The sequence below is a fragment of the Carassius gibelio genome, chromosome A13 (assembly GCF_023724105.1).
Source record: "Carassius gibelio isolate Cgi1373 ecotype wild population from Czech Republic chromosome A13, carGib1.2-hapl.c, whole genome shotgun sequence".
Classification (NCBI taxonomy): domain Eukaryota; kingdom Metazoa; phylum Chordata; class Actinopteri; order Cypriniformes; family Cyprinidae; genus Carassius; species Carassius gibelio.
Genome location: NC_068383.1, coordinates 7,457,831 through 7,529,919, shown reverse-complemented (window position 1 = coordinate 7,529,919; position 72,089 = coordinate 7,457,831). Strand labels below are relative to the sequence as shown.

The 72,089-nt window shown below is 36.4% G+C and overlaps 2 protein-coding genes across 2 annotated transcripts; one reads left to right on the top strand and one right to left on the bottom strand.

Moving 5' to 3' along the window:
* Window positions 1-21,951: 21,951 nt before the first annotated feature.
* On the top strand, window positions 21,952-23,243 carry LOC128026577 (glycoprotein hormone beta-5-like). The gene is made up of 2 exons (XM_052613838.1): window positions 21,952-22,167; window positions 23,052-23,243. Exons 1-2 carry the CDS (start codon window positions 21,952-21,954, stop codon window positions 23,241-23,243), a joined length of 408 nt encoding a protein of 135 aa, XP_052469798.1.
* A 3,825-nt stretch (window positions 23,244-27,068) lies between these two features.
* LOC128026002 (potassium voltage-gated channel subfamily H member 5-like) lies at window positions 27,069-58,373 on the bottom strand. Its single transcript, XM_052612668.1, has 11 exons — window positions 58,083-58,373; window positions 56,886-57,009; window positions 55,971-56,077; window positions 55,504-55,632; window positions 54,147-54,265; window positions 51,979-52,371; window positions 47,386-47,815; window positions 43,779-43,978; window positions 43,436-43,688; window positions 40,124-40,320; window positions 27,069-29,068 (listed from the first exon to the last, which is right to left on the bottom strand). The coding sequence occupies exons 1-11, from the start codon at window positions 58,153-58,155 to the stop codon at window positions 28,046-28,048; spliced, it is 3,048 nt and encodes a 1,015-aa protein (XP_052468628.1). The 5' UTR covers window positions 58,156-58,373; the 3' UTR covers window positions 27,069-28,045.
* Between the last annotated feature and the right edge of the window lie 13,716 nt (window positions 58,374-72,089).

Below are 72,089 nucleotides of genomic sequence, written 5' to 3'. Positions count from 1 at the left end.
GACTCTTATCACACATGTGAAGTTTGGGGAAGATGGGACATTTTATGCCTGAGTTATAACATCTTTTATTCCCATGGCGAGACATCGAAATTTGTCACGGCGCCATGGACACGCCTTTTAACGAAAACTCAAGATCTTCACAACTGAACATCGCACAGGCCTTTAGATTAGACTGACCACAGAAAAGACATTGATGTCATAAAATTTGTAGGAGTAGTTTGTCGCAGTGTAAAATATGTCACTTCCTGTTGCTGATAGGAGGCGCTATGACTATAACTGAATATGGGCATGTCAATCTGTTCAGGTCTAGAGTCTTATCAAACATGTGAAGTGTGAGGCAGATTGGACATTGTATGTGTGAGTTATAGCAACTTCATTTTTCATGGCGAATCATCGAAATTCGCAAGGCCGCCACGTACACGCCCTGCAACAAAAACTCAAGATCTTCGCAATTTAACATCGCAAAGGCCTTTAGATCAGGCATACCAAATTAATTGTTAATCTGAATGAATCTCTAGGAGGAGTTCGTTAAAATACAACGCAAGGAAATGGCAAAAATGACACAAAATTTGCTCATAAAATAGAAAATAACTGATTTCCCGTTGGGTTTAGAATTTTACTCCAAGAGACTTTTTCGTAGGTATTGGTGTGTTACATGTGTGTCCTGATTTTTGTACATGTACATGAAACATAGCTCGAGGTGCACTCCGTTGAATGTGTATAGGTGGCGCTATCGAGCCATTTTGCCACACCTAATGGAATATTGGCCTGCAGATCTGTTCAGGCCAGGACTCTTATCACACATGTGAAGGTTGGGGAAGATGGGACATTTTATGCCTGAGTTATAACATCTTTTATTCCCATGGCAAGACATCGAAATTTGTCACGGCGCCATGGACACACCTTTTAACGAAAACTCAAGATCTTCACAACTGAACATCGCACAGGCCTTTAGATTAGACTGACCACAGAAAAGACATTGATGTCATAAAATTTGTAGGAGTAGTTCGTCACAGTGTAAAATATGTCACTTCCTGTTGCCAATAGGAGGCGCTATGACTATAAGTGAATATGGGCATGTCAATCTGTTCAGATCTAGAGTCTTATCAAACATGTGAAGTTTGACGCAGATTGGACATTGTATGTCTGAGTTATAGTAACTTCATTTTTCATGGCGAATCATCGAAATTCGCCAGGCCGCAATGGACACGCCCTTCAACGAAAACTCTAGATCTTCGCAATTTAACATCGCAAAGGCCTTTAGATCAGGCATACCAAATTTGGTGTTGATCTGAATTAATCTCTAGGAGGAGTTCGTTAAAATACAACGCATGGAAATGGCAAAAATGACAAAAAATTTGCTCATAAAATAAAAAATATCTGACTTCCTGTTGGGTTTAGAATATTGCTCCAAGAGTCTTTTTTGTAGGTCTTGGTGTGTTACATGTGTGTACCGATTTTCATATATGTGCGTGAAACATAGCTCGAGGCGCACACCGCTGAACGTGTATAGGTGGCGCTATTGAGCCATTTTATCACGCCCACTTCTGAAACCCATATTATACGTAAATTTTCGCCAGTTCGGAGGTGTGTGCAAATTTTCCTGACTTTTTGAGTATGTTTAGGCCTTCAAAAATGCGATTCATTGGGGAGAAGAAAAATAATAATAATAATAATAAACGGAGCAGATACAATAGGGTCCTCACACCTTCGGTGCTCGGGCCCTAAATATAGCTGCAAGCAGCGATGGCGGGCTCAAGCCACCAATGCCATCACCACCCCGGTGGCATCAGGTAAACTGTGCCCAGCGGGCACATGCATTCACAATATCCCTCTGGCAGTGAGGTTTTAAAGGATAGAGGGGAGCGTAGAGGGGAGCGTGCATTTGCAGTGGCTGGGCCACGACTCTGGAATACCCTGCCTTTAGAGATCAGACTGGCCCCTTCCTTGTCTATTTTTAAATCTTTGCTAAAAACTTTTTTATTTTCCTTAGTGTACTGACTACTGTGTTATGCTACATTTTGAAATGGGTGGTTTAAATTTTTTGTCTGGTCTATTTTTATGTATGTGTAATATTCTTGCTCTTATGTTAAAGCACTTTGGTCAGCCAGGAGGCTGTTGTAAATGCGCTATACAAATAAATTGAACTTGAACTTGAACTTGATATGGCAGTTAAAGGGTTAATCCGAATCATCTAGACTTTAAAATCACATTCACAGAACAATATATATATATATATATATATATATATATATATATATATATATAACTTTAGTAACACTTTACAATAAGATTTCATTTATAAACATTATGTTAACATGAACAATATTTATATAGCATTCATTCATGTCAGTTAATATTCCAAACTTAAACATTAAAACATTGTTTTATTGTGATTTTTTTCCAAGCACATTTTACCAATTCCAAACCATATCAATCTTAATAACTACCATTATTTTTTATTTAATCATTTATGAGTGCTATACAATAGTCCAGGAAAGCTGGAAGAGAAAAACAGGTCAAGAAGAACTGACAAAAGAATTGCAAAAGAATTAGGAATTAATGTGAAGATTAATTTTTAGTCAATTCTGCAAGACAGACTTTCAGGAAAGGAGGTGGAATAAAAATGGCTCCTAAATCTTAATCCCAGATTCTGGAAGATATATTCCTCAAACCATCGGACAAGAGGTGGTGGTGCTGGTCCTTCACGAGTCACTCTAATCTGTTCATTAAGCCTATATATAAAGTCTTAATATATAGTATTTCACAATACTTCATGGTATTCTAATTAAATAATTTTTTGGAATCTTAGATCTCTCAGAACCTGCCACATTGTAATTCTGAGACTCCAGGAAAGTGGCAGTTCTGTAAAATGTTGGCGCTGGAGACTAAATGCTCACTGATAGTTTCACACCTAATTCACTTAAAACACACACAAACACACACACACACAGTGACAGAGGGACAGAGTGACATCAGATGTATGTTTTTTAATTTTCTGTCATCCATATAATGTTGTATAGTCATGAAACTATGCATATTTCCTCAGAATGACTTGTCTTCTATGTGTACATTTTTTTGAAGTGTTTAGAAGCTGCACTTTTTTTTACTGGTTCCTTTTTTACTATTATTTCAAAAAATCACCACGACAAAACCATTCAAGCTATCCAAAATTCATTCACACCTGTTCTGTAAGATTAATTCTTTAAACAGTGGTAAAAGAGGATGTGGTGCTGAACCTTCAAGAGTCACTTAAAACGTATCTGTCCATAAAGCCTATAAAGAATTATTCTTAATATACAGTTCACAATACTTCAGCTTGTTATTCTAATTAAGTGAGGGTCATTTTATCAGTAAAATTCCTAAAATACATATTATTTTATTTGAAAGATTTCTATAAATTATTTAAATCATACTCGTTTCTCCAATAATTATTTAAAAGTAATCCTATAGCTCCCTCTGGTGGCCATTATAGGTACTAAGAATTGCAAGCTTGATTTATAAGTTATGATAGTTTTAATTTTATGCTGGCTCTTGAAAATGATAAAGCTATGAAACTTACTGTGCTTCCTTCAAATGAGGACTTCTACTTATATAAAAAATTATGAAGAGTTAGAATGAAAAATTTTAAAGATATAGTAAAATAACTATTGTATTTTTTATGTTACTTTAATAAATCTCTATGGCAACACCATTTAAGCTATCCTAAACCCATTCACAATTTAACATCTCAGTATATTGGCATCATGTTGAAAAAGGAGTATGGAGTAGTATGAGGAGGAGTATGAATTCATTTACAGGCTGATTTTATCATAAATCCACAATAAAATTTCTGAGTTCTGTATCAATCTGTGTTGTTGTTTGTTTATTTTTATCTTTTATTTTTCATAGGAAGATAACTGACCCTTTACTCTCCTTTTTAATAAATGTGCTTATAAACCAAGGACAAGCTATTTATAGCTGTATTTATAAACTGCTTACTACTGACTATTAATATTGGGACAAGGCTTTATAAAGCATGAACTGACTATTTACTAATGAGTGCAGTTATTATAAAGTGTTATCAATGAATTTGCTAATGTTAACAAATTAGACATTATTTTACAGTGTTATCAAATCCTTAAATGACTCATAAGCATTTGTGAAAGTTCTGCTTGCATTACAGCTTAGTATTGATCTGTGAGCTGAACAGATTTACTACTGTTACATCTATGAGATTATGTAAATTCAAATAAATATAATGTCACAGGATGTCATAGGTCAGTATCAAATGAGTTTGAAATTATTATTTGCAGCACAAATAAGTTTTTTTTTAGGATTTTTAAAAATCCCTAAAACTGACAGAAAAAGGTTAAGGCCTAAGCTATTTCTATGTGAGTGGCTAAATTTATTTTTGTTTTCATAATTGTAATACACAAACTATGAAATTATACAAAATGTATAAAAAGGTAAATAAATAAATACGCACACATTAAAAAAGCAGCCAAGTCGAATGAGTTTCCTTTTTTATATAGATTAAAATTGAAGACAGAAGCAAGTGGTAAATGTGGTCACTTTAATATTCAAATCCAGTAGATCCAGTTTATGTTCACGTGGCTGTTTTCGTTTATATTCGCCAAGCTATTATGTATTTTGAAATAATCTTGTCCGTTATGTGTTCGTTCGTACGACGAAAGACAGAAACCTGCAGCTCGAGAGATATGTTATTCTGCCAGTCGCGCTTTCAAATAGTCTTGCACACTTAAACAGGTCACAAACACCTGCATTTAGCTCTTGTAGTGTTACAATGGGTTTATTGTGTGCATTTGTGGTAATATTTTATTTAAAAAAGCTCTTAAACAAGAATAAATTCGTTTGTTTTGAGCTCGACACTGTACGCGCTGATCGGAGGCGGTGATTTCAGATAGGCAGCCACAAATATTTCATTTTCACACAAACAGTTCAAAAACATCTGAATTTAGCTCTTGGTGTGTTCTAATTGGTTGATTGTGTGATATCGCTGTAATAATTTATTTTTAAAAGCTTTAAAACAGGAATAAATTCGTTTTCTCTGAGCTCTTTACTCCAGACGCTCGTGGTCACAGCGGTGATTCATCTCTCCTATTTCTCACGTATCTCTGGCCAGAAATAATTTATCCATGAGCCCTGAACCGGTAATAATCAGATATGTTGGTTTAGCTTGTCAGTGTGAATTAAATCTAAGTATTTGTTTGTAATTTTAACCGATTTAAAAGTGAAAGTAAAAGTTCGGGAATTGAACCTGTAGGGGCGCTATTTCTCTCAGACAATGGAAGTCTGAAGCACATACACTCAAACAGAGGGACAGAGTGAGATGAGATGTCTGACAGTTTTTTAATTTTCTGTTATCCATACAGTGTTGTAAAGTCGTTAAACTATGCATATTTCCTCAGAATGACTTTTTCATCTGTATGAAAAAATTCTTTGACGTGTTTGGAAGCTGCAATTTAAAAATACAATAATGATTCCCTTTGTAAGGTCATTTCAAAAAATCACCACGGCAAAACCATTCAAGCTATCCAAAATCCATTCACAATTTAAGTTCCTATCAGAAATACTGATGTGTGTTCAGAGTTTTGTGAAATTCTAAGTATGTTATTTGCCTCAAAATCACCTGAGAAGTATTCCAGTTTGACATGTTGCCACGCCAACAATTTTTTAGATATCAATATCCCCCTTGCAGATTTATATCGGCTGTGTTTTAACATTATTCTGATGAAGTTTGAAGCAAATCGAGTAATAATAAGATGCTGAATTCAAATCATTTTGAAAATGACACACTTCCTTCTGCCAGTTGGTGGCGCTATAACTTTGACTCCTAATAGTCACATATATGCGATCGACATCATACAACGAATAATCTGATGAAGTTTGATTAAAATCAGGAAATGTATGTGGATGGTATTAGACACTTCCTGTTTCTCATTTCTCGCCATAATTTCAACGCCTCGCCACGAGCAAACCGTTCGAGATATCAAAAATCCCCTGGCAATTTTTCATCCCCAGTGTCTTGAGATCATGTTGACCGAGTTTGGCGGCAATCGAGCAAAAAACCTATGACAAGTATTTCAAATTCCAGAGCATGCGCTTTTTACATAACTCTAAATAGCTGACTTCCTGTTGGGTGGAGCCTATGACATGCAATACGAAAGTTGTTCGGCACGATGAGATCTATATGTGTACTGAGTTTCATATGAATATGTGCAAGTATGTGTGAGCTATACATCAACATTTCTGACTGTGTTCCAGGGGGCGCCGTAGAGCCACTGTGCCACGCCCGGGTCCCAGCTTCTGCAGGCTCCTAAAGGCCACAGATTCCAAAGTGTGCGCAAATTTTCAAGAGTTTTTGAGTATATTAAGGACCCCAAAAGCCCCCACAACTTTGACGAAAAATTTGAATACTAAACCCTAAATAGCCAACTTCCTGTTGGGCGGAGCCTATGATATGCAATACAAAAGTTGTTTGGATTGATGAGATTTATATGTGTACCGAGTTTCATACGTCTACGAGCAAGAATGTATGATATATGGCCCTCCATATTCCAGGGGGCGCTGTAGAGCCCCTGTGCCACGCCCGTGTATCAGTCTCTGCCCGGCCCTAATGGCCGCAGGTTCCAATCTGTGTGCCAATTTTCAAGACTTTTTAAGCATGTTAAGGGCCCCAAAAGCCCCCGAGACGTTGGAAAAAAATAATAATAATAATAATAATAATAATAATAATAATAATAATAATAAAAAATAATCCTAAGGAAAACAATAGGCCTCTCGCCCTTTGGGCTTGAGCCCTAATAACAAATAATCCTAAGGAAAACAATAGGGCTCTCGCCCTCCAGGCTTGAGCCCTAATTAAAGCTGCAAGCAGCGATGAACGGGCCCTCGCACCCGGGCTCACCGCCATCGTGTGGATTTAGTAAAAAGGTGAACGTTGAGAAATATGCATTTAATGTCCTAAATATAAGTGGAATATATCAAAGTATATCCCATATATGTGCCAATCTTACCGTTGCCAGCAGGTGGCGCTATCATTATAATGGAATATTGGCCTTCAGATGTGTTCAGGCCAGGACTCTTATCAAACATGTGAAGTTTGGGGAAGACTGAATATTTTATACTTGAGTTACAACAACTTCTCTTGCTGTGGCAAGACATCAAATTTTGTCATGGCGCCATGGAAACGCCCTTTAACAAAAACTCAAGATCTCCAAAAGTTAACATTGCACAGGCATTTAGATTAGACTGACCACAAAATATATGTTAATCTCAAAAACAATAAAAGGAGTAGTTTGTCGCAGCGTAAAACATGTCACTTCCTGTTGCCAATAGGTGGCGCTATGACTATAACTGAATGTGGGCATGTAGATCTGTTAAGGGCAGAAGTTTTATCTAACATGTGAAGTTTGGGGCAGATTGGACATTGTATGTCTGAGTTACAGCAACTTCCTTTTTCATGGCGAAACATCGAAATTTGTCAGGACACCATGGACACGCCCTTTAACGAAATCTAAAGATCTTCGCAATTTAACATCGCAAAGGGCTTAAGATTACACTGACCAGGTTTGGTGTTGATCTGAATAAATCTCTAGGAGGAGTTCGTTAAAGTACAACCCCTGAAAATGGCAAAAACAACGCCAGTTTTGCAGAGAAAATTCTAAATAACCGACTTCCTGTTGAGATTCGGATTTCGTACCAAGAGACTTTTTTGTAGGTATTGGTGTGTTACATGTGTATACCGATTTTTGTACATGTACGTGAAACATAGCTCGAGGCGCACTCTGTTGAAAGTGTATAGGTGGCGCTATCGAGCCATTTTGCCACACCTGATGGAATTTTGGCCTTCAGATGTGTTCAGGCCAGGACTCTTATCACACATGTGAAGTTTGGGGAAGATCGGACATTTTATGCCTGAGTTATAACATCTTTTATTCCCATGGCGAGACATCGAACTTCGTGACAGCGCCATGGACACGCCTTTTAACGAAAACTCAAGATCTTCACAACTTAACATCGCACAGGCCTTTAGATTAGACTGACCACAAAAAATACATTGATGTCATAAAATTTCTAGGAGTAGTTCATCGCAGTGTAAAATATGTCACTTCCTGTTGCCAATAGGTGGCGCTATGACTATAACTGAATATGGGCATGTCAATCTGTTCAGGTCAGGAGTCTCATCAAACATGTGAAGTTTGGGGCAGATTGGTCATTGTATGTCTGAGTTATAGCAACTTCCTGTTTCATGGCGAATCATCGAAATTCGCCAGGCCACCACGGACACGCCCATTAACGAAAACTCAAAAGCTTCGCAATTTAACATCGCAAAGGCCTTCAGATTAGGCATACCAAATTTGGTGTTGATCTGAATGAATCTCTAGGAGGAGTTCGTTAAAATACAACGCATGGAAATGACAAAAATGACACAAAATTTGCTCATAATATTAGTAATAACCGACTTCCTGTTGGGTTTCGGATTTTGCTCCAAGAGACTTTTTTGTAGGTATTGGAGAGTTACATGTGTATACCGATTTTCATACATGTACATGAAACGTAGCTCGAGGCGCACACCGTTGAACGTGTATAGGTGGCGCTGTTGAGCCATTTTGCCACACCCACTTCTGAAACCCATATCAGACGTAAATTTTCGCCAGTTCTGAGTTGTGTGCAAAGTTTCATGACTTTTCGAGCAGGTTTAGGCCCTCAAAAATGCGATTCATTTTGGAGAAGAAGAATAATAATAATAATAATAATAATAATAATAATAATAAACGGAGCAATTCCAAGAGGGTCCTCACACCATCGGTGCTCGGGCCCTAAATATAGCTGCAAGCAGCGATGGCGGGCTCAAGCCACCAATGCCATCACCACCCCGGTGGCATCAGGTAAACTGTGCCCAGCGGGCACATGCATTCACAATATCCCTCTGGCAGTGAGGTTTTAAAGGATACGGCAGTTAAAGGGTTAATCCGAATCATCTAGACTTTAAAATCACATTCACAGAACAATATATATATTAGTAACACTGTACAATAAGATTTCATTTGTAAACATTATGTTAACATGAACAATATTTATATAGCATTCATTCATGTCAGTTAATATTCCAAACTTAAACATGAAAACATTGTTTTATTGTGATTTTTTTCCAAGTACATTTTATCAATTCCAAACCATATAAATCTTAATAACTACCATTATTTTTTATTTAATCATTTATGAGTGCTATACAATAGTCCAGGAAAGCTGGAAGAGAAAAACTCCTTATATTCATGTGTGCAAAATTATTAGGCATGTTTTCTTTTACAGATGAAATGCGCTAAAATAGACTTTTAACTCAAACTGTAAAGTCGAAAATTATGAAATACCCATGAGAAATATCAAACACAAATGCAATACAGAAATGGATAAGTTAAGACTTGACCATTGTACAAAAAATACTGACTGGGTCATGAGGTCAGAAAAGAAGAAGAAAAAAGCAGGTCAAGAAGAACTGACAAAAAGAATTGCAAAATAATTAGTAATTAATGTGAAGATTAATTTTTAGTCAATTCTGCAAGACAGACTTTTCAGGAAAGGAGGTGGAATAAAAATGAGCTCCTAAATCTTAATCCCAGATTCTGGAAGATATATTCCTCAAACCATCGAACAAGAGGAGGTGGTGCTGGTCCTTCACGAGTCACTCTAATCTGTGCATAAAGCCTATATATAAAGACTTAATATATAGTATTTCACAATACTTCATGGTATTCTAATTAAATCATTTTTTGGAATCTTAAGTCTCTCAGAGCCTGACACCGAGTAATTCTGGAGACTCCAGGAAAGTGGCAGTTCTGTAAAATGTTGGCGCTGGAGACTAAATGCACCCTGATAGTTTCACACCTAATTCACTTAACACACACACACACACACATTACCCACAGTGACAGTGGGACTGAGTGACATCAGATGTATGATAGTTTTTTTTAATTTTCTATCATCCATATAGTGTTGTATAGTCATGAAACTATGGTCATGAGACCAGTCATTCTGAGGAAATATGCCTCAGAATGACTGGTCTTCTATGTGTACATTTTTTTTTTTTTTTAAAGTGTTTAGAAGCTGCACTTTAAAAAAATAAAAAGACATTTACTGGTTCCTTTTTTACTATTATTTCAAAAAACATCACGGCAAAACCATTCAAGCTATGCAAAATTCATTCACAACTATTCTGTAAGATTAATTCTTTAAACAGTGGTAAAAGAGGATGTGGTGCTGAACCTTCAAGAGTCACTCAAAACGTTATCTGTCCATACAGCCTATAAAGAATTATTCTTAATATACAGTTCAAAATACTTCAGCTTGTTATTCTAATTAAGTGAGGGTCATTTTATCAGTAAAATATATACAATTCATTTTTTTTTTGAAAGATTTCTATAAATGATTTAAATCATACTCGTTTCTACAATAATTATTTAAAAGTAATCCTATAGCTCCCTCTGGTGGCCATTATAGGTACTAAGAATTGCAAGCTTGATTTATAAGTTATGATAGTTTAAATTTTATGCTGGCTCTTGAAAGTGATAAAGCTATGAAACTTACTGTGCTTCCTTCAAATGAGGACTTCTACTTATATAAAAAATTATGAAGATTTAGAATGAAAAATTGTAAAGATATAGTAAAATAACTATTGTATTTTTTTATGTTACTTTAATAAATCTCTATGGCAACACCATTTAAGCTATCCTAAACCCATTCACAATTTAACATCTCAGTATATTGGCATCATGTTGAAAAAGGAGTATGGAGTTGTATGAGTAGGAGTATGAATTCATTTGCAGGCTTTATCATAAATCCACAATAAAATTTCTGAGTTCTGTATCAATCTGTGTTGTTGTTTGTTTATTTTTATCTTTTATTTTTCATAGGAAGATAACTTACTCTCATTTTTAATAAATGTGCTTATAAACCAAGGACAAGCTATTTATAGCTGTATTTATAAACTGCTTACTACTGACTATTAATATTGGGACAAGGCTTTATAAAGCATGAACTGACTATTTAATAATGAGTGCAGTTATTATAAAGTGTTATCAATGAATTTGCTAATGTTAACAAATTAGACATTATTTTACAGTGTTATCAAATCCTTAAATGACTCATAAGCATTTGTGAAAGTTCTGCTTGCATTACAGCTTAGTATTGATCTGTGAGCTGAACAGATTTACTGTTACATCCATGAGATTATGTAAATTCAAATAAATATAATGTCACAGGATGTCATAGGTCAGTATCAAATGAGTTTGAAATTATTATTTGCAGCACAAATAAGTTTTTTTTTAGGATTTTTAAAAATCCCTAAAACTGTCAGAAAAAGGTTAAGGCCTAAGCTATTTCTATGTGAGTGGCTAATTTTATTTTTGTTTTTATAATTGTAATACACAAACTATGAAATTATACAAAATGTATAAAAAGATAAATAAATAAATACGCACACATTAAAAAAGCAGCCAAGTCGAATGAGTTTCCTTTTTTATATAGATTAAAATTGAAGACAGAAGCAAGTGGTAAATGTGGTCACTTTAATATTCAAATCCAGTAGATCCAGTTTATGTTCACGTGGCTGTTTTCGTTTATATTCGCCAAGCTATTATGTATTTTGAAATAATCTTGTCCGTGATGTGTTCGTTCGTACGACGAAAGCCAGAATCCTGCAGCTCGAGAGATATATGTTATTCTGCCAGTCGCGCTTTCAAATAGTCTTGCACACTTAAACTGGTCACAAACACCTGCATTTACCTCTTGTTGTGTTACAGTGGGTTTATTGTGTGCATTTGTGGTAATATTTTATTTAAAAAAGCTCTTAAACAAGAATAAATTCGTTTGTTTTGAGCTGGACACTGTAAGCGCTGATCGGAGCGGTGATTTCAGATAGGCAGCCACAAATATTCCATTTTCACACAAACAGTTCAAAAACATCTGAATTTAGCTCTTGGTGTGTTCTAATTGGTTGATTGTGTGATATCGCTGTAATAATTTATTTTTAAAAGCTTTAAAACAGGAATAAATTCGTTTTCTCTGAGCTCTTTACTCCAGACGCTCGTGATCACAGCGGTGATTCATCTCTCCTATTTCTCACGTATCTCTGGCCAGAAATAATTTATCCATGAGCCCTGAACCGGTAATAATCAGATATGTTGGTTTAGCTTGTCAGTGTGAAGTAAATCTAAGTATTTGTTTGTATTTTTAACCGATTTAAAAGTGAAAGTAAAAGTCCGGGAATTGAACCTGTAGGGGCGCTATTTCTCTCAGACAATGGAAGTCTGAAGCACATATACTCAAACAGAGGGACAGAGTGAGATGAGATGTCTGACAGTTTTTTAATTTTCTGTTATCCATACAGTGTTGTAAAGTCGTGAAACTATGCATATTTCCTCAGAATGACTTTTTCATCTGTATGAAAAAATTATTTGACGTGTTTGGAAGCTGCAATTTAAAAATACAATAATGATTCCCTTTGTAAGGTCATTTAAAAAAATCACCACGGCAAAACCATTCAAGCTATCCAAAATCCATTCACAATTTAAGTTCCTATCAGAAATACTGATGTGTGTTCAGAGTTTTGTGAAATTCTAAGTATGTTATTTGCCTCAAAATCACCTGAGAAGTATTCCAGTTTGACATGTTGCCACGGCAACAATTTTTTAGATATCAATATCCCCCTTGCAGATTTATATCAGCTGTGTTTTAACATTATTCTGATGATGTTTGAAGCAAATCGAGTAATAATAAGATGCTGAATTAAAATCATTTTGAAAATGACACACTTCCTTCTGCCAGTTGGTGGCGCTATAACTTTGACTCCTAATAGTCACATATATGCGATCGACATTATACAACGAATAATCTGATGAAGTTTGATTAAAATCAGGAAATGTATGTGGATGGTATTAGACACTTCCTGTTTCTAATTTCTCGCCATAATTTCAACGCCTCGCCACGAGCAAACCGTTCGAGATATCAAAAATCCCCTGGCAATTTTTCATCCCCAGTGTCTTGAGATCATGTTGACCGAGTTTGGCGGCAATCGAGAAAAAAACCTATGACAAGTATTTCAAATTCCAGAGCATGCGCTTTTTACATAACTCTAAATAGCTGACTTCCTGTTGGGTGGAGCCTATGACATGCAATACGAAAGTTGTTCGGCACGATGAGATCTATATGTGTACTGAGTTTCATATGAATATGTGCAAGTATGTGTGAGCTATACATCAACATTTCTGACTGTGTTCCAGGGGGCGCCGTAGAGCCCCTGTGCCACGCCCGGGTCCCAGCCTCTGCAGGCTCCTAAAGGCCACAGATTCCAAAGTGTGCGCAAATTTTCAAGAGTTTTTGAGTATGTTAAGGACCCCAAAAGCCCCCACAACTTTGACGAAAAATTTGAATACTAAACCCTAAATAGCCAACTTCCTGTTGGGCGGAGCCCATGATATGCAATACAAAAGTTGTTTGGATTGATGAGATTTATATGTGTACCGAGTTTCATACGTCTACGAGCAAGAATGTATGATATATGGCCCTCCATATTCCAGGGGGCGCTGTAGAGCCCCTGTGCCACGCCCGTGTATCAGTCTCTGCCCGGCCCTAATGGCCGCAGGTTCCAATCTGTGTGCCAATTTTCAAGACTTTTTAAGCACGTTAAGGGCCCCAAAAGCCCCCGAGACGTTGGAAAAAAATAATAATAATAATAATAATAATAATAATAATAATAATAAAAAATAATCCTAAGGAAAACAATAGGCCTCTCGCCCTTTGGGCTTGAGCCCTAATAATAATAAAAAACAAAGCAGATACAAGAGGGTCCTCGCACCTCGGTGCTCGGGCCCTAATAATTATTTTATTTGCTAATTATAATTTTTTTATTGATAGAGAGATTAAAAAGTGAGCAAGGTACCTGATATGTTGGGAGCAGGTGTGTGAACACTGAAGCAGTACAGGAGTTGTGATCCTCTCGTTCAGCCGCCTGTAACCTGCTCTCAGCACATGTAATCCAGCCACAAACATCAGCCAGCAGTCCTTCAGGAGATAGGCTCTCCAGCACACCCCGATAGAGAGAAAGAGAACAGAGAATGAGTATAAAGACAGATGAAAATGACAGATAGAGGTGGAGAAAATAGAGAAGAAAGAAAACAGGGGAGCGCAGTAAGGGTGACACATGTAATCAAAGAAGAAAAAGGGGATGAGAACAAGAAAGAGAAACCAGATAATAGGACTCTATTACTCAAAGATTTCATCAACTTCTGAGTAATACAGGAAATCATGCCTGGATAACTGCCTGACCTCCATGATATCTTTTTATACCTGATGTTCTCCCTCAGAGAGACAAAGCTCCAAACTGAAAAACATGAAACTGACAGGTCTTTCTTTCCAACCATCCAGGGAACAGTTAGTAATGATGCAGTAACTGTGTATCTGATGCAGTCCCTGCTGGACGGCAGGAATGAGTGTCTGTATCTGCACCCAGTCTTGTTCCACTTAAGACAGCTGGGACTGCAGAGTCAGGAGAACTGGGGACGGATAAATCAAATGCAGATGCAGTTGGTTCCTCAAAGACAGCACCTTCATTTGTGATGTTTGCATCTGATCCTTCTGTTATAGAAAGGGTTTCTTCTGAGGAGGTGTTTTGAATAGAAGAAACATTGGTTTCTGAAGGAAGAGTGATATCTACAGATGTGCAGTTGCTAGTTTCACTTGGCTGTAGGTCTTCAGAGGTTGTTGTATTTCCAGAGGGAGTGGATGTTCTGTAGTAGGCTGCTGATCTTCTGGGTCTCAGTGTTTTGCTCTTTTTCACTGAGCAACAGGATCAAAGATCCAGAACTGATCACTGATGCCTTTAGGCTCCTTCACAAACTCCTGCATTAAAAACATCACAGTTACAAAAATGTCCTAATATAACCAGTGTTGTCATCATTAAAACTAAACCTAATAAAATAATTTTCCTTAATTATAAAAAAAAAATATTTAACAATCATAAAAGAAGGTTGTATGTAGCTCCTGTAAAAAGTCACCAAATGTTTTAATGTTCAAAAAAATCTAAACTAAACATGAATGATTAGAATCACTTACTGACTGACTGACTGTTAAGTGCTGAAAATAGGAGAGGGTGTCCGCATCCTGTTTGGCTGTGGTCATGTGATCTATCCATGTATGCAGGTGTTCAGGAATGATTTTCATCCCAGTGAGTGCAAACCTGAAATACATCCTTCTCAAGGGCAGAGGAGTATTGACTAAAAATATAATAAAAGCTGCTGTTGGTCATTCAGTTTACCAGTTCTTTTATTCATGCACCCATCAATACCATTTGCTTGTTCTTTCATTTATACATCAAAAAGTGTAATAAGTGTCATTCCACATGATTTCTTGATTCCCTCACAGCCTTTGACGTTATGTTATTTTCTCTGCCCCCTAGTGCAGTCGTTATCACAATAAACTGTCTCAAATTTCATACTATTCATTTATCATGTAGCCATCTCTCCATCTCTCTCTCTGTCTGTCCCTTACTCCACCCACCTGCAGCTACAACTACTTCCTGGATTGTCGTCACTTTCGAGGACAACTTGTGTGACAAGGAACACACTCACACACATATAAAGAAGGAACTATACTTTTACTTTGAACTGACTCAAATAGCCTAAATAATTTTTCCATCTTTTATTCTATTCCATTACACTTTATTTCTTTCTAGCTTCAGATAAAACCCCTGCTATTTCCCTCTCAGATGTCACAGAATATCTGGTTAAACTTATTGGTATTACTGCAATTCATATATTTTACTTCCATACATCAGAAATACAGCCATTATGTTAGTATGGACCTAATATAATAATTTTACAACCAATCATTAGAAAAACCTATATTGATGGATCGCAAACCTGAATATTGTTGGGAATGTGTCCCTTTCAGTGTCTTTGGTGGTTATTTTATCAAACTCTTTTCTTTGTACTATAAAAACATACTTTCTGAAATCCAAACTTCCTTCCCAGTCCACAGAGACCTAATATGCAAGACGACTAACTTTTTGATGTCAGACAGACAAACACTCGATTGTGCGCATTTACATCAACAATGTCTTGTCAGTGTTCAAAGACTATAAGCTAATGAGGAAGTAGGATTTGCAAAATTAGGATTGCAGCCCGTGGCTCTGTCAGTAGTGTGTGTCAGAGAGAGTATGTAAATCTTTCTCTGGTGGTTGTGTGATGGTGTGATTATGAAGCTAAGGCTCTGAGGTGCAAAGGTGGTCTCCTCTAAGGGACCCTGTATGTGAAATGTTTTCTAAGGAATCACCCAGCCCTTCATCAGAGGTCATGACATTAGGTGAGGTCACCACATCATCTGTTTCTGTTGGTGGGGCTTGTGACTCTGAACTCTACACTCAACGAGTGTCATGTGTGTGAGCGTGTCATTGTTGTGTGGCATCTGTTCCCCCCTCCATGCACCCTGCTCATGACACAGTCAGAGAAAGAGGGAGACAAGCAATGTATATGTTTTGTTGGAATTTTTTTTTCAGACTTGAAAAAAGACTTGATTATGATAGTAATCACTCAGGAGGTATCAGAGGAAGAGATCGAGAGAACATGCACAAGTGTGTATAAGAGTCAGTGTGTTTACATGGCACAAAAAGACTAAATACCTAACATAAATAACATAAACCATAACCTGCTATTCTTCAAATATTCTTGCGAAAGGAGAAGGCTTACTTTTATAGAATATGTCATGTAAACAACAATCATTCATGAAAACCAAATTTATCATAAAATACATGCATTTAGACATAACTGTGCAGAGTGAGCAGACATTGATTAACTGACTTTTAATGTTACATTTGATCACTGCATGAAACAAAATCTGTTCCTTTCAGAGTAACCGTTTTATCTTGCATTTGGATAAAAGGGAAACTCACCAAAAAAAAAAATTAAAATAAATAATACACTGCTATATGAAAAACAAAATAAATACATGCCATATAAGATATTATAGGATCTTTTTGGTATTATAGTATTGTATTCAGTTATTAAATGCCAATGAGAAGATATCATGCAATGGAAAAATATTTTCCTGCTTAACAAAAATCAAGACATTAAATGAAATAATTACAATTAAATGCGGAAAATAGTAACAATGAAAAGGTAATGAAAAGTAGGTGTCCTAATATTTGGCTTGTAGTATACAATGAAATTTGTACTATTTGATGGAACCTGGTGGGAGTTACTGTGCAGCGTATATAAAAAATAGTGGTTTTGAAATAAGGTGCAGTCATATTTATAATTGTTTTGAGAAATTATGTGGGTGAAATTTCTACTGAATTCAGCACAATGAACTTTGCCTGATGGACTTTTTCCCTGTTCACAAAGTTGAAATTCATGTGGGTTCTGATTTGGTGAACTTTGACATGTCGTAGCACTGACCACTAGCAAGCCTCTTGGTTTGGCAGTGACATTTGTGTGGGCCAAAGAGCAAAAAGATCCACAACAAGATGCTCATTCTATCAAGTCTTTTTGGCCATATTTTGTTATAATACTGTTCTTCAAAATTATAAATACATGAATAAAACATCTGTTTAGAAATCAGTTATTTAGGGTTTGGATGGTTGGTTTGCTAGCAGGCAGAATAGTTTTTTGGAAAAATTCAATTGAGCAAGGCTAAGTGTGAAAACTTTTATATTATAGTTGCACACACACACAGACACACACACACACACACACACAGAAAAAAAACAATAATGTCTATCACATGATTGGTTACCCAAAACAGATTAAGTCTAGTATCAAACTGAAGAGTTAAATAAAATACATTTATAAGGCACATTATGTTAGAGTGATTTGTCCATGGATATGAGTTCTCTACATTGTGCCTATGAAAACCTCTTATGCATGACATTATAATGCTATTGCATAGAACTCGTGGTTTAGCAAAGGAAGATAAACAGTTAAATTACTAATCAAACAGATTTAAGCTTACACTCTATACATATACTAACAATATTTTAGACCAAATTAAAAGTTAGATTTGCATAATGTTTACCATATTTCCACATTTGCAAATGGAGTACAGGGAGTATCTGAAAAATAATAACTGCAGACTCAATGAAAGAATGTAGTCATACTGCCCCCTAGAGGATGAGGAATAACATAATCATCAAATCAAACTGCACTATTAAGAAAAGTCAAATCAGGATAATGTCTATATTAAAAAAAGTCTACTGAGATGTGACAAGGCAGAACTATGAACCATGTGATGGAAAGAGTAACAATGTAGAAAACATGACAGTAGAAAGCAGAGAAAACATCATATGTTTTTGTTTTGAAGTCACTGTTTTATGAAAGCAATAATTAACTATGCATAACAAAGCCCTTTAGCCATGATTATATTCTGTACCTTATATTTATAAACCTTATTTCCTAATTTTCAAACCTGTGTTTCTGTGGGGGTATGGCTGCTCCTCTCAGAGATCCAGGTGATCCTCTGCTCGGGTGTGGATTTGCTCCACTGTCATCAGCGCAGCTCCTGACCTTTTCAATGCATCCTCCTCTATATGCACAATCTGAATATGACCACTCTCCTGCACACACATATTATAACCAGTATGTAATCACTGCCTCTGGACCATTAGATTCTAACAGTATTTTGTCTGACCTGTGTGTCTTCCTCAGTACATGATACTGTGCATTGTATAAACTGTGTTTGTATGCTTGTGTGTGCATATACTGTATATGTATACCTGTTCATGTTCCAGCAGTTGTTTCTGTAGTTGATCTGCTTTTTTGAACACTAGGAGTGTGTTTTCAGCTTTGTCAGGCAGATACAGATCATCCTTACAGTTCTGAATCTCAACGACTGTCCTTTTCATCAGGTCGATCCTGTCTTCTGTTGACTGCAAACACACATGAAACACACACAGGAATCAGGTGCTTTATAGTACATCATTTTAGTCTTTTCCATGCCTGGTCAAATGTTTAAATACTGTACAAGACACATTTTTACTTTACTTTTACACAGTCCTGACTGATGTCTTTGGTGGTCAAAGTAGATTTGATTTTGGCCACATCTTTCTCCATGACCTTCACCTCTGACTCAATGGCATCCACTTCCTTAAAAAAACGTAGACACATAAACAGAGGAAATTCACAGATTCCTCAAATTATTATTATTATTATTCCCTTTTATAGATAATACAAATGTGCATCCTGATTTGCAAAATTATTCATAAATGAACTAATAATTCTAAGTTAATTAATCAATCATACATAATTTTGTAATGGGGAAAGTCATGGCGTAATGGTTAGAGTTGGACTTATAATCCAAAAGATTGTGAGTTGAGTGTTGGTGGGGTGAGTGAATGTACAGTGCTCTCTCCACCTTCAATACAACGACTGAGGTGCCCTTAAACAAGTGGCCTAAAACAAGAGGTGGGGCAACTGCTCCCCGGCCGATGCAGTATAAAAGGCTGCCCACTGCTCCGGGTGTGTGTTCAGTGCTGTGTGTGTGCCCTTTGGATGGGTTAAATGCAGAGCAAGAATTCTGAGTGTGGCTCACCAAACTTGGTTGTATGCCACGCCACTTTCACTTTCAAATGTGTATGTATGAAGTCATATCCTCTTTTTATTTTATAAGATGTCAGTGTGCTCACTGCTGCTGCATGTCTGCCACACATCGATCAGTATTTGAGAGCTGCTCCTATAAAGGACTGATATCAAAAACACTTCCCATCTCTGTCAGCACACTGCTGAAACCCTGTAGAATCTGTCTCATCTGAGCAGAATCATCTAGAACCTAAAACACACACATACACATGTAGATTATTATTTGACATGAAAATGATGAAGCACTTTTAGCCTTATACAAAGATCTGGGCCAGTAACCAAATACTAAGTTTAAACCCCACAGTGGGATGATATAGGTTTCTTCAGAAGTCAGCTAAATGATAATGATGTGTCTGAGAATAAAACCTGCAGTGGATTCACATGACTGTCCAGGCATCTGGCAGTGGTGTATGTGCAGGGTGTCGTAAGCAAAGACTGAGCCTCTGAGATCCAGCTCTGTGACCCTTTCACCATCTCCTCATGCTCCTGCAGCCAGTCACGGACCTACACGCAGACAGTATAAATAACACACTTTAGATTACATACAACTGAAGTCATAATTCAGTTATTATCCACTGAAACTCCTGATTTCCTTTCATTCGATTGGTCATGTTTTACTTCTTTGTATAAATAATTGACAAAAATTTAAATTGACAAATGTTGCTGTATCTTAATTAAAGTTTTGTTTAATTCTTAATTAAAAAGTTATGTTTTGATGAATGTAAAATCTGGATGCTGAAACAAAATAAGTTAAGAACCATTCAAAGAATGCATCAAATCTGCTCCTACACTTCTTCTAATGACTGTGAGACTTCCTGAAATGTCCCTCTCTCTCTGTCTCCCATCTCTTTTTTATCTCTCTCTCCCTCCCATCTCTTCTGGAATTGATGAGTTTTTGTCAGAGCACATCATGTTCAAGCTTTCTGAAATACGCTGTAGAACGGACTTCTGGGTACACAGCTGTGAGTGAACCTCCTGTAAAGAAAAAAAGCGACATTACTCATCAAATAGGTTACATTAGTAATGAGTACATCTACTGCACAGACAACCATTTTCAATTTTATCCATTTAATTTCAAAAGTACTTCTTGGTACCAAAACCAAACCAAAGCTCATTGAAGCATCATAAACAAGAACAGCAAAGGTAACTAAATTTGACTGGTTCCTCAAATTACACAATCATTCACTGAGGGCAGTCACAAAGTGAGTATAGACGAACAGAAAAAACATCTGAAATTTGAAGTCGTTTCTGTGGTCAAAATATATAAATGGTGATATCATATAATATATACAGATTTCAACAAAGTTTCTGGAAAACAAGCGAATCTGCGTGAAAGAGCTTTTCGTCCGCAGGCAAAATTCCGAATCGCACATTTTCCTATTGTCATTCATTCCTTCATAAATAATTCGCAGAAAATCAATTAATGTAGTCACTGCGTATATTTTTTCACCAGCTGCTAAACAGTTATTACGAAGCTGAGAACACCAGATGAGGTAACTATAACAAGTAGCACAGGCTCCTCAATGACTTTATTATAGATACACATAGGCCTACAACAGACAGGAAGCACAAAATATCGTTGTTTAAAACATTATTAAAGATTTCTACAGGCTATAAAAAAGTTTGTCCTTCAGATAATCAATAATTCTTACTGAAAAGCCCCTCAGTCAGTACCTACATACGTTTTATTGCCTAAAGCACACTTACATGTTGATTTAATTACAGGTTGTGGGACAACTTGATCACTTATACTGTGAGACAAGTGATTTATGAGTAGATCATGTTGGTTCTCTTCATCAGAACCTTCCAGAATCGACCACTAGGCGTCACTGTTGCATAATTTCAGAAAAGTTTGTTTAACGTTACTAAACACAAATTTATTTACTCTAAATAATACTTTGTATATTTCAGCTAATAAGTTTTGTTTCTGTTCTACTATTGTTTTCTACACAAAATTAAAATAATAATAATAATAATAATAATACTAGCCCTATAATTTAGTGTCCTCATGCAGGTCACTCCGTATCTTCAGGATTCTTGCATAGTTATGAGTCTAATATGCCTGTTTGTAATTCATGAAATCCAAAGATGTTAAATGTATGTTTTCCCCTAATTTAAAAAATAAAGAATGTAATAAAGAAAATGATTTTCTGAGGAAATTAAGCTGCACAGTTGTCACCCTGCACCCTCAGGTGTCAATAATATCAGACCTTTCAGAAAAAAATCACTTTTTAGATTTTGCCATGGACTCCTTCCCTGTTTGTCTTTGGTCTTTTGTCTTTGGTCTTTTGTGACATTTCATTTCTTTATTACTGCTGGATGTATGTGTGCCAGACTCTCTCCTGTAACTCTATGCTGTGTGACTGAGACTCTGGCTGTTTGGCTGTGTTGTGGAGCTCATACAGAGGCTTCTGTGCTCAACCTGAAGCGTTTCATCGGCTGTGCAGTCAGAGAATTGACCTTTCTGGCCCGTAAGCCAGGATGCAGTGGGCTGCACATCACCACTGATGCCTGCTGGGGGCGCTGTGAGACCTGGGCAGTAAGGCTTACGTTATCAGCCCATGAAAAACATACTCATGAAAAGAGAGAAGCGCTTTTGCAGCAGACCTGCAATGTGATCAATACTTATTCAAAAATGATATGATAAACAATGTCAAGGTGAAAATTAATTTTAAAGCATTGCTATTATTTAACATGGTTTTATAATTCTCTAATATATCAAATGATAAACCCCAGATTCGGTATATTCCATAGTATCATAAATAATAGACAAGGTGATTTTGCTTTTAATACAAATTGAAGCGGCAAAATAGTTCTGACTTTTTCATAAAAATGCAAAGATATTATTAGAGAGATTCAGTTAAAAATAAATTTTGATTGTGTTTAAGTGTTACACATAGAGCAGTTAAAAGCACTTTGGGAACAGAACTCACTTTGACCCATTTTTTTTCCTGCAATAAATGTTTTACAAGAATCATTATTTACTGCTCTTAATTATTGATAAGAGCATATCTGAAGGAGAGTGTCGATATATTTTCTATGCGCACACTCAGAAAAAAACAAAAACAAATATGTTTTATGTGCTAGCTTTGAAATCAACTACTTTTTATGACTCAAATATATAACCCGAATAGTTATACCTCATCCTCACTACAGGTCAATTCAGTTTTAAGGGTCAGATCAAGACAACACTCATTTTTGAAGATAAATTGCCTTCGGGGACAATATTCACTTTCAGTAAATGTTTGGGTTGGAACAGACATTGAGATATTATTTAACATTTTTAATTAAATATTCTACAGTATATTATGCATAGTCTATTAAAAAAAAAAAAAAAACAACAACAACAGTGCCCAGATGAAAAGTTCTCATCATGACATCAGTCTGATACACACCCTTCACTTCACCTGTCAATCACTGCAGAAACCAGTCCTGGACCCACCCTTCATCGAGTCGCACCAGCGTGTGTGCACTTATAATGAAACTCGATTAGAAACGGTGCAGCTGCCGAACTGCTCAGCAGACGTGGACCCGTCCTACACATATCCAGTGGCCCTCCGGTGTGACTGTGGGGTTTGTCTCACCAGCACCATGGAATGCGTCACTTCGGTCTGATGGAGAAATCAGCCTGCACTTTAGTTATGGTTAAAACCTCAAAGAGCATGTGCAGGGCAGGAATAAAATTAATCAAAAATCAATCTGTTTGATGTCTATGTACATGCGGAAGAGAGTTTACTTTCAAATGGTCACTGTAGCCTGTGTTACATTCCTAATCCTAGTATTTTCCTCCTCCTTTATTTCCCGAAAAGAGCGAAACTTAATAAAACCGCAAACAACACAACCATGGTCTTCTGTCATAACCTGAAAATAAAAAATCTTATAGCTATAAGGCATTGAATTATTTTGATTTCTCACTGATCTGTAATAGAGAACAAGATTGTTCATGACGTCATAATTGTAAACCTGTTCTTTTAATAAAAAATAAAAATAAAATACAAATCCTCATGTACTAGCTTTTAAAAAAAGTATTAAACTGATCAAGATGAAAGTAAAGACATTTATAATGTTATTAAAGATATCAATTACAAATTAATTGTTCTTTCAAACGTTCTATTTGTCAAAGACGTCCAAAGAAAATTAGCACAATTTCCATTAGAATATTAGTAAAACTGTTCAACATTGATATTAAGAAGAAATGTTTCTTGAGCAAACAAACAAATAATAAATAAATAACCTTTTCTGAAGGATCATGTAACAATGAACACTGGAGTAAAGGCAGCTGAAAAATCAACTTTGCATTACAGGAATAAATCACATTTTAAAATATATTACATTTAATTATTTATTTGAATTGTTATAATATTCCACTAAAATACACCTTTGTTTTTACTGTATTTTTATCAAATAAATAAATGCAGCTTTGGTGAGCATAAGAGACTTTGTTCATTAAAAAAACTTTTTTACAGTAGGCTATGTACACACAGTTTACTTACCTCAGACAGTTCTGGTAATACAAGGTAAATACATGGGTAAGGATTAGGGGTAGGTTCAGGGTTAGTAGTTATTACGTAGTTATTGTAATTATTATAATAAGTACATAGTATGTACATGAGGAACAGGACTGTAAAATAAAGTGCTTCCCAAAAATCTTATTAACCCCAAACATTTGAACAGAAGTATGTTTCAGTATTTTCATATACATTACCTATACTGTATAATCCAATGGCAACAGTGCATGATGGGTAACAGAAGCAAAGTATATATATATTTTTTGTTGTTTTTCTTATTTGTTTTTCTTATTTGTCTGAGATTTGTTGTGTGTGTTTTTTGGCGAAAGTCTTGTAACTATGACACATGTCCATATGTGTGATAAAGAAATCATTAGGGGGTCCAACCCACCTGTTCAATGCTGCTCTCATCTCAATCACTGACTCATAGTGTAATGCCATTTATACTCATATATTTACCACCTGCTCATAACTTTCCATCTAAGGCCAACCAGACAAACTTTTCTCCATTTAAACTTTAGTGTATTTACCTTACATTTGCTGATCTCACACATATGAATAATGTATAATTTATAATAGTCTAATCATCAGAATACTGCAGGACTTAAGAATATTTTTTTTCTGAATGCTGCATTACTGTGAGTTCAAATGTCCCAGCAGTCCCTGCATGATAAATTATTTAAAGCCTCACTAATTTGAAAATGATGAGAAAACATTTTCATCTCCTATTCTGTTATTGTATTGAGTAGCAGATGCATATGATTATTACCTTTTCCATTATAAACCTAAACACTGTGTGTAACGCCTCAGAGATCAAATTCAGCAGTTTCTGCACTGGAAATTACATTTACTGCAGGTCCAACAGTTTCATATATTTTCATTTAGTTCCACAATCACAAAGGTGTGCAGATTTGGTTCAGATAAATGTGGATTCTTCATAAAAGTGGGACAAAAAAAGTTTGTTTAATTTTCAAATTAATAACAACAAAAATGTATTTAAAATAAGGGTATCTGTGTTCCTGGCTTCTAAAAAAAATAATTAATAAAATAAAATAAAGTTACATGGACATTACATCTCTCAAGGTACTGCAGACAACCTAAAAAAAAAAATTAATAAAAAAAAAAAATCTGCCAAGTAGCAATAAAAAAATATATAAATAAATAATACAAATAAAAATATGATTTTGAAAGGATCATGTGACACTGAAGAATGGAGTAAGGGTTGCTGAAAATTCAAAAGTAGAATACTGTAATAATATTTAACAATATTAGTGTTTTACTGTACTTTTGATAAAAATGCTGCTTTGTTAAGCATAAGACACTTCTTTAAAAAACATTTTTTTCAATTCTAATTCATTTTTTTTTAAATCAACCCAAATTTTGAATTAAAAGATCCATATAAATTATCTTAAACAGTCACAGTAAATGTGGTGGTTTCTTCACAAGAGTGGGAACTTCCACAGAGTTGCATTTTGAATAATATGTCATGCAATATTAAGTGTTGTAAAGTACAGTTACAAGATGCTATTTTCACTATTTTAACTCCCCGGCAAAAACAGTCCGTGCACGGTACAAAGGGGGATTCCAAAAAAGGCTGATGCCTTAGGGGCATAATCCATTCTGTTGCTACGCTAATGTTGGCATGTTCGATATACGTACACCAGCATTTACCAGAAAAGTCAAACCTCCCCCAATGCTGCCTTTGTCCCATATTAATTGCCAAAATTACCCTTCTGTCAAATCACTTCCATTCATTGAATTGTCAAACAAACAAACTCTAAATCTGGCCCAACTCATGGACAAGACAGGATCTTTCAAACAACTCGAGGCGTTTGAGATGATGGGCATGGATCCATCCAAATGAGGTTCTAAATATAAGCAAGAAAAAAAGGTATGGCAGAGAGTGTAGTCTTACACAACACCTCTCTCACACATTTACGTTCATTTATTTTAAATACTATTATTTATATCTGCACTATATCAAGCTCACTAAATAAGAAAATCATAAATATTTGTGATAACCAGATTTTATCTCTGGACAATGAATATAAATTCATTTCTAAGTAGACTAAGTAAACAAAATGAAATGTCCAGGCTAAAATGGGATTATTAATTTTAGGACGGCAGTGATTTTATGATTACTTTCCTATGCTTTGATGCTTCATATCATCTTAAGTTTTCGCTGATGCCAGTTTCAATGCGCTCTTTCAAAAATCATAGAGATTGACATGAAAAAGAGAGCTAGGCCATGTGACCTTGCATTCATCTGATATCTGAAAAACCTGTTCAGTAAGAATCTAAAAATTGCCATTAATATTAATATCAGTATAGCTACTGCAGAATGGTAGTTTTACAGCAGAGTGGTAGTTTAAACAGGAGCTTAAAAAATGTTTTTGCAGCATTGGTCTCATTCAAAACAGCTTATTGCAACCTTGAGACCATCTGAAACAGGGAATATTTAGGACACAGAAGGCAGACCTCATCTTATATTCAATATAGCACAGTCTTTGGTTTTATATTTACAAACACACGTTACTGCTGAAATGGTCTTGTATCTGTGAAGCAACATTTATGTGTGTGTGAGTATATAAAAGCACAAAACTAATATTTTAAAACCAAGCCAATAACAGATCTTTAGCAAGCTCAGCAAAAGAGAGACAGAGAGGAAGATAAATAGATTGTAATAACAGTATGTGTAGGGCTTGATGCCGAGCTGCACCAATACCTGAAAACTGACTTCAGCCGAGAGCTTCATCTGTCTTTCTTTTGTAGAAAACAGGATCAAACCAGCAGGACCGTAACACAGAGAGCTGCACTCTTAACCTGTGCTGCGAGATTTAACCTTGTGCTACCTGGATACAAAGAGGGAAACATTATTAAGCATATGTTTATTTAAAAATAAAGAAAAAAATCAAGGAAAATAGTTATGAAAAATTATTTAAAAAAAAATGAAATACATACATGTATATGCATACACGATCCGTCAGAACCATTTTAGTAGCATTTTATTTTACAGTCCTGTTCCTCATGTACATACTATGTACTTATTAATACATGATTATGATTACATTAATGAAGGGCATAACATCCTACACCCTCTAAAATCCTGACACATGTAAGTTAAAATGTAGACAAAAAATAATAATAAACAGACCTGTCCTACAATAACCAGTGCTGGTTTTTCTCCTTCAGTTTTATTTCAAGAGTGATGTTTAGTTCCTTTAAGGCAAAGCTCTTGAGTGCTGTTAAAGTCATTCATGCATACTTGTTTCAAACAGGACACAGTCGTCCTTCGTGATCTGTCATGCTACGTTTTGTTAAAAACCTGAATGTAAATTATGGTGATAAAGACAATCAACAGTCTCTTTCATTTAAACATTGAAAATAAGCATTCTGTGAGAATAAATACATCTGCATGCAGTCAACTGCATAATATACAAGCATTTAAATATAATTTCAATTGTACAGACGTCATCAGGGTTGTACATTTTTGGCAAGCCAGAACCCAGCTGGACATGCATTTTATATACAAACTTATGCTGAAAAGGGGGGAAAAAATGGCGGGGGAAATAGTTCCATTATCAGTGTGCAAAGTAAGTGCTGATTGAACATTATAGCACTAAACAAAAATCCTCTTATTTTTGTATTCATCAGTACATGCCACTGTTCTCTGATCGGGTTAGAGTTCCTAGCAGTTATTTAGATCCAGAAACCAACTCCTGTTCCCATACAGATGTTCAGGTGTCAGCCTTATCCTCAGTAAACAGAAGCTAGAAACCAACCCAAGCTCCTACTTTGGGCGTTCCTGTGTAAGCTGCAGGTACAGCTGCCAAATTTGAATGCACCAAAACACCAGTGATGCTACAAATGCTTCATCTCAAATGCTTACTGAATGCAAAGTCTGTTTTCTTATGGCAAAACCTCTTCATTTTCAGAGTCTTGAGTACTGAGTGTGGACACTGGGATGCTGCTCTGTGCTTTGAGTTTGGGTCTGTGTGTTTTTGGGGTTGGATCTTCACTAGATGTGGGCTTTGAACTCTCTAAAAGCAGCCTGAGAATTTGTCCAAGCCGTTCTTCTAAAGCTTCCATCCTTCCATTCAGGGCTTGGATCTCTGTCCGCAGCTCCAGCCTTGCCTCCTGCAGCGCAGCCTGGAATGAGCTCTCACTGCTGGGGTAAAAATCCCGGGCTGATCCTTCTCCTCCACTGACTCCAGGAACTGGGCTCTGGGGTTCTGAAACCCTATCCAGTCTCTGGTCACTGTATGTCAAGCCACTATCCAAAGAGTCTGTTTTGCGGAGTGAATTCTTCCTGGATGCTCCAACCTCCTCAACACTTTCTATCTGAACTTTGATTTCTGGTGAAATGCGCTCCATGGACACGGACTTAGCTGCATTGTTCAATCCCTCTTTCCTCTCCTCCTCTGGAGGTGAACCTGGGGCAGCCATATTGTTTTTCAGTCTCATCCAGCCACGGGCGGTTGCTGCAGGTTTGGTCCGTGCTGTGTTAGTCACTTTGAGTCGGTTTGCGACTTGGTCACTGCTGGCCACAGCAGGTTTGAGTTCCATGAAGTCGCGGTTGTTCTGCTTAATTGAGTCGGCCGCTTTAGGGTAAGCCAGGCAGTTCTGGATGGGTGTGATCTGGGAGATGGTGACCACGCTGCTGGTGGACCCATTCTGAACCGCATGCAGAGATTTCTGCATGAGGGAGGTGTGAGGTTTCGGAATGCGTGTGGACTGCTGTAGATGCTGCTGTTTCTTCTCTAGATCAAGCTGGGCTGAAGCGCCCTGGTTACGGAGCTCTTTCTGCTGTTTAAACTTCTGGAAAAGTTTTCGGACCGGGTGGTCTACAGGAATAGTGAGTGGGACCTCATTCTTTGAGCGCTGCCTCTCTTCTTCTTCCTTCTTCACGTCACTGATTTTACGGAATATAAACTGGATATGGAGAGAAGAAACACCATCAGTTAGATAGGGAAGGGCATCTAGAAGAATTCCGGTAACAAAACTTTCACTTAGCTAAACATAATTTTTGTGTAATTTGACCCAATTCCTTGTTTTAATGACTTTTTATGCATGTTGAGTTGGTAAAATTGCTTTCTCTATTATTTAAAAATCATAATCACAAAAATGGTATTAGAAAAGATAAAATGTCTGAACATTCAACCTAAAATAGTAACATGAATATCAAAAAAGAAGTGCATACCCCAGTATAAAAATTAAACATTTAACCTTTAATAATAGGAATTTCAGCATAAGGGTATTACTGAATGTGTGCTGTGTTGGGAAAGATAGATTTCAATTATACATGTTTCTTCTTTGTCACACTAAAGCTTGTTTTTTCCATTTTTTGTCTTCCCATAGTCTGCCCACAGACTAACTCTGTGTACTGTATATAAAAGATACATTCATTTTCATAAATACAAAATATAATTCTAAATATTATTTTATACATTTATAAATTGCATATAGAATATTTAAATAGTTATTCATTACAATTATTTATTAATTTATATTAATTTATTTTTTAAAAAAATAAATACATATAAAATGTATTATACACAATATAAATATTAATGTACTCTGAATATAAAATGTATATAATTAAGAAATATGTTTTATTTATTTGTATTTTGGATTTTGTTCTTGGCTTTAGAAGATTCTTCTCTATTAAAGAATTTCATATTCTCACTGGACAGTTTGTGGCTGGCCTCTGTCTTTACTTTTTTCTCTCCGTCTTTCTTCTATCTAACCCCCATCACTCCTTGTGCTGTGACAAGAGCCCTCAGAGAAAGGTTCAAATTAAAGCAGAACTTCTGATGTTATTAATGGACATAACCCGAGCAATTAGTGTATGAAGAGCATGGGAGTGATTAGGAGATAGAGGCTCTACTCAGCTAAACCTCAAAAACATGAACACAATTAACATTAAGGCCCAAAAGTAAACGCAACCAATAGAAGTGGAAAAGATTTATAGCATATTCTTTAATTCTCACTAAGAAAATGGAAATGACTGCTGCAAAAATACACATTAAGACATTGTTATCGTGTACCCTTTTGCAGAAAGGGCAGAATGCTAATTTAGAATATGCATATTCAGATTTGTGAAATGCATATGGTAATATCAGAGAAATTAACTTTGCCAGAAGGCATGTTGTATAAACAATTACTGTATAAAGAGGTGCAGGACAGAAATATCTACATGAAAATCTATAAATGCTGTCATATCAGAAGAAAAAGGCAGAAGAAGAGGCCTTTATAAACTCCAACCTCAGTCTGGGTCAGATCCACTCTCACATTCTTTCAAGATCTTAAGCAATGATACAGTTTTATAATGGACTGCCTCACATTCACCTCAGTGGACTTTAGCATCTCACTGTGTCTAAACAATCGACAGCAGTGGATGACCTGACTGTCCTTCCCTGAATGGAGTATCACACACAATGCACAGCACAGCAATACCCATCACAATTTCATGGTTTTTCTCAGAGTATTAAAGCACTCTTACAACATAATTTCCATATTTGAATAGCTATTTTAAGATTCTACTTCTGATCTCGGAGCAAAAAAGTGAAGGATTAGTGCATTAGTGTGTGTTCACCTGTAACTGTCAACAAGAATAAGAGAATGAGAGAAGAAAAAAGCTGTCACAAAGACACATGTGAGTGCTGAGGTCAGTGGAGTAATTACAATACTCTATAGCAACCATAAGATAGATATCATATATCCATTAAACCAATAGCTATCAGATACTCTGTAAACATGTTTAAAACCCATCTTAAGGAATATTTGTTCGATGAGGCCTTTGCCGCTATGCAAGGACTACTGGCTTGGATTACATGCATTTATATTAGTTTATTTTAATTTCATTTTTCTCTTGCTTTATTGTATTATATTTTTCTTTGTATTTTATTGTGTTTTATCTAATTTCTTTGAAATTCTACAGTACTTTTATGTTTTTTAAGGTGCTTTATAAATAAATTTCGATTTGATTACTCCAGTCACTGATTTAGTTTTTAACCCCTTACTAGTAACCCCCCTTTTTTGGCATGGAGACCAAAATTACATACCCAAAATAAAAAGGTTTCTGCTCATGATTCTTTCTGACTAGATACATAATCAACCTTTGCTCACAAAGCTGACACTTTAAAGTTTACTGTTCAGGAATCAGAATCACTCAGACTGTTATGATAATAGAGATATATAAGCTCAAACATAAAAACAAAAATAAAAATATTAAAAACATATGTTTTAAATGTATTTAAAAAAATGTTGATGTAGGAAATGAGTTTGAAAACACAGTGTAGCTAAGGCCACAAGTCTTCCAAGACTTCATAAAAAATTTCATAATCGAATCTGTAAAACTGTGAATTTTATGAAATATTTTCTAAGGCCATGTCATGTGTGTTTTTAGAGAAGGCTAATCAGATTGATTTATGGCCCTTGTCATCTCTGTAAGATCTCACATGTAAACATGTGTATGTTTCACTGTTAAAAACTGCCCGAATCATGATTGTATTGTTCTCACCAAACGGTTCTTTCACACCTCCGCCAAGTATGACACATTATCCGCATTATTCTTTTATCATTATTCTTTTGTTTTAATTCCACCTTTATTAGCCTTGACTGTGGTTTTTCAGGCTTTACAAAGCAACAAAGCAGCGATCTCACTTCAGTCTCTCTTTGCATTTAGCCCTTATTTATCAAAAGTCTTACTATAAAAATACAACAAAACATTTTCTTACGACCTTACGTGAATTATTGAGACAAAAATGCATTGTGAAGAAGAAAAGCACCTGCTATTAGTAGCATTGGTGCTAACGTTAGCATCAAGCTACATCTGACAATTTATGAAATTATTAGTACACTTTTACTCAAAACTCACTTTAAACCCCGATCGAGTGTTTATAATAACTTCCTTTAGCGATCAGGGGTGGAATTTGGTCGTTTACTGTTGTAAAAATATATTATTTGTAGCCTTTTTCATCGCTGCACAAGTTAGCATTTCCGATGTACATTTTCGATTTTTTTTATAAAAACGCCCCAGATCTCAAGAAATTCTCATACCAAGCTTTACTATCGTAATCGCGGGTTTATTATTCGGATATTTTGTGTGTACAGAGGTGTTTCAGTGTTGTTTTGGCCAGATAACTACCAGGAAGTGTGCAGGAAGCATGTGACACGATGGGGCGGTGTCCAGATATGAAACTCTAGATTGACGTTTGAAAGACCCAATCAGAGTCTGAGTCACACACCGCACGAGCTGTGACTACTGCACGCACACAGAGATCGCTGGGAGAGGCTATTTATCATCTGATCGCGTAAATCCGTGGAAAATGAATAGAAATGACGATTCTGTCTGAAGAAATATGAAGTAAACATCAGTAAATATATCCATATATCTCCGCAGATATGCATCTTTTGTCTATAAATCCTTATTGACGCTGTTCAGTGAGTCTATGTGAACACAAATAAACCGCTCTTGACGTGACTGAAAATGAGTGAGTTGTGAATTTCTATTCAAAATGTGGCATAATACGGATTTATTATTTTGCACTCCTGACATAAATCACTAAATATCTGTCACTGCAACAATGTTTTATCAAAATATTGGTCAAATATCGAATCTTGAGTCTTTAAACTTTCCATTGATGCACAGTTTGTCCAGATGAAGTAAGACAGTGATGTTTAATGTGCTGTAAAAGTGAAACAATAATAAACTGGGGCCGTCAGCGATGTTTGCACGCAAACATTTCTTATTATTATGCTGAAAACCTTTTTTCCCCAACTTAATACTTGTTTTTTGTTTTTGTTTTTGTCAACAAAAAATGCACTACCATTCAAAAGTTGTTACTGATTTATTTAAAAGTAATGATGATATTTTTCTTAGGCAAATAATAAAATTTTATTGTTTAATTCTAAACCATTTTAAAAAAAGTGTTTTAAATTGTTTAAAGGGGGGGTGAAATGCTATTTCATGCATACTGAGTTTTTTAAACTGTTAAAGAGTTGGATTCCCATGCTAAACATGGACAAAGTTTCAAAAATTAAGTTGTACGTTTGAAGGAGTATTTCTGTTTTAAAAATACTCCTTTCGGTTTGCCACAAGTCTCTGAAAGTTTTTTTCGAGTATGGCTCTGTGTGACGTTAGATGGAGCGGAATTTCCTTATATGGGTCCTAGGGCACGTCTGCCGGAAGAGCGCACTCTCTTTACTAGAGAAGAAGAAGAGCGCACGCTCCCGTATAGCAGAGCACTGAGAGCACAACAGACTTCACTGATCAGAGCGAGAGCGTTGCGAAATGTCACAAAAGACGTGTGTTTTTGGTTGCCAGGGCAAGACAACCCTGCACAGATTACCAAAGAAAAAACAGCATTAAGAGACCAGTGGATGGAGTTTATTTTTACAGAGCATCAACGGAGTTGTGCAAGTGTTTGTGTTTGTTCCCTGCATTTCGAAGATGCTTGTTTTACAAACAAGGCCCAGTTTGACGCCGGATTTGCACATCGTTTATTTTTTAAGGATAATGCAATCCCAACGAAAAAGGGTCACGATCGTGTGTTGGGACCGCAGGCGGTGAGTAAAACTGCTTAAAATATCTCTGCCTCCTTGTTAGTGCGTCCGCCTCCCATGCCGGAGACGCAGGTTCGAGCCCCGCTCGGAGCGAGTCGTTGCTGCTGCTGCTCTCGTTCAGTTTCAGCCTCGGGATCTGATTCTGCATCATAAATAAACGGCTGAATCTGACTGTTAGCCATGGTTTGTTTTGGATGATGGTTTTCCCCTCACGATAATGTCACAGCTTCCAAACGCTCTCAGCGCAAAAGCCTACTGGCGCTCGTGATTCTTTAGCTCCGCCCACACGTCACATCTCCAGCCGGTCGTGTTTTTCCGGGAAAAATCGGTACAGACTATCTTTCTCTTATGAATATAATAAAACTAAAGACTTTTTGGAGTTATGAAGGATGCAGTACTAATCTATAGGTACTCAAGATTAACAGGATATTGAGTGAAAACGAGCATTTCACCACCCCTTTAAGAGAAAGTATGCTTATAATGTTACAAATTATTTCCATTTCAAATAAATGCTTTTGAGCTTTCTATTCCTAATCCTAAATAAAAAGTTTTATATACATATACATACATATATATATATATATATATATATATATATATATATATATATATATATATATATAATTGTTTATACTAATATATTAAGCGGCAAAAGCTGTTTTCAACAGGTTTTGATAAGAACCATTATTGATATTTAAAAACCAATAATTACTGAGCACCAACTAAACATTAGATTGATTTCTAAAGGATCATGTGACTGACAACTGAAGTAATAGCTGCTGAAAACTGCACATAGCTGGCACAGAAACCTGTTAGCAAAAGCATTGCATAACACATCTTGGACACACGCACACACGCGCACACAAACTGCCATCCCACAGTGGGGAAGCGTCTTCTCTCTGACGAGAGGTAATTGGCTCAAAATGTGTCCACAACATTTACTGCTGAGAATCACTGACAAATGCTTCAGACCCTCTTGCTTTCACATTACAGTTAACAGGAAACCAGGTGTGCTCACACACACATAACTCCTCATTATATACTAATAGACAGTGTGACCCCATATTAAAATGTAAGAATCCCCACACGGGTGGAGAAATAAATTTAATTCCCTGACATTACGGCAGCGAAAATATCAAACACACATGCTTTCAGATTTACAGCTGCCACATTCATGCATTATTGCCAGCAAGTGAAAAAAGCAGGCCTGCTCCACTCCTCCATCAATCTCTCACTCTCTAGAATGTTCTGGAAGCACTTGAGAGAGAAGCCATTATTCCAAAGAAGAAATCTGCAGGGGAGTCTCACCTTTTTGCCTGAGGACCTGTGTGTGTGTGTGTGTGTGTGTCTGTAGGGAGGTCGCTGTGTGTATCCATGATTAGATAGGACTGATTTTTTTTTCTTGGTAACAGCTCTTGGGGACAATCTGCCTGAGGGGAGTGAATTGGAGCATTTCATCTTTATCCATTTGTTTTGTGTGTGTGTGTAACTTCTCTATCTGTTTTCCATATATTTATCATATAAAGTGTCTGAAATTGTATTTGTGTATCTCAGTTCTCTCCAGAGCCCTGACACTACAGAGAATAAACTTGAAAACACTGCTAATTAGACCACTAAACAGACCAAATGGAGACCAAGACAGGACTGAGAGGGAAAACACATGAGGGAGTGAAAGAGAAAGAGAGTGTGTCATGGGGGGAATTCACTTAAAATGAATGCCACCAGTTGCTAGCATTGTTTGTGTTCATGTGCTGTCCATGTTAAGTGCCTGATTCAGGTAATGGTGCAGTTGTTAAAAAAATTATATTAGATTTGCATTTAGCATTAAAAGGAGGCTTGTCTGTTCTAAAATGAAAGACAATGATGTGATCGTGCCTTAAACATAATTTCTTAATTGTTCTTTTTTGTTCTTGGTGAGTATTTCTATTTCTACTGAATGGATCCTTTCAGTGACATGAGAAAAAGCACTAACTGCACTATTCTTTACATAGAAATGTAATAATAAACAAATACTTGTAATAAATCCAATGCATGTTGTGATCAAGATCACAAAAGTGCTCAGGAGGAATATCAGAAGTTCATGGACGTGCACGGATGCTGCGTTGAGGGAACACTGCCCCTCTCTTTTTCACTTTAAATATATTTTCTCATCTCTTTCTTTCAGCCCTACCCTGGTGCCATCACTGTACCGTAACCAAACCCCACTCCTCTCTCTCACACACTGAGTCAGTCTCAGCGGGTGATTGGGTGACACATAGGGCTGTTTAGGCAATCTAGCCTGTCACCTGCAGTCACACATGCATCTAATGCAGCCATGCACTGAAAGAGTTCTAATTCAGTCACACAAAGAGAGAGGAGCTATGAGATTCAATCTTCTGTTCAATTTACTGCTTAAAGAAAATAATTCTAAATCTGTCTGAATCGCTTTGTTTGAGAAAACATCTGATTCCCAGTGGAATTAATACACTCTTTATTTAAATCTGCAGTTACTACATATTGCAGAGTATCTGCTGGGATGCCACAGTTACTCTACAATAAGTTGACATTTTGTTTCTACATCATCTATACTAGAAGGGCAGAAATGTTGTTTTTGAATTCATGAGAATTATTTTTTTTCCCCCATTAACTGGCCTAACTGTTATTATGAAGGTTCAAATCTCACTGACGGATAAAAGTGTCTGCCGAATGCATAAATGTAAATGAAGGTACCAATCTGACTCATGAATCCACTCTTCAAAATCTATCTGAAATAGTAAACCATCCAGGGACGTTTGTCATACTCTTTTAAACATTTTGGGACACACTTATTCTAATGTCACAAACTATTTCAGATGTATAGTATGAAAATTGGGATGCTGATCCTATTTCACTATATCCCTTTAATTTACTGTCCTCTATTTAATATTAATACAGTAGTGAAAAGAAGAACACTCAAAAATGATCAAAAATATCTTTAGACTGTTTAAAACAGTGCTGCTGTGAATTTTTGTTGTGCCTCAGCAGTGATGTAAGACTCTTTGACAGGGTAAAAGCAGGCAGGGAACAATCAGGGTGGAAAAAGGGAATAACATTAAGAAAAGAGGAAGAGAGGGAGACGGAAAGTGAAACACAGGGGTAGTATGTATGAGAGGAGCTTTGTGCTTTGATTTATTGATATCTGACCATTAACCTAGAAACACTGCTGCTTGTTGGTCTGAATGTGTGTGGTTTTGTGGCCATGTGTGAGAGAATGAGTGTGTGTCTGTGTGTGTGTGTGTGTGTGTGGTTAAGTAATTGTTTAGAAGAGAGCAAGAGAGAGAAAATGTGGAGGGAAGGAGCAAACAAATCTAATGTAAGGCTAGTGATAAAGGAAACAAGTACATATGAAGTGTTTAATAATAAGAAGGCAACTAGAAATATGACAGTTGAATAGTGGAGGGGAGAGGACTGAACACGAGCGTAGAAAGAGGAAAGCTGAAAGCAAAAGAAAGCTTCAGACAAAACTAAAAACAGTAAAAGTCTGAGTTTTCTGAAGACATACAGCATGGAACTTCCTCCACTGCACATCTCTCAAATAACTTAAAATGGCTTGTGAACTGCTTTTGATGCTAACCTTTTTTACCCCCCCCCCCCCCAGTAAATTGACCCTAATTATACCCTCTTATATCTTCAGAAATTAAGCAAGTGACTATCTTCATGAATGAATCACTCAATCATCTACTCCCTCGATTCATTCAAACTGCTAATTCTTTCAGAAATGAATCAAGTAACTGCCTGCGTCCCAATTTTCATACTATACATCTTAAATAGTATGTGATATCCAAAGCATAGTACAGTATGTTGAAAGAGTTGATTTTGAAGAGTGGATCCGGGTACACTCTAATGGCTAATATTGCCCACAATAAATTGCACCTTGGCAAAGGTTTCAGTTCAGAACTACAAACACAAATAAAAAGCTAAAGTGAAAAACTACAAACCAGGGGCGTAGCCAAGATTTTATTTTTGGGGGGTCCCATCTTAAAATGAGGGGGCAACTCATTATATACATACACATATTATATATATGTATTCACATACATATATATCTCTTAACACCTATAAATAAAAACACCTTAACACCTGTAACACATTTAAAACAGCATATTTACTTCACCATTTCAGCAGAACAGTCATAACAGCCCACAACAAAGCTTGGTAATTATTACCTTTTACATGAGTCTAACGGTACGTCATAGAATCTACGAGGGCAAATATTAAATTATGTGATCATACTCAGTCCAGAAAATCCACCAATTTACATTCGAAAAACAGAAGAATATATACTGCATAAGCAAATATATATACAGCATAAAATCAGAGCATTTTTACTTCACTGTTTCAGCAGCATAACAGCATGCTAAGCTGCTATAATTCAAACCATGGGATTACCTTTTACATGACAAGGCGGATCTACAGGGGCGATTATTATTGAACAGCAGAGCTTTTTTGAAAAAGTGTAATATTGTACTTTGCATGACAGCTACCATTGTCACCTAATATTAATGAACTCTCAAGCGAAAATGACGGCGTCAGTTATGCACAACACATGACACAGGCTAATCAAATCAAGTTTGAAAACAGTCGCATTTTACTGTGCAGCATTTCGATTGGTCAGTCTATCAATCAGACTGACAAATCAACATTTTCTTATTTTACCTATGTTATTTTAAGCAATCGGAAATCTGAGGGGGCCGGACATGTAAATGAGGGGGCCAAGGCCCACCCAGGCCCCCTCGTGGCTACGCCACTGCTACAAACATGGCGGATGTGCATGAATCAACAGGTTAAGATAAAGGAGTTTGAGTTTCTACTTAACATTTAACCTGGTAAAAAAATATTGAATCTTATCTGTGTTATATTTCATCGCAACAACAATGTGAATTTTAATAATATCCGTTTGTCCATTAACTTTTAAATGTATCATTATGAGATACAATTGTATGAAGTGATAGTATGTCCCAAAGCTTGCCTACTCTTCTACTACACTCTCAGAAGTGTGTACTTTTTCACCAAAAGAGTACATACTTTTAGGGCGCAGTACAAATATGCACATTGGAACGCAGCAACTGTCTTTATGAATGAGTCACTAAATCCTTGAATCACTCAATTCATTAAAAAATATGGATTTATTAGTAGTGAATCACTGCTGCGAGTCAGAAAGGCACAACAGTTCTGAAACTATTTTCAATTGTGAAACAAACAATATTGTGTCTAAAATGTAGCTTGTTTATTGAACTGTTGTAAAAATCAATATCACATTTGTAGTCATGCAGATATTAGGGAAAACTGAACTAGCAAAGCCTCTAAAATGTTCTCTTCTTGAGAGCACTTTTTGCTTCCTTTCCCCTCCAAACTCCTGAATGTTTTAGTATTCCATGACTTATTGGTGTACCCATATTTTCAAAGTATTGAAACAGAAGCCTAGACACCCATAAAACAAAGAAAATCAAAAGCCAAAAAGTCAAAGTTGGGTGAACATAGCTTTGAAAAAGCTTCATGTTGAAGATGAGCTCCTGTGCTTCAAATGACGATTCATTTTGAAAGCAAAAACACAACTTCAAAGTCCACAACCCCAATCTTAGCATGTCTCTTAAAGCAGGGGTGTCCAAACCTGGACCTGGAGGGCTGGTGTCCTGAAGAGTTAAGCTCCAATTTATCCTCAACATACCTGCCAGGAAGTTTCGAGTTTGGACACCCCTGTTTTAAAGGAATACTTTGTCCAAAACTTACAACTCACCCTCAAGTCGTTACAAACCCAGAAGACTTATCTTCAAAACACAAATTATGTTTTTTTTTTTTGTTTTTTTTTTACAAAACCTGAGTAAAAAACCTGATAACCTTTCAGACCTTTTTTGGATCTCTTAAGTTTTGGTTACCTGAAGGGACAGAAACATTACAGATTTCATGAAAAATATCTTAATTTGTGTTGTGAAGATTAACCAGTTTATATCTTATGGGTTTGGAACATTTTATGGGTGAGTAAATAACCATTTTCATTTCTGGGTGAACTGTCCCTTTAAAACATCCAACATATCTGCATAATTCTAATCATCACAATTCCTCTCTGGATAATTCAGGCCTCTAAACCCTCTTGCTGATTTAATTATTATCGCAGAGTATCTTAAAAGAACATAATAATAAAGGTGTCAAATCATCAACTATTAAATCCATGTAACATTGTAATACATGACAAGACAGGACTCAGAAATGGAAAGGGCAAAAAATAAAAGAGCCTGCAAACTAACCTGAGAAAACATGAGATTTCAGCACAAAATAAAAAAATAGGAAGAGTCATTTAACCCAATAAAGATGAACTCAGACAAAGGAAACACTGACAACCCTAGCAAACACAATGAGAGAGATACATAACACACAAGAGGTGTGCTGGCTAATGTGTCTCACCCTTTTGCGTAGGTTGCAGGTGAGAATGAGGTTTCGGGAGAAAGAGTTGGCAAACGCTGTGTAGAAGTCCAACACTTTCAGCAAGGCTTCTCTCTTTATGATGTGAAGATCACAGTACGTTAATGCCCGAACATTAGCGCATGAGTGGGCTAAAGTTGTCTCCTTCCAAAACACATCACCAAACACGTCCCCTTTACCTGAGAGAGAAAGAACAAGAAGATTAGAATGATATTTAACAGAGCAGAGCGTTAGTGTGAGACTAGATTGCTTTAATGGGTGTCAATCAAATGCATAATTTCACAGCAGGGTTGAGCAGAAGAATGATCAAATCTGACATTTCAATTAATATTCTCTTTATAGAGCCAGAGCATGGCACTGGCTTGAACAGGAGAATAACTTAACTATATTGGAAAAAGTTTAAAAAAATGGGTAACTGACCTTAAAATTTTGTAATCAATTACTCTCGTCATTCTGAACTCATATGACTTTATTCAGTGTAATACAAAAGATGTTCTGCAAAACATCTTTTATGTTCCAAATGAGAAAGGAAATCACATGAGTTTAGAACAGCATGAGGGTGAGTAAATGACAGAATTTTCATTTTCTGGTGAACAGAATGGAATCACTGACAGATCTTTTGTGTCTTACACTCAAATCTGATTATCAAAAAGAAAAGAAAAATGTTAGGCAGAGTCTTGGTTCAATTTAATAGTTGATGAACTGTCAACAATGAGATAATTTTTTGTAAAAAAGATAGGATGAATTTTCATCTTATCCCAACTTCACATTTCAAGGCCAAAAGGAAACCAAAACTATTCACGAATGCAATAAATGTGAAGCACACAACACTCTTAAAGCTCAAGGATCTTCTTTTAATTATCTCATTTTCAGAACTGACAGAAAGCTTTAGTGAATGAGGGCAAGAAACAGTAAGAAAGCAGGATAATTGCTGCATTAGATCAATGTGGCATTATCAGAGAAGAGTGTAGTTGTCGCTACTTGTTTAAGATGCTGAAGATCAATGGCACACTGATCTCTACGATCACTTTCTGCAGATCCTTGGCGCCAGGAACCTAAAATAGACGTGCAACCTTCAAGTCCCAACCCTGCACTAATTCCATAGGTCATAGAGGTGCTGAACATACATTTACTACAAGAAAAACAGACATACACCTGGACAGACCAAAAACCTTATTTGGTTGGGTTAAAAAATTAAATTACTTGTTTTGATACTAATATTTTTAATGTTGATCTCAGATTAATCTCTACACAGAGATCGTCTGTCACAGGTGTTTGTCCTGCCAATTAAAGATTTATTACAACCAAAACACATTTAATTGGCTGCACATGCCAGACCACACCAATTAAACCACAATTAGCAGCTGCTAGGAGTGAATGCACAAATGCGCTCTAATTAACCTTTCAATGCAAAACTGAAAATTTCTCTTTTCCTGAAAATCATTGTTCTGGAATCATATTGTTATAAAAAAGCAGACCACTTTTGTGTCAACTCTAATAATAGGTCGTAGAGTGCAAGCACAAGAGCTGTTGAGATGCATTCGGTAGAAATCATTATAAAAAAAAAACATAACCTCTATACAACTTAATACCTATTCCAAAACGATTTTCAATCTTCATGTAAACAATATTCTGGTAATAAAGGAGTGATTCACACAGTGTTTATTTTGATTCGAACATACTGTGTGCAGCAGATATAGCCTGCAGGGACTTTGTCAAGGGCTCTACTGAGAGTTTGAAGATGTGTATGTAGTACAGCGAAGAGACTGTGGGGATTTACAGTTTATCTCAGACAGAAGAGCAAAGCCACCAAACATGGCCTCCAAGGAGTTATGCGTCTCCATGGCACTCTGTCTCCGTGGGGACAGTTGAACCCACAACTTTAGGATCCATAATGTAATATTTTATCATTCTTTTATAGTGGGTGTAGAGTATAGGTAGAAATTGCAAAAATGCACCAGAAAATGAGGCTCTGAAACCAGAAGTCCACCAAAAATTAAAAGTGTGTCATCTACTCCCCATCATGTCAATCCAAACCTGTATGGTTTAGTTTCTACTGGACAACACAGAAGGTGATATTTTGAACAACAATGAAGATTTTTTCAGAGTCAGCGGGATCCAAAACAACATTTAGACCCAACAAAATTTCACTTTATAGGCAAAAAACACAGACTATTCAAAATATCTTCTTTTGTTTTCAACAGAACAAAGAGATTGAGACAGGTTTGGAACGGCATGATGGTGAGTAAATAATGCCAGGACCTTCCTTTTGGGTGAACAATCCATTATAGACTCCTGGGAATGTTTTTCCTTCATTTACACACATTTACAACAGTTCTGCTGAAGATAGTCCAGTGAAAAATGTTTTGGGTAAATGTGAGCCATATGGATAAACGTGATTAATGACTTCATTTTTTTTTCATTCGTCTCCTGCAGAGCTCTACACCTCAGTAACTCAGCTCTCCAGGAGATCATCTTCCTCTGCCCAGACACCCACCACCCTCCTGGGCACAGAGAGACACTTTGGGTCCAAGTGTCCTGCTGAGGCCTCAACTTATTGGCCATTAGAGATTCATGATTAATGGTGCTGTGTGGATCCGTTGCTATGACGGCTCAAGTGGGAATGATCATCTAAATGTGATTTCTGTGAAGCAGCTGACTGAAATTTGAAAATGAGACAGTGTTTGTAGTGGAAGTCAGTCTGATGACAAATTAATGATGTCAAAAAGACAACTTTAAAGAAATGTCTATTTATTTAATCTATGAGAAGCATATGCTGGTTTTGTTCGGATGTGCCACAAATCTATTACTGCTTTTTTAAAATGTTTTCATCCCGATGGCAACCAAAATGCAAGAGATGGGATTTTTTTGCCCATCATTTTCTCACACCACATATGACCTAAACATATCAGATGTTGCTGTACGAAACAAGCTAAAAGTCCAGCTCAAAAATGTAAAATTAGAGTATACTGTTAGTCAGCCTGGTCTACACACTTGATCTACACAAGTTGAAACCGATGCAGATGGCAGCACAGGATCGAGTCATGCAAACATCTGTGTTGCAAACCCATCCATAGTGCTGTTGTTGTTTTTTGCAAGATATTTCTGGAAAACAAATCTAATCTGACCAGTTGCATTATACAGTGTGGTGTCAGTAATTTAGATCAGATTCCAATTAGATACACAAATAATCGGGAATTGGACTGACAGTGTGAACGAAGCTGAAGTTCATAGAATGTATTAATTAGTGCTTTTAAAAACTTTTAAACTTTAAAACTCATTTTTTAAACTAACCCAATATAGCGATGACCTCGTCATCCTGGATGACCTCCAGTGACCCTGACACCATGAAGCAGAGCAGGTCCACGCTTTCACCCGCATGGAAGATGAGGTCCCCGGGGGCGGAGTGTATCATCTGGAACTCCACGGCCAATGAGCGCAAGCATCCGTCACTGGCCAATCGGAATGCTGGGTGCTCGTTGAACACCTCCCTGTTCAGGTGCACGCAGATGTCTGCCCGCATGTCCTTGGGGCAGATGGAGAGCACCTGTGCACAGATGAATTTCCAATTCAGTATTTTCCACGGATAATATCAAAAACCAAAGTCATGAAACCATCCCATCTGTTTCAGTCTCACCTTCTCTGTGTCGATGCCTTTAGACATGGACCACGTGGAGACGATGTAGTCCATCACTCTCTCACTGAGGCCTTTGGGCACCTGGTAGAGCTTGAGGAAATCCCGCACGTTATTCAGCATTTCGTGGTAACGGTTGGTGTTTGCATACATCTGCTGGAAAATGGTTGTCACATTACCGAAGATAGTGGCGTAAAGGAGAGCTTTAGGACATGAGGAGAGAAAGAAATTGTCATGTCAGACAGATTTGAAATAAGAAAAACTAACTCTGGTTCATTTGTAACAATATTACACAATAGTGTTCACTTTTGAGGGTCTGAATATGTGGTTGACTTAAGTACTTAAAAGTAAATGATTAATTAATTACAAAAATAAAACAATTGTATTCATTTATTTTTTAATTACCAAATATAGCTTAGAACAAAGTAGATGTGTGGACAAAGAAAATATTAATATAATATAATTTTAAACAAACAACATATTCTGTATCAATTGTAATACATAATTTCATAATATACACTTTCACAAAGCTAGATCTTGATTTAAATAATTTCTTTTATTTTCTAAAATGTATATTTCCAAATGTCACTTTTATATGACATTTCTATTTTCAAACCCATATTTACCCAAAGTCACTGGATGTCATTTGGAACACTATTTTATGAACAGAAAATTATTTTAGTGCTGTTCTTGTTTTTCCATTTTTCCAGTACTTGAATATTAATTAAAACTGAATGTCTTATATACATATATATAGTACATGTACAATGTAAACTTCTGGCACTGTGTTTATTGGCTTTCTCATGAGTTACCACGGTATCTTCGCACCTCGTCTCTATGGCAACCTTTCCTGAAATAGCTTTCCAAATATTCCACTCACAACCAATAAGGGAAGAGCAGGAACAGAGAAGAAAGCAGAGGATGGAATATGATGAGATAAAATAGATGATGAAAAGCCAACGAAATGACCAAGAACTTGTACAGTAAGAAAAATGATTTTGACTTCCAGAGAAAGGTAAAGAGAACCAACAGTTAAGAAAGAAAGAAAGAAAGAAAGAAAGAAAGAAAGAAATGTAAAAAGTTAAAAGAATTTAAAAGTGGTGAATAGTTTTTAATCAAATTTTCTTAATCTTAATATGCAGAAACTATACGATCTGATTACACTGAACAGTGAAAATACTGTTGCTCTGTTCATGCTGTAAAATTAATAAATGTCCACATATGATGTGTTTTAAATAGACCCACAGATCAGACTGAAAGTATCATCACATCTTCACAATTTACAAAGTAAACAATTCACTCTTAAAGTCATGACTGAATCAATGTTTTAAGAAACAAAAATGTTCTGTGCATGCATGATGTGAGCAAATCATTGATTCATTATTATGAATCAGTTCTTTGAAAAAAGTAACACTTCACACTCTCATTCGAGAAATGAAAAAAATAATAATAATAATAATAATAATATTAATTCCAATATGTCTTTAACAGCCAATATAATGTGCATTCAAATCATCACGTTAACACTGCATGTGAATTATGAATATTGGATATATTTTCCAGTCCTAACTGGCTGTGACAGTTCCTCACAGTATCAGTCAGATGGTGACTGAGAACATGTGATCATAAAATCTGCTTGTTTTGAACAGCTTGTAATAAATATGAACATTAAAAACTAATGTCATGAGGGATCTAGAGTCACCGGTTTATCTGGCATATGTGAGCAAAATACAACAATATTCCACCCTACATTTCACCTAGTGTAATTTAAGCTTTTCATACCAGTGTAACTTCAGGGCAGATATGAGAAAAGCTGTAGAGCAAATGGCACGGATGGCAAATGAGGGAGAGTCTCAGGGGCTCCTGAACAAACTACCACGCATAATGAGGCCTTCTAGGACCTCGCTTCAACAGAGACAGACACACACACAGACAAAAAGATGTTGGCAAGACAGGAATAAAGAGCTTTAGTGAAACACATAAACGAAAGAGAAAAGATCTTGACTGAAGGATCAGTAGATGAGAACAATGCGTTCAGATAATTACAGAGAATGGGACTCTGTGCTGTGTACAAGCCTCATCAAAGAGTCACCAGAACTATAATTATTCTCTTCATTAATTGTGGACTGCTGTTTTTATTGGGCGTGTGTGATCATCTCCCCTTGATCAAACCAAAGTGTTCTGAAGACAACATCATAAGTAAATCAACAGCCTTGTTAAGGGCCTTAGGTTGAAAACAACCTAATTTCTGGCCTTACACTCTTTTACTTTGCAGTCTCAGAAATAATGGAATAAAAGCTGTCACTAGGGTGGTCCCCTTTATACCTTTAAGGTACTAATATGCACCCTTTAAAGAGAGATAAGGTACAAAGGTGCACCTTTAAAAATGGTACAACCCCAGTGACAGCTTTTGTACTTTTTTCTGAGTGTGGCCTTAATAATGTCATTAGACACACATGGGAGAAATCCCTTCTTAGTCATATGCAGGTCATACTGAAAGCTGTTTCTTGCTGTTCCTTGTAGAGCCATACGTTTCATGCATCAGCACCCACAACAGCATCAGCAGAGCTCATTTGAGCATCCTCTTAAAGTTTCATAATGACCCATTAGTCTAATAAGCATCTTCTGACTCCTCCACCCGCGTGATGTCAGGTTAAAGATTATTACAGGTCAGGGAAACCGTTGTCTGGGTCAAAAGCAAGAAAATGCCTTATGATTCACAGCTCTAATGGGGGTATTTTTACAAAAAGACAAAGTAAATTATAAGCTGGGGCAGTGATGGGAGGCAAGGCTTATCTGAGTCAACTAAAACAGGCAATACTGCAAAGTCTCTTAAGCTCACCATATATTTGATAAAAAATACAATACTATTACATTTTAAATTAAAATCTTTTTTTTAATTATTATAATATTTTTAAATGTAATTTATTACTGTGATGGCAAAACTGGATTTTAAGCAGCTATTACAGCAGTCTTCGGTTTCAACTGCTGCTAAAGAAAATAATAATTATTATTATTATCAATGTATACCCATTTTAAAGGTTTTACTGTATATTCATATACATTTGAACCTGGGTTTTCTTCCACATGAAAGAAACACTGTATACTTAAAGTGTCCTCAAAACATGGCTAAAGCCCCTTGGAGTCTGTGTGGGTCAGGGATTGGGGTTTCTATATGTGTGTTTGTGCCAGTCAGCACTCACACATGCTAGTAATTAAGATCGTATCTCAGTTTAGTTTCTAGAGTGACTCCACACCAGATGCACACTGCTGGAGAAGGACATTGGCTTTGTTCCTTCATTCTGGACAGTTTTATGTCCCTCTCTCTACCAATTTCTCTCTATTACTGTCTCAGAGATACTTCTGAAGGAGCTGCACTAGAAGGACAGAGGGGCCAGATGAGATTAGTCTGAGTTATTCTGACAGAGCAGAGAATAAACAGAAAAAAGGACTAAAGATGTAAGAAAGGAACAGAAAAGAGCCCCTGTTTAATTTACTTTGGGTGATCCACTTCCTCCAATGAAAATTACAGTTTATTTCATAGATCAGATCACTTGACTTAACCAAGACAATTCTGAAAAATAAGACATTTAAGAAGACAAGCACTCACATCCGACCATCATCATGGCCACAGAGAAGATCTTCTCTCCGTCTGTGGTTGGCGCGATGTTTCCAAAGCCAATGGTGGTCAGGCTGGTCATGGTGAAATATAGTGACGTTATATACAGAGAGTCTTTCCCAGGGCCGCCCTCCCATTGGCCAGTCCCACTGGCATTGTACCGGTACGGGGATCCAATGCTCGTGGCTAACTGGTAGAGCCAGCTGTCGGTCTTGACGGTGTTTGTTTGTTCATCAATGACCTCGTAATCTCCAATGCTGTACCATATGCAGGCAAGCCAGTGGGCCACCAATCCAAACACACAGACCAGTAACACGAGCACAGCTGCACCATACTCCAAATAGTGGTCCAGCTTACGTGCAACACGACCCAATCGAAGCAGTCGAACTACCTTCAGAGAACTGAACAAGCTACTGATGCCCTGGAAAAGAGAAAGATAAATAACAGACGGTTATATTTCTAACATAACATAACATAACATAACATAAAATAACATAACTTAACTTTATATATATCACATATTTTCTTTTTATAAACATATAATTAAACAATTGTCTACACCGAAATGAAGCACACAAAGAGAAAATCAATTCAACATTTATTCTGTCTGGTTAAATCATTCTTTCATTGTCATTTACCACAAAGATGCTTAAATAGACCATTGAGTTATATAATATTATTTGGCACACAGTAATGCTAATGAAATGCTACATTCAGAAATAATGAGCGCTATTCAAATTTTTCAGTTCACTGAACACACTCTTTACAGTCCTAATTGCACAAAATAAAATTCTGCAAATGTTTTTTTCTAAATTTGGAGCCAGGTGTGCTGAGCCATGCTGACAGAAAAAAGGTGCAAAAGCGGTTGGACATCACAATCACTTTGTGGGGAGAACGCTCTGTTCTCTCTCATGATCCTCTAACATTAAAAGGCCTCTGAAATTTTGATGTCAGGCAGCACTTTAGTCCTTCCACTGCATAAAAACACTGCCATTCGGTCCAGCCTGAGCATCTGAAGCATTTCCTTTCCAATAAAGTGCAAATTTAGTTCCAGACATGCAGTGAGATGAGAGCAACTCTGTGTGCAGGAATGACCAACAATGTAGCCTGCTATACTTGTCAGGGTTCTGTCACTTCAGTCTAGTTTATTCTATTTATTATTTTTTTGACAGAGCCCCAACACTCCTGTATTGTCCTTGTGTGAGTGTGCGGTCTCGAGTGTCCTCGGTCCGTGCACTCTCTTGTCTGCATGCCTTGTTTCATGTTCGAGTGTGGTGTTTGGATTCTAGCACTCATGTCTAGTTTAGATTTGGTCTGGTGTTTGAGTTCGAGCACTCATGCTCCGTGTCTTGTTTCTCGTGTGAGTGCCCTGGTTGTGTGTTCATTCCCTGGTCATGCACTATTGTCTTCTGTGTTTTGTGAGCACTTGGTTTATGTTTTTATTGGCTAGGTGTTCATGTCGTTGTGTTCTGTTTAGCATGCGGTCTGTGTTTACAGCGGCCGTGTACTTTCTTGGTATGTTCTGTTTTGTGTAGCCAACGGCTTGGATTTTCCTCAACCGTGTGCTTTCATGTTGTCATGTTTTTGTGTGAACATGCTTAGCTGTGTGTTCATGTCTTGATTTTGTTTGTTTTTGTGTGCCAAGTGCTTTCCTATCTATTTATCAACCCCTCACGCTTTGTTACCTGATTATTGGTTATTATGCCCAACATGTCCTGCCTCATTACCTGCCTTGTGTGTTCCCTAATTATTCTCCTTGTGTTTTTGAAGTTTGGAGTCCTTTGCCAGTTTGTTGTCTAATGTTGCCATGCCTGTTCCTGTCCTGTCTTGTCCAGCCCTGCCAGTCAAATTTCCAAAAAATTTTTGTTGTCTGTTTTTGTTTTAATTTTGGTAATAAAGAGCCCAAACTTCCTGCAATTGAGACCTCTCCTCATCCCTTCACCCAACCCTGACAATACTCACTTAAACTCAGACAAAAATGCTAAATCTAAATATTTAAAGATATATAACTAAACTTCAAACCCCAGCCCTATCACAGGATTATATAAGCAAATAAATAAATAATATACCATACTGTGCAAAAGTCTTAGGCCACTAGTATTTTCAACAAAAAATGGTTTTAAGTCAGTTATTTTAAGTCTATTATTATCATCTTTTGCTATAGTGTTTCAGTAGAAAATATCAGTTCACATTTCCAAACATTATTTTTGCCATTCATTGTAATAATCCAGTGAGATTTTTTAGGAGTCTGACAGCAGACAGTGCTCCACACAGAGATCTGATCTAACCATCATCAGTCTGTCTGGAATAACATGAAGAAACAGAACAAACTGAGACAGACTCAATCCAGAAGAACTGTGGCAATGTCTCCAAAATGCTTCAAGAAACCTGCCTGCAAAGCTACCTGAAAAACAATGTGCAAGTGCACCTAGGACAAAAGCTTTTTTAATGCATAGTGTGGTCACACCAAAGGTTGATTTAATTTAGTTAAGTTAATAGAAGTTCATTAATCTATGTACACCTTGTTAACTAAGTTTAGACACATGAATGGATATTTAATCATTAAGGCACAGAGCAAACAAAAATGTGAATCATGATATTAAAAAAACAACTTTAAATCAGTAAGCCTGAACAAATACCAGCAAAGTTATGCTTACCAAACAAGTATACCATTCATACATATATTAAAAACTGTACCACAGCTTTTTAAATTATCATAAACATATTTTTTATGCAAACCCCAAATGTATGTATTTATGTAATGTAGCTACTGAAGCCTGAAGGCATGTATGATCCTTGTGTTTATTTATCTGATGCTGGCCTGCCTAGACACAGAAGGTCTTCATGAGAATAAACAGATTATTACATGATGTTTACAGCAAAACCTTAAATATAAAATTCTCTTTTATGCGATAAGACATTCACATGAAAGTTAACATGCCGAATTTGTGCTATGGGATTTTTCTGTAAGCTTGTACTAAAGTATCAGAGCTATTTAACAGAGACAACACGCAATACTGCATTCAGTTCAGACACAGAGTTCTGTTATCAAGGAAAACAGAGAGGAGTCGACTTTAACAATTTTTCATGTGTGTGCAATTTTACTGAGAGCTGCATTCAGGGGCGTCATGCACTCCTGAGTTTTGAGGGGGCATGTGTATACACACAAATATATATATTTGTGTGTATATCCGCCAGCCAGTGAGCGCGGATTTGGATTTAGCTGATGCTGTGCCACACAGAACGATTTAATCACACTGGTGTGATTGTATCAAATATGAAAAATATCGGCTATTTTTTATTTATTTTTGGCTTTGAATGGGCATGATGCATCTGGCTGCATTACTAAGAGCTTTTAAAACTGTTCATAATTAGTCAAATGTTACAGACCTAGATAAATAAAACCTTAAATGAACAATAAAATACTACTTGCCAAAATAGGTGGAATAAAATAAATCAAGGTATACTGAAAGCTTAATCTCTTTTCTAGGATTTTAAATGTATCTTGTTTTCAAGATGTACAGATCTGACACTTTTACTTGAAAATATGATTTATTTATTTATTAATTATTATTTTTTAGCTGTGAATGTACTTTTCATAATATAAATTCCAGAACATTCTGAAAAAATTTAACTGAAAGCATGCTAGTGTTCAACGAAACCTTGTTTACAGTTGTGTGTCTGGGGCTCAGCTCACTGCACTGACTTCCTGAGTGAAAGAGAGAAGATGATCCACTGTATGTGCACAATTTAATAATTATACTAAAGCACATAACCTGGACAGACCCCAAGAATATATAACATAAACCAGGAGAGGATGCAAAGGACAATATGACTTTAAATGGTTCCATTTTCAAGAGGAAGCACTTTACAAATCATCTCAAATGATTTGCTGAGTATTTGGCCAATCAATACAGTGGGCTTCTTTTTATTACTATCAGTCTCAAAGGGCACAGCCACAGACCACACATAATGCCTTCAATGACTGGCTTGTGAATACTACACACACAAATGATAAGAACCACAATGACACAACAGCTTTTGTTAGTCGGAGTGAAAGTGAAGTATGTTTTTTTGTTCAGATACAGTTGATAAAATGAGAGCTTCTAGGGGGAAAAAAACTCAACTGTTAGAACTTATTGGCAATGTAGTGGCATTTCATTTGAGGTGCTTGGTAGCTCATAACTTAAAATTCACAAGTTTGAAGGTTTTTGGCAAAAATAAGCTGTAAATTAGAACAGATTTAAGCTGTCAGTGAAAAGTGTGTTCCATTTTTGTGACGCTAACTTTCAATAACGTTTCTATTGCTGTCAGTTTTTCTGTCCCAAAACTATCAAGATCTTGAAAGGTTGAAAGGAATTTGACCAAGAACCCTAAAGCATTATCCTCAGAAGAGTACCTCTGAGGAGTCCTGACATAATAATAATCGTTCAATCTTTCATCTTTGATGGGTTGACAGTTAAAAAAAAAAATCAAGTGTTTGAAGCACTGCTGAGTTTTATTTGAAAAAGCTAACTACAGCCAACTACAGCTGTGTCCTAATCTGGTACAAAGCAACAAAACAGCGGCTTGACGGTTTCTCACCTCATCCACGTTTTCGAAAGCGTTGATGATGTCATAGGGCAGACAGGACAGCAGGTCTATTACGAACCAGGTCTTCAGGTAATTCATCCTGATCAGCTTCGGATCCGAGATCACCTCCCCTCCAGGTCCGACAAACGTGTTGTGGAAGTTGAGCACGATGTCCACAAGGAATATGACGTCCACGATGCTGTCCAGAACCAGCCATGTGACGTTATTCTGTTTGGTCTTGAAGGAGACATTGTAAGGAACCATGATGGCAGTGTAGAAGGTCAGGATGAGGATGACCCAGTCCCAGGTGGTCTTAAAGGTGCAGTAGTGTAAGATGATGTGAGGCGGGGTCTTAGGGGCTTCCTGCTTATACTGCGGGAGAATGTCAGAGCCGAGCTGAAGCACCTGAGACAAAAAGAGATAAAGGGAGAGAAGGATCTGAGACAAAGAAGAAAAGAAAAATATTCAATCGAGTAAAAAAGTTTTTCTTGGAGAAGAAAATCCAAAGGTAAAACCAATGTAAGTGAAATTTCAGAATATTTGACATGAATATTTATTGTGAAAATGCATGGTAGAATTATATAAATATTTGAGCAAATTAGAAATTTTGGCCCATATTGATTGAATAGCATCTTGCAGTTGATGGAGATATGTGGGATGCACATCCAGGGCACGAAGCTCCCGTTCCACCACATCCCAAAGATGCTCTATTGAGTTGAGATCTGGTGACTGTAGGGGCCATTTTAGTACAGTGAACTCACTGTCATGTTCAAAAAACCAATTTGAAATAATTCGAGCTTTGTGACATGGTGCATTATCCTGCTGGAAGCAACATTTTTCCATTTTTTTATAGCCTCTTTTTCCTATTTTTAGTGGAGATGAGTGGTACCCGGTGGGGTCTTCTGCTGTTGTAGCCCATCGCCTCAAGGTTGTGCGTGTTGTAGCTTCACAAATGCTTTGCTGCATAGCTCGGTTGTAACGAGTGGTTATTTCAGTCAAAGTTGCTCTTCTATCAGCTTGAATCAGTCGGCCCATTCTCCTCTGACCTCTAGCATCAACAAGGCATTTTCACCCACAGGACTGACGCATACTGGATGTTTTTCCCTTTTCACACCATTCTTTGTAAACCCTAGAAATGGTTGTGCGTGAAAATCCCAGTAACTGAGCAGATTGTGAAATACTCAGACCGGCCCGTCTGGCACCAACAACCATGCCACACTCAAAATTGCTTAAATCACCTTTCTTTCCCATTCTGACATTCAGTTTGGAGTTCAGGAGATTGTCTTGACCAGGACCACACGCCTAAATGCATTGAAGCAACTGCCATGTGATTGGTTGATTAGATAATTGCATTAATGAGAAATTTAACAGGTGTTCCTGATAATCCTTTAGGGGAGTGTATATAAATTGACAGCCATATTTTTTTTTCAATACTTCTGACATAATAAGCGGATTATCTTAAGAGAGACAGAGTAAAAATGAAATGAAATACAGTGAGCCTTTAGGAAAGTGAGTTTGTATTAAATATTAATACTAGCATTGGAAATGTTCAATTCTTCCTTGGACAAAACACAATGCATATTTGTTTAAACAGAACATGATGTTGACTTTGAGATTTAACAGAATTTCCCTCCAAGAGACAATGAAGATCAGAAGATAACGGAGGGCTATAGATCGTTCAAGATCATTTATCGATCTTGGGCAAAGTTTTCTATACAAGTCAAAGATTCAATCAACAGCATCTATGGCACATTTGTGGTAAAAACAGTTTTGACTAGCCCCCTTTTTCTTCACAAAAAGGCAAACTTCAAGGTCACATTGATGCACACCATTCAATGGAAGAAGAAGGGTGATAATTTTGGAGGTTTTGAAGCAATGAACAACAGATGAGAAAAGCAGAAAAGGGAACAGGGGTTAGGGACACACACATACATTCCTCATCAGTATTAATTATTAATAACAGCTTCTGGCAGCCCACTGTAGACTATTGCTGTCCAACAGACACGTGAGAGATTGCATTACAGCAGCGTCCTGTGTGTGTGTGTGTGTGTGTGTGATTCTATTACAAGTTTGTCCTCCATGAGATGAAGTTTTGAATAACCTTGTACTGCACAGTCAAGGATGTAAGCAAATGCTGCCTGTGTGTTTGTGTGTGTGTGTGTGTGTGTGTGTGTTCTCACCTCTGCGAGTCTGGAGTGTTTGTGTGAAGTGATGTCGGCTCTGCTTATAGGCGTAAGCTGCTGAACGGTGCTTTTGCTGTTCGTCAACGCTCGAGTCAAACGTGCAAACTTGGTCCAACCTACAATAAACATATAATGTGTTTTAGAAAAATTGCTTCACTGAATTGTAAGACAGAAGCAGCAATTACTCCAGTCTTCAGTGTCACATGAAGCTTCAGAAATAATTTTAATATGATGATTTGTTTTTATTATTATCAATGCTGTTAATATTTTTGTGGAAAATGTGACTTTTTCAGTATTATTTGGATGAATGGAAAGTTCAAAATAAACAGCATTTATTTGAAATGGAAGATTAATGTAACATTGCAAGTAACATTGCAAATCTTTACTGTCATAAAAAAAAAAAATTAAGTAGTAAGTATTACTGACCTTTTTGAACAGTATAAGCACACAACAATAACATTAATCCAAAACTTAAGTCCTCTGTGGTTCAGATATGAGTAAAAGTGTGACAAATGTTTGCTGTCACTGCTGCAATGAATTTACAATGAGATATAACTGCTGGAACACGTTTCAAATCTGTCTCTCTTTCATTCCTATGTGAGTAAAGCTCATATCACACACACTGATGAATCTCATGTACGTTCACACCACATTTCAACCCAAAGTCATTTAGCATAATAAAAAATGCCACAAAACTCGGACATTTTTAATCAAAATGCTCATTACTCTAACGTAATTCCCCTTTATTCTCCGTAGTGACTGATTACAATAATAAATAAAAAAATAATAATCGACTTATTTAAAAAAAGAAAGAATGCACTTAATTGTCATCAATTTTGTCTAGTAATTGAATAAAATATGCGTCACTTTTTTCTTGAAACATGTCATTTCTTTTGTTTTGAGAGTGAAATATGATCTGAACCTTGTCTAAAAAAGGTTTTATGAAATTCACCCACACACACCAAAGCAATACGTCTGTGCCAGCACTATTGGGAGTTTTGGAATCAGACTCTAAATAACTTTTTTCAGCTCAATAAACAAGCTCCCACCAGCAAACACACACACACACAGGACTTGAAAAAAACTCTTGCATGTGAGTGCCAAAAGGAAAAAGCTGACAACGCTTGCCAATCATAAACAAATATTTATTTATATGGCATAAGCACATTAGAGGAAGTGTTTATCTCTCATAACAAAATCAAGCCCAACAAGCACTATTGGCCAGTCTGTTACCATTACGTTCAATATAAATTGTGACTTTTACAGAATCTGTTTTGAGTTAATCACTGACATTACAAGTGGATTACACAGATTATGTATAGCCTATATGTGTGTGTGAGAGTGTAAAACTCACCCCTGGTGCTTTCATCTTCAATAGGCTGTTTAAAGACAGTGATGTCCTTAAATGTACACAGGAACAAAACCACTTTCTCATTTTCATTTCGAATTGGTGCAATCTGCATGTAGAACCACACTGGAGTTCCTGTACAAGGTCAGATGTCAAAGTAAGCATTATCACATGATTTCTGACAGCGCCACGTTTTAAAACTAGTTCACAACCTTTTTATATTGACGTTTCTAACCAATATATGATACGTGACCTTGAACCACAAAACCTCTTAAGTGTCAATTTTTTACAAAAAAAACTAAAACAAATACAAAGTGGTTGGTTCTGATATTCCATTCTGTGTGGAACTTAACGTGTTTTTCTATGGTTTAGAACACCCCTAAAATACATTCTTTGCATTAATCAGCATAAGTAAGAAACTTTATAAGTGTTAGCCAGTGGTCATATGTTTGTTTGTATGAAGTCTCACTTACTGTTCTTTCTGTACAGCAGCACTTCAACACAGATGGACTCATAGTTGTCAAAGGCCTGTCTCACCTTTTCTATGGTCTTCTTGTCCGTCAGTTCCCCATACATAAAACTACAGAGAGACAGACGGACAGCAATCTCCTATTCTCAAACCAAATCATTCAGTTTAAGAAGAAATGGTCAGTTCTCACTCCCATCAACCCTTTGAGTGGGATTTACATAGATTCTAATGAATTCAGGAAGTCATATGACCAAGCAAAGTTATCAGAAGATGTACAAGATTTCCACATTTTGCCAACAGACATGAATTATGGTTATATGTTATAACTAAGATTAAAATATTTGCTAAAATTCATATGGCAAAGTGTGACCAATTATTCCATCTTAGTCTGTTTCTGTTGCTGTACCGATTAAAAGCTTATTAATGACAAAAAACTGTCCGTTGTAAGCACGGCCAGAAGAGATGCTTTTAAAGGGTGGTATAGTCTTTATGACCTGCAAGACAGTATATCTGTGGCTCAGCACTTTATGACAGCCACTTATTGAAATTAGAGTTTTTTTCTGCCACTGCGAGGCCAGATCATATCTTGGCCAAAAAGATACTTTCATCTATTTAAACTTAAATTCCAAATTCATTTACATCAGTTCACAAAAGAATAATCAGTGATGTCATGGTACCAGAGTTTTTAAGATTCGTTTTACATGTTCCTCAACTTTAGGCAGAGCCAAAGTGCTGAAACATCTCAAGATTATGACATAATCACTTCTTGGTTTTGTAGGAATCTATCCACATGGGTCCACAACAAAAAATGTAAAGCCTCATTCTTAAATTGTTTTATCCAACAGGCCCCTTAAAGTACCGGAAAAAACTGTGTAACATATTCCTATAGACTTCTATTGTCACATGTATAGCCACTCACCTGCATGTGCTGCTTTTCTGCATGACCTCTGCTCTGTGGTATCCAGACAGCTTGCAGAAGCCGTCATTACTATAAACAACAGGCCAGTCCACAATCTGAGCGTTCCCCAGCAAGAAACTGGTCTCTGAAGATTCAGGGAAGATGTCGGAGAGTAAAAGAGGGATCAGGAATTAGTGATCTGACACACACTACAGTTAATTACTGTAACTGATCTACTTCAGCATCTGGTGTGTACTCTCTGTAAAACAGACTTTAAAAAGCTAAAAAATAGCTTAGTGCAGAATATAAATTAGATTTACATTCAAATTATTTTTCCTCACTTTAACTATTCTGTGTTATATACTATAATCCTCAGATTAGTGTTTATGATGCACTATAAAGAATCCAGACACAAACAGCATTATTGTGACAGGGAATTAAAGATGATGCTCCCTCTAGTGGTGGGTAAACGCGACAATCCGCAATTTGCATCAGATATCTAAAAACCATCAAACGACTTCATCCAAGTCCTGATGTGCTGCTGGCGCACAGATGTGGAGTGAAATTATATTGAGTGCCTTTTAAATCAGCTGAACGAGAAATACCTAATTACATTAAATTTGCATAGGTTATAATTAAGTACATAATACTTTTCTCAATTACGGCTGCTTAACGTTTTATTGTTTATTAGAATTTGTACATTTCTGCAGAAGTTAAAATTATATATTTTTTTTAATTAAAGAACTAAAAATCACTTGACTCAAAATAATACATAGATTTGGAGTTAGATAAATAACAAATAAACGTTAGATTAAATAAACACTGTCTCTAAAATATAAATTCTGCAGCTAAAAAAAGGCATATATATATATTCTATTAGATTATATAAAGTGAAATTAAGTTTCTTTATTTAACTCCCATTTTATCTCATAAACGACTCAATAACAAACATCATGGTGTAAATAATGCATTGAAAAAATCCTAATAAATTAAAGACAAAAATATCTTATTATATATTATATAAAATATATATTATTAATATCCATGTTTCATATCATAAATGTAATATGAATATACGAATAGCTGTGCAATACAGCTCCATATTAATTACATGTTTTTAGTTTGAATTACTGACTCAGTATGTAAATGCAGAGCAACACGGTCTCGGTAATGTCAAGTGACCGAACACATTTCGGAAAGCATAAGCGTGCTCCTCACCACTCGAGCGTCTGACGATATTCTCCAGGAAAGTGTTTTGCGGTGCCACCAGCCCTCTCTTTCCCCCGGGCATCGTGTGGCTGTGGGTGTCGCGCTGCTCTCTTCAGATGGGCACTCTCTGCGCGTGGAGTCTCTGCCGGCGGAGCAGGGAGGCTCATTGTAACGTTGCGCGCTGGCTGCCCTGGAGCTACTTGTGTGCCACCCGCGCGCACTCTGGGCTCAAAGCTACAAGTCAGTGGGCACGGGGAGCTCCCCGCGCATGCGCAACTGCACCGACGCGCACAGGCGGGCGCTGGGGATCTCCGAAACCATGTGCGCACGAGCGCACAACAACCCCACTGCACAGAAAAAAGGTTAACTCTTAAGCGTTATATTGTAATACAGTCAGTGCTCGAATTGAGTGGGATGCATCCGCTTGGTAAAACCACCATCCTGAATCCCATTTAGAATAATATGTGTATTATGTAAAACTTACCATGCACATTAAATGTTAAAATTTCTTTAAACTACTTATGATAATTCACAAACTAAATAGCGACGATTGGCCAATCAGAACTCGGAACTGTAACAAGCTGCTCACTAGCAAGCAAGTTTTCGGTTTTTTTTCCCGCGCAGAATGGTTCAAGTGCAATTTTTGAAGTTCTTTAAAAAGAAGACAATAGAAAAAGTATGATTTTTCCTTAATTATAATTTAAAGACATTCCGCGACATTATGTTATTGTGCTGAATGTGTGACGATAGTAGAGCTGACATATCGAACAAACGGAGTCCAAAAGCATTCACTGCGCGATGAAGCTTGTTAGAATAGGCAGTTAGAATGCCTTTATAATTCAAGCAAAGAAAGAAAAAAAAATACATTTTCTATTCCTTGCACAAGTAATGTACCTTTCTGAATATCTTGATATCGTGGCTGGATGGGTTAAATGCAGAGAGCACGAATTCTGAGTATGGCTGAGCACCAAACTTGGCTGTATGTCATTTCACTTTCATATTTCTGCATCAGCACAAATGTGCTATTAATTCTCTGGTTTAATTCACATGATTATTTATCCATGACATTGCTAAACCAGACAAGGTGCCAGCAGTACCAGCACAACATTTTTTCATTAAATAAAAACCTTTTTGGAACAAATATTGAAATCGTTATTTAAAATTAGCTATAGCCCCCCTCCCCACACCATCCCCCCTGAAATATTTTTACAATTTGACCACTATAAAATGAAAAGCTCAAAAAGTCACATTTCTGTAATAGTAGCTAAGGGAAATGGGGGTAGTTGGTACAAGGGCTGTATTTCAGAAAGTATAAGATTTTGAGTCAAAGGTCCAATTACAAAAAAGTGTGTTTTCTTTAGCAGTGGTTTTAAATGTTGATTTTAAACATAGAATCTTCTGTAAATCATCTTATATGTGAAAGTGAATTATATGCTTAATCTAAAATTTTCATTCCATATTTTTTACTAATCGTGTGAACATAATAAAACACTATATTTGGCATTTACATCCTCAGAATTTTTTTTTTACAAGCTGTCATTGGCTAGTTCCAATTCAAAAGATATTAATGATACAAATATACTTAAGTTATAAAATGCACCATTTAGGGATTATTAAGGTACAAAAATGAACCTTTTGAAAGGGTACAATCCCAGTGACAACTTTGATACCTTTTTGAGCATGTATCAAATATAAGAGTCAACTATAAAATGAAAGCAGATACCTGAAATATTGGACTGTGTTGAGATTATTTCTCAGTAATATCAGGTTAAGGCAAGTCACATTAGGATTCTTTTAAAAATATATATCATATTTGTTGGTAAAAACAATGGTTTTATTTTTACTTACGATTCAGTGATTCACTCATTCATGTTACAGTTCACATTTTTACCATTTCATAAATAGTTTTGAGTTTCACAAGTCCTTTACTTCTAAACATTTAACATTTACAGATTAAATATGAAATGATGTTATTATAGCACCGCATGTCCAAAATGAAATATATTGACAGTTAATGTTAATTTGATTAGGGTGAATATTATAACTGTCTGAAATATGACAATTAGTGTGTGAGATACAATTAATTTACAGAAAGCAATAGTACAAAATAAAATCAAGGGCCAGGTCACAGCCAGGAACATGCAGTAGTAAAGCAAGTTACTCAACTGAAGACATTCACAAATATTCACAGGGACATTTTCCTATATTCAGATTACTGGTTGATCAATAATTACAGTTTATTTAATGAATAAATCTTTACCTTTGGTCTCCTGAATGCTTGAATATTTAGTTATTTGTCTCCTTGTTACAGGGCCTATGCAGGACAATGTTCCTAGTTGTCCTTTCCTAAAAAAACAGCCTTGTCAAGACCAATTTGTACGCAGGCTTGTCTCTGCCCTTTAATTTCTATTAAGCTTTAATCATCGAAGGCTCTCACTCTGATGGGCTCCTCACAGAAACACCTGTTCTGCCCTCAGCCACCTCCAACAAACAGACATGATGAACAGGGTGATAAAGAAGAGATTCATACCGAGTGAGTCTACATCAACATACTGTACACCTTTAGTTTAAAAAAGCATTCTGTTAAAAGCAATCAGCTTTGATGTCTAAGAGGAACATGGTACTAATAACATGGACACAAGATTGATCAATGGGGACATTGTACAAACCCGATTCCAAAAAAGTTGGGACACTGTACAAATTGTGAATTAAAACAGAATGCAATGATGTGGAAGTTTCAAATTTTAATATTTTATTCAGAATACAACATAGATGACATATCAATTGTTTAAATTGAGAAAATGTATAATTTTAAGGGGAAAATAAGTTGATTTTACATTTCATGGCATTAACACATCTTTAAAAAGTTAGGACAAGGCCATGTTTACCCGTGTGGCAACCTCTCTTCTTTTTATTACCGTCTGCAAACGTCTGGGGACTGAGGAGCCAAGTTGCTCAAGTTTAGGAATAGAAATGTTGTCCCATTCTTTTCTAATACAGGCTTCTAGTTGCTCAGATGTCTTAAGTCTTCTTTGTTGCATCTTCTGCTTTATGATGGGCAAAATGCTTTCTATGGGTGGAAGATCTGGACTGCAGGCTGGCCATTTCAGTACCCGGATCCTTCTTCTATGCAGCCATGATGTTGTAATTGATGCAGTATGTGGTTTGGCATTGTCATGTTGCAAAATGCAAGGTCTTCCCTGAAAGAGACAACGTCTGGATGGGGCATATGTTGTTCTAGAACTTGGATAAACCTTTCAGCATTGATGGTGCCTTTCCAGATGTGTAAGCTGCCCATGCCACACACACTCATGCAACCCCATACCATCAGAGATGCAGGCTTCTGAACTGAGCGCTGATATCAACTTGGGTTGTCCTTGTCCTCTATAGTCCGGAAGACATGGAGTCCCAGCTTTCCAAAAAGCACTTAAAATTTTGATTCGTCTGACCACAGAACAGTTTTCCACTTTGCCACAGTCCATTTTAAACGAGCTTTGTCCCAGACAAAATGCCTGCACTTCTGCATCATGTTTAGATATGGCTTCTTTTTTTACCTATAGAGTTTTAGTACATTTAACTTTTCCGGCCTCTTATTGCTACCTGTCCCAACTTTTTTGGTATATGAAGCTCTCATGAAATCCAAATTGAGCCAATATTTGACATGACATTTTAAAATGTCTCACCTTCAACATTTGATATGTAATCTATATTCTACTGTGAATAAAATATAAGTTTATGAGAATTGTAAATTATTACATTGCTTTTTTAATCACAATTTGTAGTGTCCCAACTTTTTTGGAATCGGGTTTGTAGTTTTAAAGTCAGGCATTGCCTTATCCACACTTTGGCAGTCACCAGGCTAACTGAAGTTTTTTAACTCCAGGTCAATTACTAAACCACAAGGTTTCATGCACACATGCAGAAGCTCACTTAAAACCTCTTTTTCTGACATCATGGTGAATAGTGCACTTATTTGGTTACATAACCAACACAAAAGTATGTTATTAGGAAAAATGTCCATGTTCATGTTTTTTCCCTTAATTAAAAGAAAGAAATAAGAAATAATTTGTACACAGAAAATTAAGTCTATTTAAATTTTAATTGTAATACATATATGTATAATATTTGTATTTTAAAAAATATACAAATCTATTAAGTTTGTACACATAAATCAGCAAAAACTAGATTTACAATTATACTTAAAATGTCAACAAAATATTTTTTTTCAATAAAATAAATATTTAAAATGCATTACAGTAACACCAGCTGGGGCCCTACATTTTTAAAATAATCTTAACAAAAAGAATGACATTTTAATTGATCTATAAAGAAAATTAAGCGTATTTTAGAAACATTTAGAAGCATTTTTAATTGTTTTCATGCCAATTTAGCATATTTGCCCCCAAATTCTAATTTCAGTAATAAGTCTGCACTTTTCTCAATATTATTTCTAACTATTCATATTAGTTTAATACATAACTCTCTCTCTCTACATATATATCTCACATATTACAATAAGTGGAGGCCTAGAATTTGCACAAAAAATGCCACTATGCAAAAAAATGTATGGTCCAAAGGTATGCTTTATATTTATCATTCTAAATATAATTTCTATTTTCTCCCACTAGTTTCAGGGAGAAAACCGGTCTTGACATGTTATTGACAGGCTTTGACATATCCACTCAGTTCATGTCCTAAAATACTGCACAGCAAAAAACAGAATGCTCAAAAGAAGGTTCAAGAAGAAAGCCGTCAACATTCATTCAATCACTCACATGCTTCGTCTTTGCAGTTAGAACAACATAAAGTGCAGATAGTCTTCACAGAAACTAAATAAAACAAATAAGAGTGGTGAAGTGCAGGGAGGAGAGTATAGAAATCCAATTGTCCCAGCTGGGAACTTTAAAAGAGGCCAAAACTAATTCCTTAAGACACAATCTGATTATTACAGCTCTGTTGGTTCTTTCATGAGCAACACAGTTTAGGCTTGACAGCATGAACCTCAAGTGATCGATACATTCCCAGATGTTTAATAATTCAAGTTTCACTGTAAATGTCACAGACACGGATCACGGTGGGGGGGAGCTCTGACCTCACCCTATCTCCAAAGATGGCGACACACTGGGTGATTGCAGATACACACACATTCAATTACACAAAGTCATAAACACACACACACACACACTCTCTACTGTATTCACTGACACACATTTACTAAATCTCTCATTCTCGCTCACACATACACACACAAAAACCCTGCCATGTCTCCATTCCTCTGCATTGATTGTGACTGTTAATTAGCCAGTGAGCATAGCTGTCTTTCTTTCTGGTCTCCCTCTTTCTCTCTCTGTGAAGCCCATATACAGTCAGATATCAAACGTTCTTCCTAATTAGAATCCGTTTGAACCTCACTAAAAATATCCAGTCGATAAGTCAATAACCTCTGAATCTGAAAGCCGAGAGGTCATAAGCAACTGTGACAGGGTCAGAGAACAAATGATAACTTCACAGACATGATAGATTTTCCTTTGTCGTTACACCATTAGTGGTCTCTGTAGCACTGCCAGACTTTCCTTAGAGGGCTGAATTACAGTAATGGCCCTTACATTAAGTGAGCTACTGTAGACATATTAGAGCCAACGTACCCATTTTACTTCTGAATTGTGACACACTTCAAAGCAAAATTGGATATTCGACTGAAAAACTGTAGGATGAGTACTTGATTTTCTTCATCGGGATTTGATTTGAAAATGAAAAGCAGGCAATGAAATCAGCCAGAATGGAACCAATCTTGAATGTCAATTTGCAGTCAATTTTATAGGACTACCAACTTTTCAACCACAATGTGGAGGTCAATATTGTAACCATAACATTTTTCAAACACATCTGCTTTATTTCTTTTATATCCTTAATCTTTATTACAATGATGTTAAATGGTATTAAATTACTATATTAAAGACAAAGTGTGTCATTTTATACGCACTAGCGGAACCAAACTACTATTTGAGCAGAACTGATAGTTTAAGTTTATGACAGAACTATTGTTTTGAATAATGGAATAATGCCACCAGCGGCACAGAAATGACACACTTTAATTACACCTTTATATATCGGCTGATTTCACAAAAACTACATTATGCTACAAGAGCATTTGCTGTTGCAACATCCGCTAAAAAGGAGACAATTAACAGAAGAAAGTTTTATCTGGGTACATTTTGATTAAAAAAATAAAATATATATTTTGCACAATTAAAAAATGCATTACTTACAATATAGCGTTCACCACTGAATAAAAAATAACCCATTCGACCCGGCAAATATCCGTTGAAAAGGAGAAATTTAAAAGGAGGAGAAAGTTCCATCTCAGTACATTGTGATTAAATTATAATAAAATAATAATAATAATCAATTACTAAATCCTCTACTGTATGAGCAGAGACATATATTAAGAAAGTGAAGTAAATTTTGACAATGTTAATTTTGGTTTTAAAATCTTTACAGATTAACTGCACACAAACTGAGTAACACAACCTGTTAAATTCACTCAAATACATTTTTTATTTTCAAAAGAATAACAGTTAGAAAATATGAACGTATTATATAACAGTGAGTGCTAATACAATGGACATAATTGTTCCTCTTTCAGAGGTGTTTTCTTCCTTCATCATAGCAGTCAGGTGAGAAGTTTGCCTCATGGTTCTCTAACAATCAAACGTGTGGTCAGTACAGTTCACAGAACACAGCTTAAATGAGTCACAGCAAGACTCCAGTATCTGAAACTGACAGACATATGGCCTATTCCCAACAGGGAATGAAAGGAGAAATAACAGGCAGCAGTAAAAGAGCAGAACTGAAGATTTCCAAATGCATTTTTTTTTTCACAGCATGATTCAAATTAGTCTTTTAATATGAGTTTTAGGTATCAGATTTAGGTATCAGGCTGCCTCTATATTTAAGCACATCATCACCAGCAGTACAGTATGTCCCAGAACTGGCCTCACTCAAAGCACCAATAAGATTAGACACCATCCTCCTCCTAAGTAGGTAATATTTGTTCGCTGAAGTCACAGACTCCATGAATCGGTTTGTATGTAGTCATATAAATACACATTGTGATGCTGCCGGTGATGTCGAGCACAAACCTGATCTATTTGTCTCCATGCTTGTGCTAATTACAGCTCTGCCCACGATTCCTGTCCACATTTTCAGATTCAGAGCCACATAAACATTTAAGAACCGGAAGGCCCTTTTGCAAGAGCTCACCTGGAAATATAAAAACAACATGTTCCCATACATTAGCACCATAAGCAGAAAGAATATGCACTTATGACAAGAACCATTTTAAACATATTATAAACATTTTGATGGCAAAGCTGATTTTTCAGCAGCCTTCAGTGTCACATGGTCCTTTAAAAATGATTCAAAGGATTTGGTAGATTTTATTTCCCCGCAGAAGTTTTTAGTTTCAACTGAACAACCTTTATTTACTCCAAACTATTGAATCGTAGTATATGTGATATATATTTCAGTTAAACCAATCTATAAAATTCCATAACTTGTACAACTAGAAATAAATATAGTGATAAACATAATTAAATATTGCATTATTTGATAAACCTATTTGATTAAAATATTTTAATACTGTATTTCGCTTAGTATAAAAAATGTCCGTTTAAAAAGAGAATCGTTTTTAGAAGCGACTCATTTGAATGAAACGTCCAATTCTGAATGAAACCATTCATTAAAATGAATAGCAGTTTTCTGAAAGTGATGGTGGCGGTGTTTCCTGACTGAAGACTCAATTTCACAGTACAGTTTACTGTATTTGGTTATTATCAGTTTACTTGACTGAAGCAGTGTCGTCAGCAATGCAGTATTGTGTCAAAATTCGTCACACACACTAAAAATTTGAGCTGCTGTCAATGAAAAACATATTTAGTATGTCGCTACTTTTTGCTGTAGGCTCAGCCTAGGCCTATATAGAATAATGCACAACCATAAAGACAGGGCCAGAAAGAGAGTGAGAGGGAGAGAAAGAGAGGAAAAAGAGCTCAAAAGAGAAAGGGATTTTGATGCGATATGACTCACTGAAATTAAGCCAGGCCGTCATTACAGCAGTTAAAACACTCCTGCATTATCCAGGGCTGAAATCTGTTTAATAGTCTCAAATCACCCTAATCACAATGAGCCAGCCTCACAGGCACAGAAGATCAGCAGTTCAAATATCTATATATATATATATATATATATATATATTTTTTTTTTACTGTTATTCGGCTCTTTATAGTCCAAGTGTGAGGAAAAGAAGAGATAGTTCCTTCTCAGTCAGCCACAATGCACAGGTGATGATATTAGATATGTGTAGAAGCTGCCTATAATGATGCCACAGGGAACAGAAAATAAACAGTAAATGTATTTAACATTACAGTGAAAAGCCTGTCTTCTGTTTGTGTTCATCCAGGGTTATTAAAAACATAGTTCAGCCAAATTCTTTTGTTTACTCATATTATATATACTGAATGAATCAGATGTTGTGTACTATATTTTAGCACAACTGGAAAGCTGTGTCGACTGCTGCCAGGACCAGAGCCATCCATTCAATAATTGAGATTTTGTTTTGCTGAACTTCTGTCACTTCAAAATTTGTAGTTACACCAGTAAGAAAACAAGAAAACGATAAAACAGTGCTCTTAATCAGTATAATCCATTCAGTCTCAAAATGTCTGTATCAAAATGTCTCATGGCACCATGCTGGTGCATTTTAACTCCACTCAGGGGCGGATCTAGCAAAATATTGATGGGGTGGCGAGAAGAGGACAGGAATTTGTGAGGGGTGGCAACATAATTTTTGTACATGTTATAGATTGAGAATATTATGTACATAAATAGTTTATTTTGTTTTATTTTAACAGTTTATGTCTCTTTTATGTCTTTTAGTTTTCTTTTCTCTTTGCTGGATTGGATTCATCAATCAATTGTGAACATTCAGCCGCAAACATGAGGCGCGAGCGGTCGCGAGCGCGGATGGGAGAATGGAGGAAGTTTTTTTTTTGGAGCAACTGGGATGGTGCCCCCTCTGGGAGTGGGTGCCCCAGATTGAGTCAGTTCGGGAGTTCGGAGCGGGATCGAGAATCATTTGAGTCAGTTTGGGGATCGCGAATCATTTGAATCAGTTCGGGAGTTCGTAGCGGGATCGCGAATCATTTGAGTCAGTTCGGGAGTTCGGAGCAGGTTCGCGAGTCATTTGAGTCAGTTTGGGGATCGCAAATCATTTGAATCAGTTCGGGAGTTCGGAGCGGCTTCGCGGATCCTTTGAATCAATTCGAGAGTTCGGAGCGGGTTCGCGAATCATTTGAGTCAGTTCGGGAGTTTGGAGCGGGATCGCGAATCATTTGAATCAGTTCGGGAGTTCGTACCGGGTTCGCGAATCATTTGAGTCAGTTCAGGAGTTCAAAGCGGGTTCGCGAATCATTTGAGTCAGTCTGGGGATCGCAAATCAGTTGAATCAGTTCGGGAGTTCGGAGCGAGATCGCGAATCATTTGAGCCAGTTCGGGAGTTCGGAGCGAGATCGCGAATCATTTGAGCCAGTTTGAGAGTTCGGAGCGGCATCGCGAATCATTTGAGTTAGTTCGGGAGTTCGGAACGGGTTCGCGAATCATAAGAGTCAGTTTGGGGATCGCAGATAATTTGAATCAGTTCGGGAGTTCGAAGCAGGTTCAGTATCAGGAAAGATTTGCGCTTGTAAATTTTCAAATTGCTACCAACTGGGGTGGCAGCAGGGGTGGCAAGGCTTTCTTTTAGGGTGGCATTTGAAACACTTTGATATGTCAGAGAGTTTTAGATCCAGCTCACTAAACAACTTCAGAAGAACATTAAGATTGATTAAATATTCAGAAACGAATGGAGAGAGAGAGAGAGAGAGAGAGAGAAGCAAAAATAGAAGAGAAGCATGTGTATGTGTGAGAAAGTAAGAGAGACTTAAAAAAAAAAAAAAATCCCATCGACCCAATCTTAAATTCATCGCATTAATAATGCATATAATAAACCAATATAAAAATCTCAAATAATCTGAATTATAAATTCAGTACTAACGTCTAAAGATGATGCAAGGATGTGTTATTTAATTAAGAAATCTGCCATGTGCCATTTTAACCTCAGAAACAACCTGGGACCTACAGCTAATACCACCATCAAAACACACAAATATAATATAAACTACTTGTGTACTAGTCCAGTGGTGCTCAACTGTGTAGTGACCTATAATTGGGTACAGGTCTGTTCAGCAAGGGAAATAAAACAGAAAATCAGCATATTAAAATGATTTCGAAAGAATCATGTTTTTTTTTTTTTTTGGTAATAATATTTCACTGAATTACTGTTTTACTATATACATATAGGAATAGGAGATCCTTGGTAGGTTAGCCAGAACATAGCCTCGTTCATTTTCAGTGATATTGGTTTATATTTGGCCTTATGTTTGGTTTGACCAGCACAGTTGTGTAGAAGCTTCAGATTTGCATTTGCTAATGCCTTCAAATGCCTTCCCCAAAGTGCCTGATATTTTGTTCCTGGGAGAAATCACAACCCCACGCTCACATCATCATCTCCAGAAAGATTACGTAAGTCTAATAAGGGAAGATGAGCTCAGGAGAGAGTAGGAAGACCATCTTTGTTTTCAGCCATTAACAAGACAGATAATTAGGGATCGTCGACCGGATGCGCATTCAGAAGTTTTCCCCAAGACTAGTCATGCAATGTTTCATCATGTTAATAAGAGTGTTATTTCATGCTATGACATCACAACGGTGTTGTAAATCATCACTTGAAGGTTTTGTTCTGTTAATGATCACAACAGATAGCAAGCAGTGCAGGGATAAAAGAGGGGAAACTAAAACATGAAAAAAAGACAGATAAATAGAGCAACAAGAAACAGTCTCAGTTTGAAATAAAAAAAAAAGACAGAGACAGAAAGAGAAAGAGAGACTGTGTGGATATGTGTGGGCCAGTGTTGTATTCTATTTTAGAAACAGGAGTGGGTGGATCTCACGGTGTCCATCATATTTCATTCAGAAAAGCCATTTAAAAATAGCATGACCCTCAGAAAAAGACAGGATGAGAAAGAGAGTTTGATCGGTTTAATCATTAAAAATGATCTAATATCTAATATGTTATATATAAATGCTCCATACTACCTGACAGATCAGGTGTCATGACATATCTCATATCTTAAAGGTATAAATGACCCAAAAACAAATCCAGTCATCATTTAGACACATTCCAAACCTGTATGCATTTTACACAAAAGATTATATTTTGAAGAATATTGGCAACCAAACAAAAGTTTTTGTTCCCACTGACTTACATTCCTTTTTTCATTGTATTTTATTGATGACATGAGTGTCAGTAAATGATTGGGGTGAACTATCCCTTCAAGATTTGTAAAACAGCAAAACGAATCCTTTGGCCAACCAAAAAGAAGGTCAATAAGAAAAACGCTCTGCCTTAGAGGGATGGGATATTCCATCAATTAATGTCTTGTGAAGTGAAAAGCTGGATGTTTATAACATAATAAACAAATCCATCAAGACCTTTTTAACTTCAAACATTGCTTCCTCTATCTATAATATTGCCATAATATCCAGAAGAAAATGGTAACAAGGAGACAACTTTCTCTCTAGAGGAAGCATTATAACGGATTTTGGCCAGATGCAATGGTTTAAAGTTAAAACAATGGATCTTTTTTTCTTTTTTACACACTCTTTTCACTACAAGATTTTAATTTATGGAGTCGTGTGGATTACTTGTACAGTAGATTATTGTGATGCTTTTATCAGCTGTTTGGACAGAAGATCTATTGGTGAGCAAGTGATTTAATTCTAAATTTCACCAAATCTGTTCTCATAAAGAAGTATCTGGGCTGAAGAGGGGTATATTTTCAGCAGATTTTCGTTTTTGGGAAAACTATTCATAATGAAGAAAGCTAAAAACCCTAGACTCACCTGTTAAGGGACACAATTGTGATTTTACCATAAATTTTGACATATTCCAGCATCCTCATTGGTCCTGAAAAAAGGGTATTGTCAATCAGATTTAAGCAATAGTGGCTCATTATTATTTGTTTGGCAACGATGTTCTTCTAGGAAACACGACAGATACTAAACCAGGAATATGTCCAACCTGGGAATATCACAGTCACCGAAGGGACAAATAGATCTACAAACTCTGTTGACCTTTAGGACATTTAAATAAGGCAAACACTCAAAGCAATAACCGTATGTTATGGTTCCATATATGAGAACTTTCTTGATGATGTCCCAGTCTCTATGACACACTAACTGTGGAGCATTTTACGCCATCACTGGGGTAAAACCTTACAAAGCAGACTGCATAAAATGGGATACATTTATAAAAAAAAGAAAATTCAATTTCATGCTGGAGAAACAACAGACACAAGGACTGTGTGAGAATGTGACCTGAATATACTCGTTATATCACAGATCTAATTTTAAAATCACTTTCGATCAGATTTAAAGTGCATGAATTTAAAAGTACAACACAGTCTCACTCCCTACTCGTCAAATGTTTGACGCATGGTCAAGGGACCCTGGCGTCACTTTTTACCTTTGGCTCATTTTTCAACGTGCAGGTTAGTCCGATAGACTTCAACAGCGTTGACATTTGACGTCTTGGGTCAGCACACTGCAACTCCTTGTCTGTCTTGTATGGGTGGAGACGAAATAAATAAAAATAAAAATAAAAAAGAATAAGCTACAAAAAAAATTCTTTGACAGGGCGAGTCAAATGGCGGGCACCAGATCATTTTTATCTGGCCCTCCAACTGTTTTTTGAGGTTTAAAAATCCTTGTAATCTGATATCAAAGTGCCCTCTGCGCAAAGGTTTAGCGCGTTCATCAGCGGTGAGTTTAACAACACTCAACTGCAGGTAAAACAGCATTCAGCGGTGAGTTTGACCAAAGCAACGCTCAACTGTAGGAAAAAATTGTAGGAAAACGGCATTAAAAGGTGAGTTTAACAACGCTCCAAGGCGCGTGCCAGAAGTTTAACGCGAGCGTTTTCTTACAACCCATTCTCGCTTATTCACAGTTTATCGCTATGAAATCATCATCATGAAAGTATCATTCAGCACACATCGCTTTACTTGCCATCAGTTTACATGTGCCACAGGTTCGATGAGTAGACGTAATTACGCTCTTTTAATGCCTGCATGTTATAAAACGTATTCTGTCTTCTTTATTAATCAGATTAGCGTCGTATTGTTTACTCGCTGTATTATATCAGTCATATCAGACAAAAATTTTGCTGAAAATTACCCCATAATTTACTCACCCTCAATACATCTTACGTCTATATGAATTTCTTCTTTCAGATGAACACAAATGGAGTTATACAAAAAAAATGCCCTTGCTCTTCCAAAAATTTATAATGGCATTGAATTCAATAGCCTAACAGAAGTCCAATAAACTGAATCCATCCATCATAAAATTAGTGCAGTTCATCACTTACAAAGGGCATTAATGTTCTTTTATTATTATTATGATTATGATTATCATTATTATTATTATATAAAATAAGAAATGTCACTATTTTAATCAAACGGTTTCACTATAATATACAAAACAGAGCACTTAAGAATATAGTAATTATTACATCATTTTATTTTATTTTTCAGAAAACTGCAGGGTGACCTGTTAACACGCAGGGAGCCATAACTATCAATCACTAGAAATGTCTAATTATTAAATTAAATATGAAATTATTATGATTTAAAAAAATCTGTGACAGTAAATATTTTTGTTCGACAATAGATTTGTAAACAGGCGATCACACATCGCAAAATTGTATCACACACGTGCTGATAAATTTATTCATCGCACAGAGCGATTGTTTCTGTCTTTTGGAGACAGCAGGGTAGACTGCTTCTCATCATGGACCAGTTGTGGAAGCTAGAAGAGAGCTATAAAGTTATAAATATATTTTTCTTACAAAAACATATC

Coding starts and splice junctions, on each gene's coding strand:
- LOC128026002 (XM_052612668.1), bottom strand. CDS start 58,155: ATGCCCGGGGGAAAGAGAGGGCTGGTGGCACCGCAAAACACTTTCCTG. Junction 55,633..55,970: donor GCTGCTGTACAGAAAGAACA/GTAAGTGAGACT, acceptor GACCTTGTACAG/GAACTCCAGTGTGGTTCTAC. Junction 40,321..43,435: donor CGAGGTCATCGCTATATTGG/GTTAGTTTAAAA, acceptor TTTCTCTCTCAG/GTAAAGGGGACGTGTTTGGT.
- LOC128026577 (XM_052613838.1), top strand. CDS start 21,952: ATGTGTGCCAGACTCTCTCCTGTAACTCTATGCTGTGTGACTGAGACT. Junction 22,168..23,051: donor GGCGCTGTGAGACCTGGGCA/GTAAGGCTTACG, acceptor CAATCACTGCAG/AAACCAGTCCTGGACCCACC.